General features: G+C 41.5%; 2 protein-coding genes across 2 annotated transcripts; one reads left to right on the top strand and one right to left on the bottom strand.

Moving 5' to 3' along the window:
• Positions 1-2,642: 2,642 nt before the first annotated feature.
• Positions 2,643-17,549, bottom strand: LOC124511658 (KRAB domain-containing protein 5-like). The gene is made up of 3 exons (XM_047079049.1): positions 17,388-17,549; positions 3,252-3,378; positions 2,643-2,752 (listed from the first exon to the last, which is right to left on the bottom strand). The coding sequence occupies exons 1-3, from the start codon at positions 17,547-17,549 to the stop codon at positions 2,643-2,645; spliced, it is 399 nt and encodes a 132-aa protein (XP_046935005.1).
• Positions 17,550-20,430: 2,881 nt separating this feature from the next.
• LOC124511657 (zinc finger protein 724-like) lies at positions 20,431-43,954 on the top strand. The gene is made up of 6 exons (XM_047079048.1): positions 20,431-20,445; positions 24,739-24,865; positions 25,370-25,465; positions 30,965-30,978; positions 42,530-43,567; positions 43,736-43,954. Exons 1-6 carry the CDS (start codon positions 20,431-20,433, stop codon positions 43,952-43,954), a joined length of 1,509 nt encoding a protein of 502 aa, XP_046935004.1.
• The last annotated feature ends 16,994 nt before the right edge of the window (positions 43,955-60,948 follow it).

The following is a 60,948-nucleotide window of genomic DNA, read 5'->3' as shown; positions in this document are numbered from 1 at the left end:
TCCCTGCCGATTGTCTCTAAACAAATTAAAAAAAAAAAAGAGTACAAACATCATAAATCTAGGTAAGTACATATTAACAGACAGAAACGGTATTATCAGTAATTTAAGTCAGGTGCAGGGGTGGAGGTGATATGTAGAATAATTTTGTATGCAATTGAGAATATCAGTTTACAATGTGTTTGTGTACCTTTAAGACATTCTATGTAATCCCTATGTAAACCACAGAGAATATACTACAGAAGATGGAAAAGTTGAAGAGAATGGTACCAAGCATGTCATGGGTATAAGACCACAAATAAGGATAAAAAAAATCTAAATTTGATACAGAGGTACAGAATATACGTGAGAGAGAGGGAGAGCAGGGGAAGGGCAGAAGGAGAGAGGGTGGGAGGGAGAGAAAGAGAGAAAGAGAGAAAGAGAGAGAGAGAAAGAGAGAAAGAGAGAGAGAGAGAAAGAGAGAGAGAGAGAGAGAGAGAGAGAGAGAGAGAGAGAGAGGAATCCCAAGGACATTCCATTCTCAGCTCATAGCCTAACATGGGGCTCAATCTCATGACCCTGAGTTCATGACCTGCACCAAAATCAAGACTCAGATCCTTAACAGATTGAGTCACCCAGGCACCCTGAAGGATAGAATGTTGAAAAATGACTTTCAATGCACAAAAGTAATTCTCTCACGCAGGAAGAATATAACGTCACCAATAAATACATGATGAAATTAATTATCTGTTATGATGACTCACCAAGACATTAGTTGTCTATTATTATGACAATTCACCTAGACACGATAAAACATTGACTGACCACTAACCAAGAAAGAAGATGAGTCCCAAAGTATGTATGGGTCATATTTATAGCAAGAAATACATACATCAATTTGTTGGTAAAGGGCCTGGTTGATTCATAATTGACTTAAACTCACATTGTCTTAAAATGCACTAGATGAACATTGTCATCCTGTAACAAGATACACAGGTAAATGAAACTACACCCAGCTCGTGGGGAAAGTCCCATACAAAAGAAAGTACGTTATTATAGAATGTAAAACCAGAATAAGACAAAATTTAACCGCAGTCTACATTAAAAAACATAGATTAATCCTGTGAAAGGAAACCTACCATATAACTATAATTTTAAACTGTGACTACGTACCCATGAAAAAGGAGCACTTGGATTGTTGGCATGTCTTCATTGACAGTAAAACAGGAAAGGTATTTTTTTTATATCAAGCATAAAATGCTCTAATGAAAAATTTTACAAATAGCACTTAAAACACATTAAAAATGTATTATTTTATTAATATATTCCTCCCCTTACACAGAGTGGAAGGGTATAATCCATTGTTTAGAACCAAGCTGACTAGCACAAAACTTTCCTTTCTAAATCAACAAACACTGCCAAAGTTGGAAAATATCCTGACAATCACTTTATAAACAAATCAATATTTAGGATGAAATTCAGATACATTCTGAGAAAGTAGAAGAAAAATCTTGTGATTAATTTTTTTTCTGAAGTAAAATTACATTTATGAACAATCCTTTTGTATATGGAGTTTCTTCTTTAAATGTTTATTTATTATTGAGAGAGAGAGAGAGAGCACACGGGCAAAGGAGGGGCAAAGGGAGAAGGGACAGGTGATCTAGAGCAGGCTCCACACGAACAGCAGACAGCCCCATACTAGGCTCTAATTCCCCAACTGTGAGATCATGAACTGAGCCAAAGTCCAATGCTCAATCCACTGAGCCATTCAGGCACCCACTAACTCATTTCTTATACAGCACATACCCATATCATATAGAACTTTTGATTCAAAAAATTTCGAGATGTGTCTCATATACAAATTATTTGAAAGTACAAACACCTATGAAAAAGTCACAGGAACTTCCTACTAAAAGTATAAAATGATGCAATTACTAGGAAATAAGGTAGCCATTGAGACTTTATTATAGGCTGTGAGATCTAACTTCTAAATGTTATAGCTGCTTTATGGCATTAATATGCAAACATGCTAGGAGACACAGAGATGTGTTAAATTATTTCATCATTGAGCAATGGAACACACAGAGTGGAAATTTCAAATGTTGGTTAATACAAAGACAAGTGAAATTTTGGTGTGAAATAAAGGATTAGATTTTCTCATTTGAGGGAGGTGTTCTGTGATCTCGTGAAATTACTGAGCCTCAATTGTGTACAATGAAGATAAAATCCTCTGGAACTTTGGAAAGCATAAACCACAAAACATGTGATCTCTGTCTCCAATGTTCCCCACATTTCTGCATCAAAACCCAATATGCCCACTGCTACCTTGACACACTTGTCACAAGAAGCAAAACAGAATTCAGAAATGGCTTAGCATAGAGTTCCTCAGAAATACAGAGAGATCCTCTAGGGCTCTCACAGCAATGGAGAAGCTCTCAGATTATGGAGGTCCTCACCGGGGATGTGGTGGACCTTCACTGGAGCTGAAGGAGAATCCTTGGAGAATCAAGGAGCATGATGTGTTAGAGAGCAGATGTCCCCCTGTGAGAGGGAAAGACATCAAACTAGGCTTCACAAATGAAATTCCATTCAAGGAGAGCTACCTGAACAACACTGTAAGATCTATCTTCCTCCTTCACATTTGGACCTCACCTGTGTCATGTGCTTCACTCCCACCTACCTGAGTGTGAGGCTACTGTCTCCTTTCTCTTCACACCCCACAGCTCCTCCTCTTGCTCCAAAGCGATGGCCAGGTCTGGTTTTGACACAATGAGACCTGTTTATCAGAAGAAAGGAATAGAAATACGGCTGGAGATTCTACCTTTCAACTCAGTACTGTACTCAGCAGACAAGAGAGGACATTGAAGAATTCTAACAAATGATTTCTCAAACACTCTTGTGCAAGAAAGAGCCCCTTTAGGACATGCAGGAGGAGTTTCAAATATTCACATCATGACCAGCCTTCCAAATACTACCAATACAATAAGCAGTAAAAGTTGAAGTTTAAGATGTGGGCCATACCGTCTTTTGCCACTCAATGTTTAGAATTGCCATCAATCTACAGAAATGGTGATGGCATCTTAAGAAAGGGAGGCTGAAGCTGAAAAGGAAACCTCATGAAGCTATTTCTCTACATCTACAAATCCCCATTTCCTTCCCTTGCTGCAGGGATCTGAATCCCAGTCATACAAAGAGGAAGCTTCCAAGAGACAGTCTTCAAAGGAACGAACAAAACCCGAGCTGGGTTTGGGAAATCTAGAAGGAGATATCCTCACCCAAGAAGAGGAGGTGTCCATAGGTCTCTAACATCACATCCCTGTACAGCTCCCGCTGACTGTGGTTCAAGCATCCCCATTCCTCCTGAGATAATTCTATGGCCACATCCCTGAAGGTCAGGAGTCCCTGAAATAAATACAACAGCCATCCAGTGGCCATTGGCAGTGTTCACAATGGTACCTAAGATGAAAGGGAAATGAATGTCATCAGCTAGACTATAAGAACTGACATTCACCGCCTACCTGCTTGTACCCAATGACTATTCTCCCTCATTTTACTTAACCTCTTCCTTCTACTTCTGGCAAAACACCCTGTGGACACAGTCTCCTGTCATGGAAACAGAAAACATTCAACAAAATGGAAGGACCGCCCCAAGGAAGAGCTTGGGCAGGCCACGTTGAGCTTAACCCCTATGCAGATGGATGATAGAGTGAACTCAGGGAGGACAGTTACCTTGACCTCCTTGTAATAGCGAAATCTCCACCCAAGGGGGAAAACAAACCTTATGTAACACACAGCGAATGTATGGAAGTGTGCTCTTAAGGTACGTGTGCCACCTTATGCCCAGTTCAGGTAAATGACAAGGCTCCACTTCCTAATTGTCCACTCGAATCTTAAATAAAAGGAAATCATCGCCCCACCCCCCTTACTCTGTGAGTCTCTCCTTTGGAGGTTATTCCCTCTGATCTCCTTATTGGCTGAAATCAAGCTTCCTGTGTGTGACAACCCCAGCTGCTGCACTATGACTCTATTATATTTCAGGATTAAGACACACAAATTTCTCAACTTTTGTATTCTTGTTTTCATTTTCTGAAAATATAAGGCAGTAAATAAAAGGGTATTTCTGTGACAAGACTGTGGAGGAAAATAAAATTTTATTTTGGCATTTTTTTTTGGTTTTGTCCTTTATCATGTTTTGCTGTTTTCTTTTTCTCTCCACGTGGTGATGAGATTCTTTCAGTGACACAACTTCAAGGGGACAGATGATTCATTCTCCTCAAGGAAACTCCCACGTTTTATCAACTCTAAAGACAGCTGCCTTAGCCTTCCTAACTCCTACTAAATTCCCAACTGACTAATCTTCACTCATAGGTAGGAACCGATTCATCAGGAAGAAGTTACTGAAGTGCAGACCTTCCACTTTAACAACCTTAACGATGTAAACGTCTACGTTGTTCAAGGGAGGCAATGATGAGGGACGCAAAGTCAAGAGTCTTGTAGCTTCAATTAAATTTCCTTACACTTTGCAACCCAATGACAGGATATGCCCTTCCTCAAGTAAATCATAGCTGCTTTCATACCTTAATGTTTAATTTTTATTAAATACTTGAGACAGGCAGAGTATGACATTCCTTTATCAATGGGCTCCAAAGTGTAAGGAAATTTAATTGAAGCTACACTTCTTTTGCCTTAGTGCTCCCCACCAGAAAGGACAAGCAAAGAGAAACTCAGAAGAAAGAAGTTTCCAGCTGAAATGTGATGGCTTCTGCACATCGCTCAGTAAATCTAAGATCCTTAGCAAAGGTCGGGATGGGGGGGGGAGGGGGGAAGGATGAACGTTATAAGGGAGAGATCTGGCAGAGAGAACCAGGCCAGTTAAAGAAGTGAACACGAAGTGTAAGGAAACAAATTGCTATCAGTGCCTAAGACACACCAAAGGACACATGATCCCTGGTGTGTTCTGTTGGCCCCCAAACAGTGAATCTGATAGTCAGTCTAATTATGAGAGAATACAGTGGATTTATACAAACTTCAGTCATATACACTTTCAGTAGAGGCTGCTTTGAGACAAACAGGCTTGAGCACCAGGTAGTAGAGGAGTCCACAGGGACCACCTGGCTGAAGAGAGGCAGGCCCAGCAGGTGACCTGCCTCAAAATATGTAGAGGCCCTAACTAACTAACAAGTGGGTACTTACACCCAGGCAGAATTACCACATGAAGGCAAATTCCATTAAGTTACCATACATACTCATCTTCCCCCTTCAAAATCAGCCCCAAGTCACTGCTCACAGCAGGAGCCTCTCATCTGCTGTCCTGGCACCACTCCTTTGGGGTGTTTTCATAAATCTAACGTCTTATTCTGCCACAGATGAATTATTTTCACCACTCATGTCGTTGGCTTCCACAGGATCATCGGCCCATATTTGGGAGCCCCATCTGAATGGGAGAAACACCACTTTTAGATGACTGTTTCCCTGTCCTGTCATGTCTGGTATATTTTAAAGAGTATCTTTTTCACATTTTACAAAGCAAGACTGCTCTCCCCCACGCTTTCTTAACTTTCCAAGTTATTCAGGCCTCATATCCATTCTCTGGTTTTTTTTGCATTTATTATTTGGTCCAAAAAGTTTGTTTTATTATAACACAAAGAGAGGACCTGTGGGCACCAAGATCCACAGTGGGGTTGTGAAGAGTGACTATGCAGCCAGGGGAGGGAAAGGCAAAAGGGAGGTCTCCAGAAGGATTCCCATATGTTTAAGAGGACTCCTAAGATACTGGGGGCCTTGTATTTTTCATTTTCTTCATCCTGCTCTACAGAGAGGTACTAAATGGGGGAACTAAACGGGAACGGTTCTCCTCGACTGAAATCCCACCACCAGAACCCATCAGCAACTGGAATCTTGGACTCAACAACTTCCCTTTTGCATCTGTCCTAAAGGGAATGTTTGCAATACTTTCAGGACTTTACCTCAAAGTGACAAGTGTTGACTTCCTAGTGAAAGCCTTGTTTGAGAATGTAGAGAAGATTCCTGTTTATAGGGGAGAAGAGTTCTAAGGAACTAACCTTGAGTATTATTCCCGAGAAGGTTGTAAAACTTTGTTGAAAACATAAGGCAGAAACACCAAACACAGAGAAACCAACATTTGTGATTTCTAAATGCATGGAATTGTAGGGGGAAAAGATGACACGGCCTCCGACCTGGAACACCAGGCTTACCTGAGAGCTGGCCACTTCTTCTTCTTTCCCCTTGTCCTCTAGATTTCTTTCTCAGAAGGTATTTGTGGACAAGTCACACATGCATCAGAAGAAAATGCCCTTAAATGCCATCAACAGAATGTCTTCACCAGAAAAGTGCTCACTGGCAGGCGGGACTTTGGAATGCAGAAGGACAAAACGTCCTGGTTTTTTGTGTCAGGAGCTTTTCAGAAACGGAGACTATGTACTTGGAGCCCAATTCTGAGTTTTTCTTCTATAGTTTCAGTGGCTTCCACTCCCACAGGCACCCGCAAATTCTGCTACAGCATAGGAACAGTGTGCTGCGCAGACCTAATCCTCCCACACTCACGTGGAGGAGACCCTGTTACCTCTCCTTGAGTAAAAGCCTGCATTCAAATCTCATAAATTAATGGGAAGCCTTGCCAACTGACTCTGGCTTCAGGGAGAATCACCTGGAGCACTTAATTAAGCGAACACTGTTGTTTCAATCCACACCAATTGACAGAATCTGAGGAGGGGGGCAACAGCAAGGGTCGGTTTTGAAACTCCACACGGGATCCCTTTGGGGACCATTTAGGGAAGTAAGGAAGGCTATGGTTATTATCCAGGTTTAAACCCATTTCCTCGCCAGTGACCAGAGTTTCTGGACATTGGAAAAAAGAGACTTACAAATTTAAGAGCCAAACACACCTTCAGCTCTTTAGCCGACCTTTCCCATGTCTCCCTAATTCCCAATGACAGGGCTCCAAGGAACCACAGGCATCTTCCTATCAACTGGCTTGCAGAAACTACTCTCTGCACTGGGAATAAAACTGTGTGTGTCCTTACAGCTGAGCTACACTTTTAGTGCTCAAACCCAGTGCTACCAGCAGCCCCTGCCTCAGAGAGCTAAAACAGTTTGAAAAATATGGGTCTCCCATAAATAACAATGTGTCCCTGTCTATGAATTTATTCCTTGTGTCTAGGCCTTTTGAGCATTACACACCCATTTCTCCTTAGTTTATCTGCCCCAATTCATTTACTGGACTGAGATTTCTTTGAAAAATGTCATGCCAGAAATTCTTTTTCCCGCAAAGGGGAAAATATCTAGATTTTGACAGTAGTTACCACATTTGAAAACAAGGGGAAATAAATGACATTTCAACGTGTTTTCTATGCTCTGTCTCTCATGGCACTTTAGCTGAGGTTAGTGGTACTGATCAAATGATCAGTCCTATTGGATGAGCTACCAACCTTCTTGTGAGTAAAATGTTCAACTGATACTGGCACACTCCACAGTGCATCACTCATCAAGCTTCAAATAGATCCGTCAAAATCTCTGCCCTGAGTTAATCATTACCCCATAAATAAGGAAACCCAACAGGGCAGCAAGCACATAATAGAGGAATACAAGGCTTAGGCCCTAGATCAATGGTCACGCTCAAGCCATCTTGGGCCACAGCTGCATCGAAGGCCAGGACTTCAGACCATGGCAGCCATGGGGTCAGGGGCTGGAGAGCTTGGGGTGGAGGTTCCGGGGGATAGGAGGTTCCTGGGAAGGAGAGTCCTGGCAAGGGAAGGGGATACTAGTCCCTGTATGACCCCTATTGTACCTGAGAGAAAACCCAAAGGCTGAGGATGGAAGTTTGATTAGGACCCCTGAGCAAAAAATAACATTGCTATCTGTCTTTATCTTTTGTTGCCAACATTCATCCACTAGTGATGTCGATTCCCACTGAAAACTGATTGTTCCCTGAAACACCCATGCAGTACTTTTCAAAATAATCCAGTTGATAAGGATAGCCAGTACTTTTTACCTTCAGTTGGGAGGAATGACAATACACCTGTTGAGTAATGCCTCAGGGTTCCACAGAGGGTCCATTCTATATGTGACAACCTTAAATGTTATACTACATGACAGTAAGTTTTCTGCAGGCTCTCCTTTGTTATAGTATGACATAATTTCTTTCTCTGCTCCCCTTCTCAAGGTTCTTTGCATGACACCAGCATACACCTGTGAAAACTTGTGGCTTTAAAGAGACATCAGGTGCCCAAAGAAAAATTGCAGTTTGAGAGACAGGAAGATGGCGGCGTAGGAGGACACTGGGCTCACCCTGCGTCCTGCTGATCACTTAGATTCCACCTACACCTGCCTAAATAACCCAGAAAACCACCAGAGGATTAGCAGAACGGAGTCACCGGACCCAAGTGCAGACGAGAGGCCCACGGAAGAGGGTAGGAAGGGCGGCAAGGCGGTGCGCGCTCCACGGACTGGCGGGAGGGAGCCGGGGCGGAGGGGCGGCTCGCCAGCCAAGCAGAGCCCCCGAGTCTGGCTTGCAAAAGTGGAGGGGCCTGACGGACTGTGTTCCGCCAGCAAGCGCGACTTAGCGTCTGGGAGGTCATAAGTTAACAGCTCTGCTCCGAAAGCGGGAAGGCTGGAGGAGAAAGGGAGGGTGAGCTGCGGAGCCCCCGGACGACAGAGCTCAGTTTGGTGGGGAACAAAGGCGCTCGCCAGGGCCATCTCCCCCGCCCATCCCCCAGCCAAAATCCCAAAGGGAACCGGTTCCGGCCAGGGAAATTGCTTGCTCCGCGCAAACACCGAACTCTGTGCTTCTGCGGAGCCAAACCTCCGGCAGCGGATCTGACTCCCTCCGACTGCCACAGGGCCCCTCCTGAAGTGGATCACCTAAGGAGAAGTGAGCTAAGCCTGTCCCCCCTGCCGCCGTGCACCTTGCCTTCCCACCCCAGCTAATATGCCAGATCCCCAGCATCACAAGCCTGGCAGTGTGCAAGTAGCCCAGACGGGCCACGCCACCCCACAGTGAATCCCGCCCCTAGGAGAGGGGAAGAGAAGGCACACACCAGTCTGACTGTGGCCCCAGCGGTAGGCTGGGGGCAGACATCAGGACTGACTGCAGCCCCACCCACCAACTCCAGTTATACACCACAGCACAGGGGAAGTGCCCTGCAGGTCCTCACCACACCAGGGACTATCCAAAATGACCAAGCGGAAGAATTCCCCTCAGAAGAATCTCCAGGAAATAACAACAGCTAATGAGCTGATCAAAAAGGATTTAAATAATATAACAGAAAGTGAATTTAGAATAATAGTCATAAAATTAATCGCTGGGCTGGAAAACAGTATACAGGACAGCAGAGAATCTCTTGCTACAGAGATCAAGGGACTAAGGAACAGTCACAAGGAGCTGAAAAACGCTTTAAAGGAAATGCAAAACAAAATGCAAACCACCACGGCTCGGATGGAAGAGGCAGAGGAGAGAATAGGTGAACTAGAAGATAAAGTTACGGAAAAAGAGGAAGCTGAGAAAAAGAGAGATAAAAAAATCCAGGAGTATGAGGGGAAAATTAGAGAACTAAGTGATACACTAAAAAGAAATAATATATGCATAATTGGTATCCCAGAGGAGGAAGAGAGAGGGAAAGGTGCTGAAGGGGTACTTGAAGAAATAATAGCTGAGAACTTCCCTGAACTGGGGAAGGAAAAAGGCATTGAAATCCAAGAGGCACAGAGAACTCCCTTCAGACGTAACTTGAATCGATCTTCTGCACGACATATCATAGTGAAACTGGCAAAATACAAGGATAAAGAGAAAATTCTGAAAGCAGCAAGGGGTAAACGTGCCCTCACATATAAAGGGAGACCTATAAGACTCGTGACTGATCTCTCTTTTGAAACTTGGCAGGCCAGAAAGGATTGGCACGAGATTTTCAGGGTGCTAGACAGCAAAAATATGCAGCCGACAATCCTTTATCCAGCAAGTCTGTCATTTAGAATAGAAGGAGAGATAAAGGTCTTCCCAAACAAACAAAAACTGAAGGAATTTGTCACCACTAAACCAGCCCTACAAGAGATCCTAAGGGGGACCCTGTGAGACAAAGTACCACAGACATCACTACAAGCATAAAACATACAGACATCACAATGACTCTAAACCCGTATCTTTCTATAATAACACTGAATGTAAATGGATTAAATGCGCCAACCAAAAGACATAGGGTATCAGAATGGATAAAAAAACAAGACCCATCTATTTGCTGTCTACAAGAGACTCATTTTAGACCTGAGGACACCTTTAGATTCGGAGTGAGGGGATGGAGAACTATTTATCATGCTACTGGAATCCAAAAGAAAGCTGGAGTAGCCATACTTATATCAGACAAACTAGACTTTAAATTAAAGGCTGTAACAAGAGATGAAAAAGGACATTATATAATAGTTACAGGGTCTATCCATCAGGAAGAGCTAACAATTATAAATGTCTATGCGCCGAATACCGGAGCCCCCAAATATATAAAACAATTACTCATAAACATAAGCAACCTTGTTGATAAGAATGTGGTAATTGCAGGGGACTTTAACACCCCACTTACAGAAATGGATAGATCATCAAGACACACGGTCAATAAAGAAACAAGGGCCCTGAATGAGACATTGGATCAGATGGACTTGACAGATATATTTAGAACTCTGCATCCCAAAGCAACAGAATATACTTTCTTCTCGAGTGCACATGGAACATTCTCCAAGATAGATCATATACTGGGTCACAAAACAGCCCTTCATAAGTTTACAAGAATTGAAATTATACCATGCATACTTTCAGACCACAATGCTATGAAGCTTGAAATCAACCACAGGAAAAAGTCTGGAAAACCTCCAAAAGCATGGAGGTTAAAGAACACCCTACTAACGAACGAGAGGGTCAACCAGGCAATTAGAGAAGAAATCAAAAAATATATGGAAACAAACGAAAATGAAAATACAACAATCCAAACGCTTTGGGACGCAGCGAAGGCAGTCCTGAGAGGAAAATACATTGCAATCAAGGCCTATCTCAAGAAACAAGAAAAATCCCAAATACAAAATCTAACAGCACACCTAAAAGAAATAGAAGCAGAACAGCAATGGCAGCCTAAACCCAGCAGAAGAAGAGAAATAATAAAGAGCAGAGCAGAAATAAACAATATAGAATCTAAAAAAACTGTAGAGCAGATCAACGAAACCAAGAGTGGGTTTTTTGAAAAAATAAACAAAATTGACAAACCTCTAGCCAGGCTTCTCAAAAAGAAAAGGGAGATGACTCAAATAGATAAAATCATGAATGAAAATGGAATTATTACAACCAATCCCTCAGAGATACAAGCAATTATCAGGGAATACTATGAAAAATTATATGCCAACAAATTGGACAACCTGGAAGAAATGGACAAATTCCTGAACACCCACACTCTTCCAAAACTCAATCAGGAGGAAATAGAAAGCTTGAACAGACCCATAAACAGCGAAGAAATTGAATCGGTTATCAAAAATCTCCCAACAAATAAGAGTCCAGGACCAGATGGCTTCCCAGGGGAGTTCTACCAGACATTTAAAGCAGAGATAATACCTATCCTTCTCAAGCTATTCCAAGAAATAGAAAGGGAAGGAAAACTTCCAGACTCCTTCTATGAAGCCATATTACTTTGATTCCTAAACCAGAGACCCAGTAAAAAAAGAGAACTACAGGCCAATATCCCTGATGAATATGGATGCAAAAATTCTCAATAAGATACTAGCAAATCGAATTCAACAGCATATAAAAAGAATTATTCACCATGATCAAGTGGGATTCATTCCTGGGCTGCAGGGCTGGTTCAACATTCGCAAATCAATCAACGTGATACATCACATTAACAAAAAAAAAGAGAAGAACCATATGATCCTGTCAATCGATGCAGAAAAGGCCTTTGACAAAATCCAGCACCCTTTCTTAATAAAAACCCTTGAGAAAGTCGGGATAGAAGGAACATACTTACAGATCATAAAAGCCATTTATGAAAAGCCCACAGCTAACATCATCCTCAATGGGGAAAAACTGAGAGCTTTTTCCCTGAGATCAGGAACACGACATGGATGCCCACTCTCACCGCTGTTGTTTAACATAGTGCTGGAAGTTCTAGCATCAGCAATCAGACAACAAAAGGAAATCAAAGGCATCAAAATTGGCAAAGATGAAGTCAAGCTTTCGCTTTTTGCAGATGACATGATATTATACATGGAAAATCCGATAGACTCCACCAAAAGTCTGCTAGAACTGATACATGAATTCAGCAAAGTTGCAGGATACAAAATCAATGTACAGAAATCAGTTGCATTCTTATACACTAACAATGAAGCAACAGAAAGACAAATAAAGAAACTGATCCCATTCACAATTGCACCAAGAAGCATAAAATACCTAGGAATAAATCTAACCAAAGATGTAAAGGATCTGTGTGCTGAAAACTATAGAAAGCTTATGAAGGTAATTGAAGAAGATATAAAGAAATGGAAAGACATTCCCTGCTCATGGATTGGAAAAATAAATATTGTCAAAATGTCAATACTACCCAAAGCTATCTACACATTCAATGCAATCCCAATCAAAATTGCACCAGCATTCTTCTCGAAACTAGAACAAGCAATCCTAAAATTCATATGGAACCACAAAAGGCCCCGAATAGCCAAAGGAATTTTGAAGAAGAAGACCAAAGCAGGAGGCATCACAATCCCAGACTTTAGCCTCTACTACAAAGCTGTCATCATCAAGACAGCATGGTATTGGCACAAAAACAGACACACAGACCAATGGAATAGAATAGAAACCCCAGAACTAGACCCACAAACGTATGGCCAACTCATCTTCGACAAAGCAGGAAAGAACATCCAATGGAAAAAAGACAGCCTCTTTAACAAATGGTGCTGGGAGAACTGGACAGCAACATGCAGAAGGTTGAAACTAGACCACTTTCTCACACCATTCACAAAAATAAACTCAAAGTGGATAAAGGACCTGAATGTGAGACAGGAAACCATCAAAACCTTAGAGGAGAAAGCAGGAAAAGACCTCTCTGACCTCAGCCGTAGCAATCTCTTACTCGACACATCCCCAAAGGCATGGGAATTAAAAGCAAAAGTGAATTACTGGGACCTTATGAAGATAAAAAGCTTCTGCACAGCAAAGGAAACAACCAACAAAACTAAAAGGCAACCAACGGAATGGGAAAAGATATTTGCAAATGACATATCGGACAAAGGGCTAGTATCTAAAATCTATAAAGACCTCAACAAACTCCACACCCGAAAAACAAATAACCCAGTGAAGAAATGGGCAGAAAACATGAATAGACACTTCTCTAAAGAAGACATCCAGATGGCCAACAGGCACATGAAAAGATGTTCAGCGTCGCTCCTTATCAGGGAAATACAAATCAAAACCACACTCAGATATCACCTCACGCCAGTCAGAGTGGCCAAAATGAACAAATCAGGAGACTATAGATGCTGGAGAGGATGTGGAGAAACGGGAACCCTCTTGCACTGTTGGTGGGAATGCAAATTGGTACAGCCGCTCTGGAAAGCAGTGTGGAGGTTCCTCAGAAAATTAAAAATAGACCTACCCTATGACCCAGCAATAGCACTGCTAGGAATTTATCCAAGGGATACAGGAGTACTGATGCATAGGGGCACTTGTACCCCAATGTTCATAGCAGCACTCTCAACAATAGCCAAATTATGGAAAGAGCCTAAATGTCCATCAACTGATGAATGGATAAAGAAATTGTGGTATATATACACAATGGAATACTATGTGGCAATGAGAAAAAATGAAATATGGCCTTTTGTAGCAACGTGGATGGAACTGGAGAGGGTAATGCTAAGTGAAATAAGCCATAGAGAGAAAGACAGATACCATATGGTTTCACTCTTATGTGGATCCTGAAAAACTTAACAGGAACCCATGGGGGAGGGGAAGGGGAAAAAAAAAAGAGGTTAGAGTGGGAGAGAGCCAAAGCATAAGAGACTGTTAAAAACTGAGAACAGGGGCGCCTGGGTGGCGCAGTCGGTTAAGCGTCTGACTTCAGCCAGGTCACGATCTCGCGGTCCGTGAGTTCGAGCCCCGCGTCAGGCTCTGGGCTGATGGCTCGGAGCCTGGAGCCTGTTTCCGATTCTGTGTCTCCCTCTCTCTCTGCCCCTCCCCCGTTCATGCTCTGTTTCTCTCTGTCCCAAAAATAAATAAACGTTGAAAAAAAAAATTAAAAAAAAAAAAAAAACGGAGAACAAACTGAGGGTTGATGGGGGGTGGGAGGGAGGGGAGGGTGGGTGATGGGTATTGAGGAGGGCACCTTTTGGGATGAGCACTGGGTGTTGTATGGAAACCAATTTGTCAATAAATTTCATATATATATATAAAAAAAAAAAAAGAAAAATTGCAGTTTGCTCAAAACCAGCTTAGATATTTAAGTCACCTGCTGTCAGAACAAGGACTAGATTTCAAGACATCCTGGAAATCAAAAACCTGAAACTGGTACCAATTCTGAGACTCTCTGGGACTGTTTGTTCATTTCTGAAGTTTGATTCCAAACTTCTCTCTTACAGTTGAAAGTGCATATGCTTTACTAAAACAGGACAAACCTTACCCAATTATTTGAAAAGAGGGGGATAACACAGTAATTGAGACTTGAATGAAAAGTCTAAATCTATAAAAGCTTCTGAAAGTCAACACCCACAAATCAAGCAACCCAGATAAGAAATGGGCAAAAGACATGAATAGACAGTTTTTGAGAGAAGATAGCCAGAATGCTAACAGACCCATGTAAAGATGATCAACATCCCTCATCATCATGGCAACACAAATCAAAACACGGACGAGATAGCACTTCCCACCTGCCAAAATGGGTAAAATTAACAACACAAGAAACCACAGGGGTTGGTGAGGATGAAGAGAAGGGGAACCCTGTTGCACTGTAGGTGGGAAAACAAAGTGGTGCAGCAGCCATTCAGGAGAACAGTATGAGGTTTTAAAATAACTAAAAATGGAATTAGAGGTGCTTGGGTGCCTCAGTTGGTGGAGGGTCTAACTCTTGATTTTTCTCAGGTCTTGGTCTCATGGGCATGGCTCAAGCCCCACATGGGGCTCCAAAGTGAGCATGGAGCCTCTCTTCCTTTCTCTGCTACTCCCCCATTCACACTTGCTCACAATCTCCCTCAAATAAATAAACATTAAAAACAAAGAACAACTTAGTTTCAATCCATGGTGGCCAAAGTAAGATATCTGTATGATTTAACTCTTCCTACATTTCTTAAGACTTTTTTTTTTTTTTTTTTTTTTTTGCAGGCTTGCACATCATCTATACTGGATGATGATCCTTATACCTCAGATATTTTGTGTTTAGGACTCATTTATGGTTTTCATGCTTCGTGCATGCACAAGCTGAGGGATCAACCTATTGACAGGAAGTAATCACAAGTATTTAGTGTCCTGAGATAACAGCTACCCCAAACATCCTTGTCCTAGGGAGCATCTTTGCAACTTTCTATACCCTGTCTTCCATCATTACAATTTTTCTCTTTTTCAGTAGGCCACCTGGAAGCAAGTAAACAACCGGGGCTTAATCAAGGCATTTTTCCCAACTGTCAGGACATTTATCCTGAGTGACAATCACTACGTGTTCACGCTCTTCTCTGTAGCCTGGAGAAATTACAAAACCTCCCATCTCATGAGAAAAATGTAGTCTGTTGTTCTTCCTGTCAACTATATATTCATGTCTCCAAGAGTGTTAAGGTCAATTATACATCAGTGACCTTGTAAGTAAAATTGTGACTAAAGTAATCTATTCTCGGGACGTTTGGGTGGCACAAGTCAGTTAAGCCTCAGAGTCTTGATCTTGGCTAAGGTCCTGTTTTCATGGTTTGAGTTCCAGTCCCACATCAGGCTGTGTGCTAAAGGCATGGGATTCTGTCTTCCCTTCCCTGCCTCCTCCCCTTCTTGTGCTCTCTTTCTCACATACACACACACAAAATAAAGTAGATAATAAGCTAACCAAAATATATCTATTCTAGTAATAAATAATAAATTACAGGCATAAAATGAACCCTTTTATACTTATCATATAAATAGCTGTTCAAATATGTTGTTAATGGCCCCAGCAATCAGGCCAGAATCTCATCAGTAATATAACAGTTTGTCCTGTAATATTGAAGACATACTTTAAATTATCTTTGAATGTGTATCTTTCAATATGAGAGATTATACTTGTCCAACATTTATCTGGGCATGAAGTTTGAAGACTGTTGCACAAAGACAGTTCAAAAGTCCTTCAAGAAATAGGGGTAAGGGAAACTGTTTCTGAATTTTAATGTGATTGACCACAGGTGAAGGTGTAGGGAAAGCTAGGTTTTAGGGAATGCAGGCATTTGAGACCAAGTGTTGAACATTGTGCCTTGTGTCCTAGGAGAAATGTTGACGTCTTGATAGATGAAATGCTCACGGAAATGCATTAGCGTATTTAAGTGTTTTCAGTCATAAGTGTAATAGTGAACTGCCTGAGACAGAAGAAAATGCAGGTGGATGTGTCAGCTGATACATATAAAAAGAATGCTTGTAGGTAGTCAATAATGAATAGACATTTCCAGGCTGAGGCACTGAAATAGATAGATGTGCTGAAGTTCACTTGGTCTATATTGAGCTTCGATGTCAAATGATTCTTTTGAAAAGAAACAGGTTACAAGGATAGTCTTTCCAGTCTCAATTTTCTTAAAAATGTTAGTTTATTGATTTTGAGAGAGAGAGAATGGGATACTGAGAGAGAGAGAGAGAGAGAGCAAGTGAGAACCAGGGAGGGGCAGAGAGAGAGGGACAAAGAGAATCCCAAACAGGCTCTGTGCTGTCAGAGCAGAGCCTGATGTGGGGCTTGCTCTCACAATCCCTGATCTCACAAACAAAACCAAGAGATGCTCAACCAACTGAGCCACCCAGTCTCATGTCAACTTCTTAGTTCAGCCTGAACAACTGGAAAGGGACAGGAATTCTGACACCCCCAAAAGGGGATAGGACATTCTTGCTCCATGGGAGTTTCAGGAGCCAACCCATTCATCACCCTGTTTTCTATTTCTGAACATCTAGAGGTCAGTCAATTGTTAAAAAGTAAATATACATAGACTTTGTGAAATGGAAAGAGGACCCAGCAGTGCCTTCAACTGTCTCTCTTTTGACCTTCGTCTGTCCTTTCTAGCTGATTCCATTCTTCTTTCCAGGTCAGCATTTAGCTCAGGAAGAAGCCCCAGCAGGCAAAGCATCGCAGGATGGAAAAGGAAACTACCCCCTCCAGCAACAGGCACTGCCCTGAGCCAGCAAGACCCCACATGCCTCACAGCAATGCAGTGATTGGCCTGACCTTCACCACCTGCATGTACACCACCCTTCGTCCTACATTTTCTTTATATAAACCTGGAAGGATTTTCGGCAGGTTGGGGACAGTGTTTGAGATGTTGGTCACCTCTCTTCTCAGTGTTGGCCTCCGTGAAGAAAATCTCCTTCTTGTTTTATCACCATTCATCTCGCCGGTGTTCTTGCCGACTCCGGGGGTCCCACACACACCGGGTTTGGCCACTTACCACTGACAAAATCCAAAGGCAGAGAGATGAGAGGTGGCGAAGCATGAGAGGAAGTTATTTCAGGGAGGCTGACACTGCAAAGATGGCTGAATAACGTCTCAAGGACTGTCTCCAAAGTGCTGGATACACTTCCAGGTGTATGGAAGGGAAAAGGGGAGAGGTGGGTGGAGGGGCAAAAGGAGTCAGGACCTGCAGGTAGACAGTGAAGTCTGTCATTGTCCTGGAGTCAATCCAGGGTGGGGTCTTTCTGCTCAGGGCAGTCCTTGAGGCTTGAGGGGTAGTTCTAGTACCCCTGAGGGATATTTTGTCTTCAGGGTCTTCCGCCTGAGCCAGGAGACAAGCTGGAAGGAACCTAGTGAGGAAGTTTGAGGTCAAAATTGAGGCAGCAAAAGTCCTCCGTCTTGCCCTTGGATTTGGTCAGCCATGAGTGGCAGAACTGGGTCTGTGGGGGCCACTGGAAACAGGTGCTCCTGTACCCTTGGGTCCTGCTTACAAAGTCATTACCACAATCTATCCAATAAACATATCCCTCATCTCCCATTGTTAATACGTGTGTGTGTGTGTACATGTGTGTGTTGAGAACACTTCCGGTAGCCTCTCTTAGCAAATCTCAAGGGTGCAATACACTAGTACTAACTATACTCAGGTGTAACATTCACTGCTCACACATCCTGCATTAGTAGTGCTTTTTGCCATTTGACCAACATCTAAACATTTCCCCCATCCTCAGCCCCTGGCAACAAACTTGCTAATCTTTAATAATTTTGCCATTTTTAAAATTTGCGTGTATGTGATTTCATACAGTATATATTTTTCTGTATGTGGTTTGTTTAACTTAACAAAATATCCTCTATCAACCTCTAAGTTGCTGGCAATGGAAAAATGTCCTTCTTTCCTGAGGCTGATACATATACCAAGAATAAATTAGATGAGGGACCTCTACTAGGAAGGAGTTAATAGCAGAGATGAACATTTAATTTTTGTTTTATTTTTTTATAGTTTATTGATTTATTCCAGAGAGACAGAGAGAGAATGACCAGGGGTGGAGCAGATAGGGAGACAGAGGATCTGAAGTGGGCTCTGTGCTGACAGCAGAGAGCCCGATGTGGGGCTCAAACTAACCAACTGCTAGTTCATGACCTAAGCCAAGGAGGGACACTTAACTGACTGAGCCATTCAGGTGCCCCTAGCGATGAACCATTTATAAAGAGTTATCTGCGTGGCAGTGCAAACATGTTTGATAAACATTTGCTCTTTCCTTTTTCATTGAATGTAGATATACTTCCTCCTTCTTGAGTTGTAAAGCCCCACCCCCTTTCCTTCATTCCAAATGGCATATAAGCATCGATTGCCTGTCTTTGAGCCTCAAATCTTTGAGGTTCCTATCATCAAGAAATTCTTTTTTTTCTCTTTTGAACCTGCCTGATGTCAGTTTAATCATTAGACTGGCCAAAGAATAGAGCACAGATGAAGGAAAATGTTTCCTTCTCATACACATTCATCCTGTTTTTGAAAACTGACCTCTGTTCTTCAGAGCTAAAATATAATGTGAGACAAGAATTGTTTTTGTGCTACAAATATTGGTCATCATATTTCCAGTTTGGTACTCTTTGGTTAAAAGAGAAAGGGGGGTGGTTAAGAAGGAATGATGGGAGGCTTCCCCAAGAGAAAAAAGGTTACTAAGTTTAATAGGAAGCCTTGTTGATATTTTAATGCCACCATTTTGAATTGTTCAACTTTATGCTTTTAAGTGGTTTCAGTTTCAGGCAGCAGCACAACTGTCTTAGATCACTCTATATTTTACTGTGAGAAACCACTCAATATTTTCTAGAATGGCCAAAATAAGGAAAAGAGGATAACACCAAATTTCAGTGAAAATAATGAGGAATTAGAAATCTCAAATATTCCTGGAAGGAGTTAAAACATGCATTCAGTTGGGAAAACTGTTTAGCGGTGACTTAGGAAAGTCAACTTTGCTACTGAATGGGAGCATTTTACCATTCCAAACTGTGTCTCTTTGGCATAAGGATTACTTTAAAGGAGCAGACAAAGGAAAAGGTCTGAAACCCTTTTGAAAGAGGCATTTGCATGTATAAGGGAAAGCTCCCCGTGCAAGGGTGTCTCCCACTGCATAGAAGAAAGAGGGGGGATGTGTAAATCCCCAGAAACTCTGATCAGTGGAGAAGGCATGGATTTCAATCTGGACAACCACCATAGCTATGATCGTGCTTTTTGTCTGGTCATCTTCCCAAATACGTCCCAATAGGATCACTTGTGGAATTTCAAAAAATGATCATATCGCCCCCTCCCCCCCCACCAGATTCTGTCAATCAATGTTTGTTGAAACAATGGTGTTGTTTTAATTAAGCGCCCCAGGTGATTCTAAAGGAATCCAGGATGAAGCACAAGGGTTTCCCAGTAATTTAGGAGGGGTGAGTGCAGGCTTTGGCTCTAGGAGAGGTACCAGGGTCTCCTCTATAGGAGTTGGAGAGGATCAAGGCCGTGTAACAAAGTGTACCTATAGTGTAGCGGCATTTGTGGGGTGTAGTGGTATCTGTGGGAGGAGAAGCATCTGTGGAAAGGAGAAGAGGAAAACTCAGAGGTTGGCATCCAATTAGGAGCTCAAAAGGTTCTGAATAGCTTTTTACACAAAGGAGTAGGAAGTTGGGCCTTTTCTACATTTCAAAGTCTGGCCTGCAGGTGATCAGTTTACAGGTGTAGAGGCTGTGTTAGTGGCTTGGAAGACATTTTCTGCGGATGCAGCTGTGAGATCTCCAGCAAAATCTTCAGAGAAGAAACCCAGGGGACCAGGTGAAAGAAGAAATGGCCAGTTCTCAGGTAAGCTGTGCATCTGAGGGCAGAGACCGTGCCCTGTGTTTCTCTTGAAGGCCCATGCAAACTGAAATCGCAAGTGTTGCTTTTTCTAGTTCTGAGATTTCTGCTTTATTTTTTCACCCAAGTTTTAACCTTTTCAGATGATACTCAAGGTTAGGTTTGTAGAACACTCTTCCCTTGTATCGCTGAGCCTTCTCCCCCTTCTCCAACTCCAAATTAAAGTTCTGCAAGTATTGAAAATATTCCCTTTGTGAACGATCCACAGGGGAAGGCGTTGAGTCCAAGATTCCTGTTGCTGGTGGAGTCTGGTCCTGCATAGCACTCAAGGAAAACAGTTCCCATTTAGGTCAGATCTGGATGCTTTATCACCTCTCTGGAGACCAGGAGGAAGAAAATGCACAAATACACAGGATGGATATGAGGCCCGGATTAACTCCAAAGTTGTCAGATAAAAGGGAGACTCTTGCTGCTTAGAATGTGAAAAAGATACCCCATTTTCAGGTTGTTTCATTCCAATTTCATTTCAATTTATTTCATTAGGTAGATTTACCGAGTGATATGCAGAAACCATCCCATTTCAACTGGAACAGTCTTTTTCTGGCAAAGTTTCTCTTTGCCTGTAGTTTCTGATGAAAGGAACAGAGGCAAAAGAAATGTCGATAGGATTAAATTTTCTTACAGTTTGCCATCCATTGATAAACACTAGATATAGGCAGAGTATGACATTGCTCAAGGAATTCACAATTGCCTTCATGTGAATGCTTTGCCAGAGGCAAAAGGGAAGCTCAGCTTGAGGAGAGCCAGACTGCCAGTATCCTGCAAGTCTTCTTGACTATCTGAAAATGCTTTAGAAACTTCTTTTATCTCTATGCCTCCAACTTAAAGCATACCAGGAGTGTCTCCTCAAATCCTGCTGCAGCCCTTGGCGCCCACAATTCCTCTCCCTGTGCTTTCATGAAAACAGCTTTTTTGACCAAAGAGGTCTCCAGAATCCTTTCTTGACCACTTGTTCCCAACCCACATTCCACCCGTTGCCCCTGGACAATGAAGGCTCTCACCTTTGTGTAGTAGAGATAATGACTTCTGGGAGTGGAGGTTCTAAATCACTCAGACCTCCATCCTGTAGATTCTTAGTTTACTCCACATTCTTGATGCAAATCTATTCTTCTATTTAGTTTGTATTTTCAGAACAAGAAAAGAAGAATCCCATAGTTTACATGCTTGCACCTTCGAATCCTGAAACAGAATAGAGCAGAAATGAGGATTGAAACAAAAGCTTTCAATGAAACAGTATATGGTGGGATAATCAAGCACAATGGTCAAGAAATAATTCTGGAGATGTTGCATGATGCAAGATAGCTTATTGGAGTGGCACAGAGACTGCACCTGTGGGCAGAGAGAGCCATTCGGTGGCTTCATTAAGCTTATAAGTCCTAGGGGGAGGGGAGCTGCATGCAGTATTAGATCACAAATGTTCCTTTTATTTTTTTTTAAGTTTATTTACTTATTTTGAGAAGGAGACAGAGCACGTGGGGGGGGAACGGGGAAAAATTGGGAGAGAAAGAGAATCGAAAGCAGGTTCCACATACTCAGTAGCATGGAGCCCTACTGGGGGCTCAAACTCATGAACTGTGAGATCATGACTGAAACCACAACCAAGAGACAGAGGCTTAACCCGCTGAGCAACTCAGGAGGCCCTTCCTTTGAATTTCTGAGTGTAAAACTGCTTCTGCAGGATTTCTCTGGGGATTACCATTCAGTTCAACGTTACTTATGGAGATGTATAGGCAGTCAGGAGACCCCTTAAGAATGTAGCAACCAGCACTTACTTGATGCTTATTAAAACTGCAGGCTCTAGGTCAGCCTTCTCTGGTGAAGGTGCACATTTTCCTGTTTGTATCCCTCATCATACTAGATTCAGAAATAATAGCTGGTTTATGTATATCACTCAATGTGTTTGTGTTGACAGTGTGAATAAAAGACCTAAGCATCATTATCCAAAACTAGATTTATGAGTGTAATATCATTGAAGATGTTTCTTAGTTTCCACGACCATTTTCTGCTCTTCCCTTGTTTTCTGTAGTTTGTGTGAGAGACGGGGAGATCGAGAGAACAAGTGGAGAAGGCACAGAGAGAGAGAGGAAGAGAGAGCGACAATTTAAAAGCAGTCTCCCTGTTATCATCTCAGAACCCAATGTAGGGCACATACACAGGAGCCTGGAGATCACAATCTCAGTCAAAATCAAAAGTCAGATGTTTAACTAACTGAGCCACCCAGGTGGCCCTCCACTCTATCACTTTTAATATGTATATAACTGCTTTCTAAATGTATGGGTGTGTGCATGAAGTGTAAAACAGGAGATCAATTTTGTGTGGACACTTTCTGGTTTCCATCATTCTTTTCAGCTTTCACACGTGTTACTAACGTTGCTTTAGGGTCCCGTCTGGATATTGACCACTGTGTCATTTTAGATCAACTCTAGGTCAGATAACCCGGGTTAAAACGGAATCTCTTCCATGTACTGGATGCTTGACAAAATATCCACAGAGAAATAGAATAACCTGTTTGCTCTCATAGATGATAATTGTTTATAATTGTAATTATTATTCATTTTCCATTAATTTATGAAAAATGAGTAGATGCTCTCTACTAAGTAGGAAATGCTCAGAAAGGCTCCTTGTTGCCTTTTTTGCTATTCTAGTAGAACCTGTGGTTGTTATAAAACCCATGTAGTTCCAAGTACTCCTTGAGTTCCTGCCTTTGAATTCTTGCTCTTTGTTATTCAAATATCTATTCCCTGGCCAATAGGCTAATGTCTTGTCAGCAATGCAGAATCTGGGGGCACTTGGGTGGCTCAGTCAGTTAAGCATCTGACTCTTGATTTCAGCTTAGGTCAGTAGCTCATGGTTCCTGAGATGGAGCCCCAAGTCAGGCTCTGCACTGTCAGTGGGGAGCCTCCTTGGGATTCTCTCTCTCTCCCTCTCTCTACCCCTCCCCCATCTGCTCTCTCCCTCACTCTCTCAAAATAAGCATATAAACTTAAAAAAAATAAAGCTCTTCAATGCACCATTGTGAAATTGTAATTCATATTAGAATATGCTACGTACATTGTAACACACCTAGACTTTCCATCTAAGAAATAGACACCAGGTATACTACGTGATGTGACTATAGTATTTAAAAATGTGGATGCCTTTGTTGATGCCTTCATTTTATAAATTCGCTTGAAAAAACACAATATTTACACTGGTTCTTACCTCAAAGTAAGAAAATAGATGAAAGCATATCATTGTGTTGAAAAAGGTCTTCCTGCAGAAAGCAGGAAACCCCTCTAAGTCAGAACCAGTTTTCCCAATATACCTAAACAAACAGGAATTCACTTCTTGGTGAGTCACAGATAGAATGTATACCAGCTGGGGTTGTCACACAAAGGAAATGTGATTTTCAACAATTAAGGAGACCACAGGGAATCACTTCCAAAGCAGAGACCCCGGGAAGGGAATGGTTTCATATATAGTCAGGGTGGAGAATTAGAGGGAGAGCCCATCACCTGATGTAAAGGTGGGGATAAGGTTGCACTTGGCCCTGAAGAAAACAGTTGTATACAGGGGGGCCTGGGTGGCTCAGTTGGCTGATCATCCAGCTTCAGCTCGGGTCATGATCATGCAGTCTGTGTGCTCGAGATCTTGCGGTTTGTGAGTTCGAGCCCTGCAATTGGCTCTGTGCTGGCAGCTCAGAGCCTGGAGCCTGCTTCCAATTCTGTCTCCCTCCCAGTCCTTCCCCTGCTCCTGCTCTGTCTCTCTCTCTCAAAGATAAATAAATACACAGTGGAATGTTTGCTTTTTGAAAACAAGCAGTTCCATACCTACTCTGGATGTTACATAGTAAATGAGGTTCGTGCTCACTCTTAGGTGGACAGTTTAGCATTATAATGAGGTCATGGTAACAATCCTCTCCCCTTGGTTGGCACCACTGTCTACCTGCTTAGGAGTGAGTCAGGGGATGAGCTCAGACAGGGTGAGTATAAGCTCTTTCTCAGATGACATACCTTTTGTTGTATACTTTCTGTTTCCATCACAAGAGACGATGGCCCTGGGGTGTTGTTGCCTGAAGTAACAGATAAGGTTGAAAGAAGAAGTGAAATAAAATGAGGGACTGAGGGCAGTGGGTATCAACAAGTAAGCAGTGAAGGTCAGGTCTTGGGGTCCAGCTGGTGACATTAACTCCCTCCTGCATCTTAGGTACCATTATGAATGCTGCCTATGGCTACTTGGTAACTGTCTTATTTGTTGCAGGGACTGCTGACCTTCAGGGATGTAGCCATAGAATTCTCTCAGGAGGAATGGGGATGCCTGAACCAGAGTCAGCGAGAACTGTACAGGGATGTGATGTTAGAGACCTATGGACACCTCCTCTTCTTGGGTGAGGATAACTCCTTCCAGACTTCCCAAACCACACTCGTGTGTTTGTTCCTTCCTTTGAAGACTGTCTCTTGGAAACATCCTCTTTGCATGACTGGGATTCAGATCCCTGCAGTAAGAAAAAGAAGTAGAGTTTGTTGATATAGAGAAATATCCTCATGAGGTTTCCTTTCCAGCTGTAGATTCCCCTTCTTTACGGTGAGGTAAGAGCATCATCATCTGTAGATGAGTAGTAATTGTAAACATTGAGTGGCATAAAATGGTACTGCCCACTTAAGCTCCCAACTGCTACTCCTTCCTGTAGTGGTAGTACTTGGACGTGAGGTCATAATGTGAACATTGGAAATTCCTGTCAAGTATACTTAAGGGGCTTTTGGGCAACAGCATTCAGAAATCATTTTCTGGAATTCTACAATGTCCTCTCTCATGTACTGAGCACAGTATTGGGGTGAAAGAATCTGAGAAACAGGTATGTTCTTTTTTTTTTTTTTTTCTGAATAATCAGGCCTCATTGTGTCGAAACCACACCTGGTAATTTTTTTGGAACAAAAGAGGGAGCTCTGGGATGTGAAGAGAAAGAAGACAGTAGCCTCACCAGCAGGTAGGTGGGCATGAACAAAACAGATGACAGTGGTGATATGCAAATATTTAAAATATGGCTCAAGTAGCTCTCCTTGAATGGAAATTAGTTTGGAAGCCCAGTTTTATGTGTGTCCCACTCATAGCGGGACATCAGCTTTCCAACCCATCATACTCTTACATTCTCGAAGGATTCTTTGTTCTGCTCCAGTGATGGTCCATCACATCCACAGTGAGTGCCAGGAGACTCCCCTTGTGCGTTGAGTATCTCCAAAGTCTGAAAGCTTCTCCTTTGCTTTGGAGGCCCTGCAGAATTCTCCATATTCTGAAAAACTCTATTGTAAGTCATTCCCAATTTCTGTTTTCGTGAGAAATGTGTCATAGTAGTGGTGGACATAGTGGGTTTTGGAGTCCAAATCGCAGGAGCACTGGAGACAGGGATCACGTGATTCCCGGTTTGTGCTTTCCAATGTTCCTGAGGCTATAATCTTTTTTTTATTTTAATGTTTGTTTTTGAGAGAGAGACAGAGAGAGGCAGACAGACAGAGCAATTGTGGGGGAGGGGCAGAGAGAGACAGAGACATAGAATTTGACGCAGCCTCCAGGCTTTGAGCAGTCAGCACAGAGCTTGATGTGGGGTTCGAACTCACAGACCACAAGATCATGACCTGAGCTGAAGTTGGATGGTCAACCAACTGAGCCACCCAGGCACCCCACTGATGCTTTAGGCTTAATCATACAAAACTGAGATTCAGTAATTCCCTCAGATAAAAAAGCATTTTCTAAAATGAGAAAATCTCATGCTCTATTTCACTTCAGAAGCTTATTTTTCTTATGAATGATAATGAGAAATTTCCAATTTATGTCTTCCATTCCTCAATGGTGAAATAATTTATCCATGTGTATTCTCATATTCCTACCAACATTAATGCCAGAGGGGAACTAGAACACTGAGAACTTAGAACTCACAGCCTGCCATAAAGACTCAATGGGTACGTTATTTCTCAGTAACTTCATAATTTTCATGTTTTTTCTTGTACAATAGAAACTTCCTGTGCCTTTGTCATAAATGTTTTCACCTTGCGTGGCTCTTTATGAGATTCATTTCTGACTTATTTGATGAAAATTCTGACATGGCATGTGCATCATGAGGTATGAGGTAGATCATTTGGGTTGACCTGTTGGTCTTGCAGAGTTTTCCTGATATCATTTAGTTACCTGTTCTCTCTTCTTTCTCCATAAGTCTCTCTAAGATGATCATTTGAATTGTTTGCCATGGCATAGTGGCCTGATATTTGAATAAAATGGTTACTTTCCTTTTGGCTGTTAGACTGTGATTTACATATTTGTTCTGGACATTTATTTCACAGCTATCGTTCTGTGTCCTTTGAAGAACATTAGCCACCTGATCCCAGTGTCACCCATTACAGGTTCCTTATTTCCTGTGTGCTCTCTGCTGGATCCCTCCACTAGAAGGTTGATATTTTTTCTCTGTTAGCATTAAGTATCATATGGGAGGATGTGCACTAATCATGTCTTTTATTCTGGAAGCTTCCTCCTTCATGTCACCTTGTTTGTTGTCTGCTTTGGAAAATGAAGGATTCCTCCTATGTTTGCTGTAGGAATTGCTGTTTAAAGTAGAGATTGTGAATGAGAGTTCTGTCCTGTAAATTTCCATTTTATTCTGCCCTCATGTCCCATAGATACTCTTCCTTATCTCTTTTCTGTTGCTGCAAATAAAGAAAATGTGTATCACATTAGTTCAAATGCCTTAAAATTGTGAATGTAATCCAGCACAAAACATAAAGGAGACCTAGACTTTTAATGCTATAGAAGACTCAAAAACAATACCTATTGGTATTTCTTTTTTTTTAATATGAAATTTATTGTCAAATTGGTTTCCATATAACACCCAGTGCTCATCGCAACAGGGGCCCCCCTCAATACCCATCACCCACCCTCCCCTCCCTCCCATCGCCCATCAACCCTCAGTATGTCCTCAGATTTAAGAGTGTCTTATGGTTTGCCTCCCTCCTTCTCTAACCTGTTTTTTATTTTCTTTCCCTCCCCCATGGTCCTAAGTTTCTCAAGATCCACATAAGAGTGAAAATACATGGGATCTGTCTTTCTCTGTATGACTTCTTTCACTTAGCATAACACTCTCCAGTTCCATGCACGTTGCAACAAAAGGCCATATTTCATTCTTTCTCATTGCCAAGTAGTATTCCATTGTGTATATAAGCCACAATTTCTTTATCCATTCATTAGTTGATGGACATTTAGGCTCTTTCCATAATTTGGCTATTGTTGAGAGTGCTGCTATAAACATTGGGGTACAAGTGCTCCTATGAATCAACACTCCTGTATCCCTTGGGTAAATTCCTAACAGTGCTATCACTGGGTCATAGGGTAGCGCTATTTTTAATTTTTTCAGGAATCTCCACGCTGTTTTCCAGAGCGACTGCACCAGTTTGCATTCCCACCAACAGTGCAAGAAGGTTCCCGTTTCTCCACATCCTCGCCAGCATCTGTAGTCTCCCGCTGTGTTCATTTTAGCCACTATGACTGGTGTGCGGTGGTATCTGAGTGTGGTTTTGATTTGTATTTCCCTGATGAGGAGTGACGTTGAGCATCTTTTCATGTGCCTGTTGGGCATCTGGATGTCTTCTTTAGAGAAGTGTCTATTCATGTTTTCTGTCCATTTCTTCACTGGATTTTTTGTTTTTCGGGTGTGGAGTTTGGGGAGTTGTCTTTAGATTTTGGAAGCTAGCCCTTTGTCTCATATATCATTTGCAAATATCTTTTCCCATTCCGTTGGTTACCTTTTCGTTTTGTTGATTGCTTCCTTTGCTGTGCAGAAGCTTTTTATCTTCATGAGGTCCCAATAGTTCATTTTTGCTTTTAATTCCCTGGCGTTTGGGGATGTGTCAAGTAAGAAATTGCTGCGGCTGAGGTCAGAGAGTTTTTTCCCTGCTTTCTCCTCTAGCGTTTTGATGGTTTCCTGTCTCACATTCAGGTCCTTCATCTATTTTGCGTTTATTTTTGTGAATGGTGTGAGAAAGTGGTGTAGTTTCAACCTTCTGCATGTTGCTGTCCAGTTCTCCCAGCACCATTTGTTAAAGAGTCTGTCTTTTTTTCCATTGGATATTCTTTCCTGCTTTGTCAAAGATTAGCTGGCCATATTTTTGTGGGTCTAGTTATGGGGATTCCATTCTATTCCATTGGTCTATGTGTCTGTTTTTGTGCCAATACCATGCTGTCTTGATGATGACAGCTTTGTAGTAGAGGCTAAAGTCTGGGATTGTGATGCCTCCCGCTTTGGTCTTCTTCTTCAATATTACTTTGGCTATTCGGGGTCTTTTGTGGTTCCATACAAAGGTTAGGATTGCTTGTTTTAGCTTTGAGAAGAATGCTGGTGCACTTTTGATTGGGATTGCATTGAATGTGTAGATAGCTTTGGGTAGTATTGACATTTTAACAATATTTATTCTTCCAATCCATGAGCATGGAATGTTTTTCCATTTCTTCACATCTTCTTCAATTTCCTCCATAAGCTTTCTATAGTTTTCAGGATACAGATATTTTACATCTTTGGTTAGGTTTATTCCTAGGTATTTTATGCCTCTTGGTGCAATTGTGAATGGGATCAGTTTCTTTATTTGTCTTCCTGTTGCTTCATTATTAGTGTATAAGAATGCAACTGATTTCTGTACATTGATTTTGTATCCTACGACTTTGCTGAATTCATGTATCAGGTCTAGCAGACTTTTGGTGGAGTCTATCACAGGTTTTCCATGTGTAGTATCATGTCATCTGGAAAAAGCAAAAGCTCGACTTCATCTTTGTCAATTTTGATGCCTTTGATTGCCTCTTGTTTTGTGTGTGCCGATGCTAGCACTTCCAACACTATGTTAAACAACAGCGGTGAGAGTGGACATCCCTGTCGTGTTCCTGATCTCAGGGAGAAAGCTCTCAGTTTTTCCCCATTGAGGATGATATTAGCTGTGGGCTCTTCATAAATGGCTTTTATGATGTTTAAGTGTGTTCTTTCTATCCTGACTTTCTCAAGGGTTTTTATTAAGAAAGGATGCTGAAATTTGTCTAATGCTTTTTCTGCCTCTATTGACAGGATCCTATGGTTCTTATTTTTTCTTTTACTAATGTGATGTAACACGTTGATTGATTTGCGAATGCTGAACCAGCCCTGATGCTCAGGAATGAATCCCACTTGATCATGGTGAATAATTCTTTCTATATGCTGTTGAATTCGATTTGCTAGTATCTTATTGAGAATGTTTTCATTCATATTCATCAGGGATATTGGGCGGTAGTTCTCTTTTTTTCCTGGGTCTCTGGTTTAGGAATCAATGTAATGCTGCCTTCATAGAATGAGTCTGGAAGTGTTCCTTCCCTTTCTACTTTTTCGAGTAGCTTGAGAAAGATAGGTATTATCTCTGCTTTAAATGTCTGGTAGTATTCCCCTGGGAAGCCATCTGGCCCTGGACTCATATTTGTTGGGAGGTTTTTGATAACTGATTCGATTGCTTCGCTGGTTATGGGTCTGTTCAAGCTTTCAATTTCTTCCTGTTTGAGTTTTGGAAGCATGTGGGTGTTAAAGAATTTGTCCATTTCTTCCAGGTGGTCCAGTTTGTTGGCATATAGTTTTTCATAATATTCCCTGATAATTGCTTGTATTTCTGAGGGATGGGTTATAATAAATCCATTTTATTTCATGATTTTATCTATTTGGGTCATCTCCCTTTTCTTTTTGAGAAGCTTGGCTAGAGACTTATCAATTTCGTTTATTTTTTCAAAACACCAACTCTTGGTTTCATTGATCTGCTCTACTGTTTTTTAGATTCTATATTGTTTATTTCTGCTCTGATCTTTATTATTTGTCTTCTTCTGCTGGGTTTGAGTTGTCTTTGCTGTTCTGCTTCTGTTTCCTTTAGGTGTGCTGTTAGATTTTTTATTTAGGAATTTTCTTGTTTCTTGAGATAGGCTTGGATTGCAATGTATTTTCCTCTGATGACTGCCTTCGCTGCATCCCAGAGGGTTTGGATTGTTGTATTTTCATTTTCATTTGTTTCCATATATTTTTTAATTTCTTCTCTAATTGTCTGGTTTACCCATTCATTCGTTAGTAGGGTGTTCTTTAACCTCCATGCTTTTGGAGGTTTTCCAGACTTTTTCCTGTGGTTGATTTCAAGCTTCATAGCGTTGTGGTCTGAAAGTAGGCATGGTATGATCTCAATTCTTGTATACTTATGAAGGGTACAGTCTTTAATTTAAAGTCTAGTTTGTCTGATATAAGTATGGCTACTCCAGCTTTCTTTTGAGTTCCAGTAGCATGATAGATAGTTCTCCATCTCCTCACTTTCAATCTGAAGATATCCTCAGGTCTAAAATGAGTGTCTTGTAGATAGCAAATAGATGGGTCTTGTTTTGTTTTGTTTTGTTTTGTTTTGTTTTGTTTTGTTTTCCATGCTGATACCCTATGCCTTTTGGTTGGACCACTTAGTTCATTTACATTCAGTGTGATTATAAAAAGATATGGGTTTAGAGTCACTGTGATGTCTGTAGGTTTCTTGCTTGTAGTGATGTCTCTGGTACTTTGTTTCACAGGATCCCCCTTAGGACCTCTTGTAGGGCTGGTTTAGTGGTGATGATTTCATTCAGTGTTTGTTTATTTGGGAAGAACTTTATCTCCTATTCTAAATGACAGACTTGCTGGATAGAGGATTCTCGGCTGCATATTTTTTCTGTTCACCACATTGAAGATTCCCGGCCATTCCTTTCTGGCCTGTCAAGTTTCAGTAGATAGATCCGTCACGAGTCTTATCGGTCTCCCTTTATATGTTAGAGCATGTTTATCCCTAGCTGCTTTCAGAATCCTCTCTTTATCCTTGTATTTTGCCAGTTTCACTATGATGTCATGCAGAGGATCGATTTAAGTTACGTCTGCAGGCAGTTCTCTGTGCCTCTTGGATTTCAATGCCTTTTTCCTTCCCCAGATCTGGGAAGTTTTCAGCTATGTGTTCTTCAAGTACACCTTCAGCACTTTTCCCTCTCTTCCTCCTCCGGAATCCCAATTATGTGTATATTATTGCATTTCTTCATATCACTTAGTTCTCTAATTCTCCCTCATACTCCTGGATTTTTTTTTATCTTTTTCTCAGCTTCCTCTTTTTCCATAATTTTCTCTAATTCACCTATTCTCTCCTCTGCCTCTTTAATCTGAGCTGTGTTCGCCTCCATTTTAATTTACACCTCATTTATGGCATTTTTTAGCTCCTCCTGTTTCTTACTCCCTTGATCTCTGTAGCGATATATTCTCTGCTGTCCTCTATACTTTTTTCAAGCCCAACGATTAATTTTATGGCTTTTATTTTATTTTATTTATTTATTTTTCAACGTTTATTTAGTTTTTGAGACAGGGAAAGACAGCATGAACGGGGGAGGGTCAGAGAGAGAGGGAGACACAGAATCTGAACCAGGCTCCAGGCTCTGAGCTGTCAGCACAGAGCCCACACAGGGCTCGATCTCATGGAACCCGAGATCATGTCCTGAGCTGAAGTCGGATGCTTAACCGACTGAGCTATGCAGGCACCCCTATTTTTTAAATTCATTTTCTGTTATATTGCTTAACTCGTTTTTGATCAGTTTGTTAGCTGTCACTACTTCCTGGCGTTTCTTTTGAGAAGAATTCCTCTGTTTTGTCATTTTGGATAGTCCCTGGAGTGGCACAGAACTGCAGGGCTCTTCCCCTGTGCTGTCTGGGGTAACTTGTGTTGGTGGCCCGGGTCACAGTCAGATATGATGTCTGCCCCCAGCCCCCCGCTGGGGCCACAGTCAGACTGGTGTGTACTTTATCTTCCCCTCTCCCAGGGGCAGGACTCACTGTGGAGTGGTGTGGCCCCTGTCTGGACTACTTCCACACTGCCAGGCTTGTGGTGCATCCTCTGTGGGATCTGGTGTATTAGCCAGGGTGGATCTGCACGGTGCACAGGGGCAGGAGGGGCAGGCTCAGCTCACTTTGCCTTTGGTGCTCCAAGGTCCACTGCAGGAGGGGCCATGCAGCACTGGGAGGGAGGCAGACCCTTTGGAGGGATGGTTGCATAGAAGCACAGTGTCGGTGTTTGTGCAGTTCAAGCAGTTTCCGTGATGGGAACTGGTTCCCTTTGGAATTTCAGCGGGTGGATGGGCGAGGGAGTTGGCTCTGGCCACCACCTTTGTTCCCTGGTGAGCTGAGCTCTGTCCTCCAGAGTTCAACAACTCTTCCTCCCATTATCTTCTAGCCCTTCTGCTCTTCGAGCAGAGCTGTTGACTTATAACGTTCCAGATGTTATGTCCCACTTGGCTGTCAGAAAACACTCAGTACGGCCCCTCTGCATTTGCAAGTCAGACTGTGGGGTCTGTGTTGGAGGGCAGGCTACCCCTCCACTGCCCCGGCTCCCTCCCACCAGTCCATGTAGTGCGCACCGCCTCTCTCCCCTTCCTACCCTCTTCTGTGGGCTTCTTGTCTACACTTGGCTCCAGAGAGTCCATTCTGCTAGTCTTGTGGCGGTTTTCTGGGTTATTCAGGCAGATGGGTTATTCCACCCAGATGTGGGAGGAATCTAAGTGATTAGCAGGACGTGGTGAGCCCAGCATCTCCTACACTGCCATATTCCCCTCCTTCTGTCCTCCTCTGTATTTCTGAGTTTGTGTGTTTGTGGTGTATTTGCAAGTCACAAAAACCTTTCTCCACAAATAGATGTATAATCTGCATGTCACTGAAAACAGTTCTTAGTTTCAGGGAGAGTAAACATTTTTCATTCTATCACTTTTATTCTTTTGTATTCAATTGGTAATTTTTGTATTTTATATGGAATTTTCACTTTTCTCTTTATGTTACTCAGTTTCATGGTTTTATTTTTATTTATTTATTTTTTTATATGAAGTTTATTGACAAATTGGTTTCCATACAACACCCAGTGCTCATCCCAAAAGGTGCCCTCCTCAATACCCATCACCCACCCGCCCCTCCCTCCCACCCCCCATCAACCCTCAGTTTGTTCTCAGTTTTTAACAGTCTCTTATGCTTTGGCTCTCTCCCACTCTAACGTTTTTTTTTTTTTTTTTTTTTTTTGCCTTCCCCTCCCTCATGGGTTCCTGTTAAGTTTCTCAGGATCCACATAAGAGTGAAACCATATGGTATCTGTCTTTCTCTGTATGGCTTATTTCACTCACCATCACACTCTCCAGTTCCATCCACGTTGCTACAAAAGGCCATATTTCATTTTTTCTCATTGCCACGTAGTATTCCATTGTGTATATAAACCACAATTTCTTTATCCATTCATCAGTTGATGGACATTTAGGCTCTTTCCATAATTTGGCTATTGTTGAGAGTGCTGCTATGAACATTGGGGTACAAGTGCCCCTATGCATCAGTACTCCTATATCCCTTGGGTAGATTCCTAGCAGTGCTATTGCTGGGTCATAGGGTAGGTCTCTTTTTAATTTTCTGAGGAACCTCCACACTGCTTTCCAGAGCGGCTGCACCAATTTGCATTCCCACCAACAGTGCAAGAGGGTTCCCGTTTCTCCACATCCTCTCCAGCATCTATAGTCTCCTGATTTGTTCATTTTGGCCACTCTGACTGGCGTGAGGTGATACCTGAGTGTGGTTTTGATTTGTATTTCCCTGATAAGGAGCGACGCTGAACATCTTTTCATGTGCTTGTTGGCCATCTGGATGTCTTCTTTAGAGAAGTGTCTATTCATGTTTTCTGCCCATTTCTTCACTGGGTTATTTGTTTTTCGGGTGTGGAGTTTGGTGAGCTCTTTATAGATTTTAGATACTAGCCCTTTGTCCGATATGTCATTTGCAAATATCTTTTCCCATTCCGTTGGTTGCCTTTTAGTTTTGTTGGTTGTTTCCTTTGCTGTGCAGAAGCTTTTTATCTTCATAAGGTCCCAGTAATTCACTTTTGCTTTTAATTCCCTTGCCTTTGGGGATGTGTCGAGTAGGAGATTGCTACGGCTGAGGTCAGAGAGGTCTTTTCCTGCTTTCTCCTCTAAGGTTCTGATGGTTTCCTGTCTCACATTTAGGTCCTTTATCCATTTTGAGTTTATTTTTGTAAATGGTGTGAGAAAGTGGTCTAGTTTCAACCTTCTGCATGTTGCTGTCCAGTTCTCCCAGCACCATTTGTTAAAGAGGCTGTCTTTTTTCCATTGGATGTTCTTTCCTGCTTTGTCAAAGATGAGTTGGCCATATGTTTGTGGGTCTAGTTCTGGGGTTTCTATTCTATTCCATTGGTCTGTGTGTCTGTTTTTGTGCCAATACCATGCTGTCTTGATGATGACAGCTTTGTAGTAGAGGCTGAAGTCGTTTCATGGTTTTAATATATTTGCATTACCATCACCACGTTGAAAGTTTCAGTAAACTTACTTTTAGGATTGTCTCTGTATAATGGTTGGTGTGTTCCTCGTAGATGAATTTAAAGTCGGATAATCTGGATAAAGACACATATTATAGTATTATTGCAATTTTGCCAGATATTCTTTTGGAAGATGAAAGACAACACTATTGTTCTCATAGATTACTGGGATAGATGGGTGAATTCATGCAAAACTGTTAGAATGGTCTGTACTGTGTAGTAAGTGTTTAAGGAGAATGGTTGTTTCTATTCATGATATGAGGCTTAGTAATTTCCTCATTATTCTTCAGGTTCAAAGTCCTCCATGATTTCTTCTTGTGTTTTTTTTTTTTTCTTGGAATATAGAAGTGTGGTTCTTGAAGTGAAGATGTTGGCATTAGTTTCAGGTTTGTGAGAAATGTAGAAACTCAGACCACACATAAAATTCGAAATCAGAATGTGAGTTTTAAGATGCTCTGTTCGTTTTCATACGTCATACTGACAATGTCACATTGACATTGAAGTGCACGCGTAGCTCACCATCACTTTTTCATTATTCTGTGTCTGTTTTCTTCTGTAGTACATTATTTTGACAACTGATTTTGTCGTATGTTGGAAATTAGGAAGTTTGGTGCCACCAGAATACTCTTTATGTTTCAAGATTATTGTGGGTATATATTATCCTGCCATACCCATGTGAATATTCCATTTGGTTGTGATCTTTCTGCCAAAAATGTCATTGGGAATTTGATGGGGGTCGCATGAAGTCAGTAGATCACTTTGAGTATAGTGACAGTTGGATAATTTGAAGTATTCCAATGTAAGAACATGGATGTGTTTTCACTTACTTCTTCTTTCAATTCCTTCACAATATTTTATAGTTTTCTCTGCACCAGTTTTGACCTCTAACATTATGTTGAGTCTTAAGTTGTTTATTCTTTGTCATGCTACTGTAACTGTAATTATATTTTGTGGGGGATTGTTCTTTGTTGTGTATAAACCATGAATTCTTATTTGTTGGGTTTGTGATCTCCAATTTTGTAAAATTTGCTTGAGTTTTAGCAGGTTTTTCAAAATGAGGATTCTTTGGGGGCACTTGGGTGGCTCAGTTGGTGGAGTGTCTGACTGTTGATTTTGGCTCAGGTCATGATCCCAGGGTCATGGGATCAAGACCTGCCTCAGGCTCCACACCTAACATGCAGCTTGCTTGAGAGTCTCTGCCTCCCTGTGCCCCTAAACTACTTGCACACATACTCTGTCCCAAAAGATAATAATTTAAAATAAAAAAAAAATAGGGATTCTTCAGAGAGGAAGATAGTATCATGACACACTAGGAGTACCCTACCCTCATCACATCCCAGAAACACATCCAGCTAACCACCAAAACGTCGTACGTATCCCAAAAAGCAACCTTAAGACTGACAGAGGAATTACCCAGCTAATGAGAGAGAAGAGGCACATCGAAGATTGTAGGAAGTATAGAGATTTGGCCGGGGGAGCAACAGATTATAGTGCTGCTGAAAGCAGGGAACTGTGGTTGTGGAGAAGGATGAGAGAGAGTGGAGCCCAAAGAAGAATGCACAAGGAGAACATTTCCCTAATGTCATTGTCTTGGAAAAGGAGAAGGCCTGTATTTTGTGCTTTCTTAGAAACAGTGTGGCTTCAAGCCTTGAGTTTTGATGCCGGCGGGCTTAGCTTGGAAAGATCCAGGAGGGTACTGCACTGTCCTGGACAGAAGGTAGGTTCACAACCTGGGGGTAGACAGCATGGAAACAGCGATGTGAAGAGCATTTGGGGCACAGATGAGTGAGATTATTTGATATTCTAGGGGCCCTTCAATGAGGTGCATCATGGGGAACAAAGGAGCTGACTGGTTCCATTTCCTTCCCACGTTCCTCAGTATGAACACAGATCACCCTGAGAGAAAGGGCTCAGCGGGGACACTGGCTGCCTGCCTTGCTTACAACAAGCCCCAAGCCCCTATGCTCTGGTGGAACTGCCCTTCTCAGTCAAGCCTGACTCAACCCAGCAAGGTTGGCCCCTACCTCAGGGGACCTGCATAATCTGCTGCCCACACCACATGTGACCACACAGTTCTGCATGGCCTCCGTTCTGGTGGAGTTGATGTCCGGTCTCATCTCACAAGCAGACCACAGCATAACCAGTCAAAACTCGCCCCATTGAGGACAGGGTCCAAACACTGGCAGGAGAGCTTCTGCAGACCACTGGCATCAAAGATAGATCAGGAGACATAACTGGCTATTTTAACATACAGAGGGTGGTGGAGATGTAGACAAAATGCCAAGATGGAAGAATTTATCCAAAATGAAACAACAAGATATGGCCGTGGCCAGAGATTTCAGTGAAACACTGTATCAGTAACATTCCAAATGGAAAATTGAAGGCAACTATCATAAGGATACTCACTGAGCTTGTGAAAAGAAGACAGCAGTGAGGCTCTGACTACAGAGATAAGAGGCTTAGCAAAGGAAGAGTGACGTAAAATGCAATAAATGAGATGAGAAATGCACTTGATTCAATGAACAGGATGTTGGAAGAATGAGAGCAGCAAATTGGTGGCCTTAAACACAAAATAATGGAAAATAGTGAAACTTAAGGAGGAGAGAGACAGAGAGACAGAGTAGAACTATGCAACATGAAATAGCCTTAGGAAATCAGGGACGCCCTCAAAAGTGATAAGATTTATATTACAGGGGTCACAGAACAAGATGAGAAAGGGGGTCAGAAAAGTTACTTCAGGGAATAATAGAAGAAAGCATTCCTACTCAGGATTAGGGAGGCACAGACCTGCAGATTCAGGAGGCACAGAACTCCATCGAAATCACCAAAAGTAGGCCTACACCAAGACATCTTGGAATCCAATTAGCAAACTATGGTGATAATGACAAAATCTTAAAAGCAGCAACACAGAGGAAGTATTTACCCATCCTGAAAAGCATAAGGCCAGCTCAAGATTTCTCAGCAGAAACTTGGCAACCCTGAGGGAGGGACATGATAGATTCAAAATGCTGAATGGGGAAAATAGGCAGCCAAGAACAGTCTATCCAGGAAGGCTATCATTCAGACTAGAGGAGAGAGAGAGATTTCCAGTCAAACAGAAACTAAAGGAGTTTGTGACCACTGGAACAGCCCTCCAAGACATGTTTAAGGATAGTCTTTGACTTCAGAGGAGAGACCAAAAGTGAGAAAGACAAGAAAGTATCAGAAAACAATCTCCAGAAACAATGCCAAAAGTAATAATAAAATGGCAGCAAATAGGTATCTAGTCAATGATTCCTTTGAAGGGAAATGTACTGTGCACTCCAATCAAAACACATAGGGTGTCTAAATGGATTAAAAAAAAACCCAAACCGATTAATCTGCTGTCTACAAAAGACTCAATTTAGACCTGAAGTTGTCTGCCAGTTGAAAGTGAGGGGCTAGAGAAACATCATCATGCAAATGGATGTCAAAAGAAGGCCAGTGTAGCAATATTTATATTCAACAAACTAGCCTTTTTTTGTTCTTGTATTGTGGTTATCTCCTCTTGGGTACCAGAGTAATGCCTGCCACCTAGAATGATTTTCAATGGGTTCCCTGTATTCTATTATTTGTAGAATTTTGATGAATTTTATCAGCAATTGCTTTTTTAAAAAAATATAATGTTCTCCATTACTTTTTTGATAACTATTTATTTTGAGAGGAGAGATAAGAAGGAAGAGGTAAGGAGAGATAGAGATAGAGAGCATCCCAAGAAGGATGCCCACTGTCAGTGCAGAGCCCAGTGTGGGGCTGGAACTCACAAAGTGAGATCATGACCAGAGCCAAAACCTACAGTTGGATGCTAAACCAACTGAGCCACCGGGGCATCCAAGGAATTACTTGTTTAAAAGTTTGGTCCATTGACCAGTGAAGGCATGTGCTCTTGGTCTTTTCCAAATTGTCTAATATGTTAGTGTATGTTTGCTTTAGGAATCGTTTATCACACTATATGTTTCTGTGTGTAACTGTTGCCTCGTTTTCTTTTCCATTTGTCTTTATCGTTGGTGAGGTTTTTTTTTCACTGTAAATATATTTAAAGTATTGTCAAGTTTGTTTGTGGTATTGGAGAAACGGAATTACTTTCAATGTTATGTTATTGTTTATTTGGGTCTTCATTTTACTTCTTTCTTATTTTTCTTTAGCATTTCCTTTGACAGAATTTTAGCTAAATTTCTTCATTCTTTTGTTGATTGAGGTGTAATAAAAGAAAAAGGTGAAATACAATAATTAATCATTTATAGCATAAAAATTGAAAGTGGAGGGTCTAGTAGAAAAATTAGGAAAAAATGAATAATAATGATTACCAAAAAAAAAAAAGTGTCCTTGGATTTTGTATAGATAATGTCATCCTCTAACAGCGATAATTTTGCTTTTTCTCTTCCAATTTGTTTCCATTTTAGAATTGTTTTAAGTTTATTTATTTTGAGAGAGTGGGAGTCAGGAGAAGCAGAGAGAAAGGGAGAGAGAGAGAGAGACAGAGTGAACCCCAACAGGCTCTGTGCTGGAGGCTGATGTGGGGCTCAAACTCACATAGTGCCAGGTTGAAAACCAAGAGTCAGACAATTAAGTGAGCCAAGCAAGCGCCCCCAATTTGGTTTCCTTTTATGTATTTTTTTTCCTAATTGTTCTGAATAGTGCCAGTACTGTGTGGAATGGACATGGGAAAGTTGCTTCAATATCTTATTTGTGATCCTATAGGAGGAGCTTTTGGCCTTCTCATCGATTATGTTGGATTTCAGCTTTGCACACATACATGATCTTTATTAGGATGAAGTAGTTTACTTGGATTCTTCCTTATTGAGTATCTTTAATCATGAAATGGTGTCCAATATGCTCACTTCCTGTCCTCTGTCAATTAAGATAATCCTCTCTTTGTGATCTTTAGTCTGTAATGTGCAGTCCCAACTCAATAGTTTTCCATATGGTGAAACATTCTTGAATTTCAGGAAAAAATCCCAGTTGATTATGTCATAAAATGGTAAAATATGCTTTTGATTCAGTTTGTTTTTCATTTGTTTATTTGTTTTGAGAGGGAGAGGAAGGAAGAGGACAATGGGAGGGGCAGAGAGTGAGGAGGAAAGAGGATATCAAGCAGGGTTTTCAGTTTGTAATGAGCTGGACATGGGGCCTGATCTCACGACTGAAGTCATGACCTGAGCTGAAGTCAAGGGTCGGGTGCGTCACCAACTTAGGCTCCCAGGCTCCCCTATTTGCTTAGTTTTATGGTGGACGTTGCATGAATATTCCCCACAGACGGTAATTCATAGTCTTCTATACTTGTAGCATCTTCCTTCAGCTTTGATAACCTGTTAAGGCTGGTATGATCAAGGGTTTTCATAATCTCCCTTCTCTTCACTCCCTAGAAATGTCTGGGGAGATTTCAAGTACTTTGTCATGTGTGTCTATGAATTATTCTGTGAATTCATCTGGCATAAGAGTTTTCCTTCCTGGGAGTTTATTTTTTTTATTTTTAATTAAAAAACATTTTTAATGTTTTTATGTATTTTTGAGACAGGGAGAGACAGAAAGAGACAGAGCATGAGCAGCGGAGGGGAGGAGAGAGAGGGAGGCACAGAATCCGAAGCAGGCTCAAGGCTCTGACCTGTCAGCACAGAGCCCGATGAGGGGCTCGAACTCAAGCACTGTGAGATCATGGCCTGAGCTGAAGTCTGGTGCTTACTCAACTGAGCCACCCAGGGGTCCCATTGGGACTTTAGTTATTACAGTGTTAATGTACTTAGTAGTTGTAGATCTGTTGACTTTTTTCTTTTTTTTTTTTTTTTGAGTGTGAGAGTCAGTGAGTGGGAGAGAATGCAGAGGGAGAGAGAGAGAGAATCTTAAACAGACTTCATGCTTAGGGTAGAGCCTGATACGGGTGTCCATCACATGACCCTAAGATCATGACCTGAGCCAAAATCAAGAGTTGGATGCTCAACCGACTAAGCCACCCAGGTTCCTCTTTCATTATAATCTTTTCTCCATGATGATGTCAAGTAGGTTATACGTTATTTGAAATAGGTACTTTTCTTTTTTTGGATACCTATTTGTTAGCATGTAATTATCCTTTTTCCCAATTATGATTACTTTTATTTCTATGATATCACATGTACGGTGTCTTGTTTTAGTTCTTCACTTCTGATTTTAGGTGAACTTCAATTTTTCATCCTTACTTGACAGTGTTATAGGTCTGTCAAATTTTTGGGTTACTTCTGAAAACAAACTCGTCCTGTTGTTTTATTCCTACTTTTGCTATATCGTATTTTCATAATTTCTGTTTGACTTTTAAATTAACTGTGCTTCCTTCTAAATTTTGGCTCATAGGGTAATTTCCTGATTCTTTGTGACACAGGAATTTGATTTGTGCTACACCATTACAGAATTACAGAATGATCTATTAGGCTATTTCTTCACGTTGTGTGTAAGTTTCTGTGTCAAGGAAGAATGAACTCCCGATGAGTCCTTCTCAACCATCTTCCTGACACTCTCAGACTGATTTGAAGGTTGTATATTAGAAGTTGTCAGTACCTTCATGTGAGAGTACTAATTGGAATGATGTCTCTTTTTTTGTTATTTGCTATCTTTCAGCTATATCTTCACATGGCAGCCAGAGCTTCCTGCCAAAGCCATGCATAGAAGCCTCTTCCCAAAATGTGTCACTGGGTACATGGAAACGTCATGCCCTTGAGAATTTACACTTAATGATAAACTGGGACAGTGGCAGAAAGAATGAAGCACATCAGAAGTTTCATGAAGGACGTGGTCCAATTGAGACGACCGCCCATAACAAGAACTTCACAGCCGCAGGTGGCCAAGGACATAAAACTTCTTGGAAAACCGCCCTTTTTACATCCACTATTTGTGCAAAGCACTATGCACCTGTTAGCAGAAGTTCCATTCAAATATGCAAACATACATATTTGTACAATGAAAATTTGGAACATTTGGAAAGTTACCTCATCCACACTGAAAACAATGCTGTGAACCATTGTGAAAGTGGGATTGGATTGACCTTTCAGTCAAATAGTTCTAAAACTCAGAGATTCAAAAATGAAGATAAAAGGCCTAGGACGTCTCAATTTGGGAGGTGCTTCACAGAGGAGGTGACCCTGCAACATTTCCAGAGCATTTTCAATGGAGCTACACTGGCTCAATACAGTGAATCTGAGACACAGTCTAACCAGGGCTCTCATGTTAACAAATGTCTGAGGACTCTGCAAGAAAACCATTTTGAATCTAATAAAGATGAGGAAGTGTTTTATCCAAACTCCAAATATACCAATAGTAAGAGTACACAGAGGGGAGAAATTACTTCTAAATATGATGAATGTGGGAAAGCTCTGAAGCAGTCCTCCAGTATTGCTGATCATCAGAGGCTTCATGGGGGTGGAAACCCATACACATATAGTGAATCTGGGAACATGTTTAATCAATCATTAAGCCTAAATACATATAAGACAAGTGGTACTGGAGAGAAAAGGTACATTGGCAAGGAATGTGGCAAAACCTTTGACAGGCACTCAACACTATCTCAACATCAGCAAACGCATACTGTAAAGAAATTTGACAAATGTGAAGAAGGTGGTCAAACCTTTAAGGATGGGTCATCACTCCATTCAGACAGGCGAATCCGTACTGCCCAGAAACCTTACAAATGTCAACAATGTGGCAAGGCCTTTAGCCAGCAATCATTTCTTACTCAGCATCAAAGAATCCACACTGGAGAGAAACCTCACGAATGTCAAGAATGTGGCAAGGCCTTTAAATGGCACTCATACCTTATTAAACATCACAGAATACATACTGGAGAGAAACCTTACCAATGTCAAGAATGTGGCAAGGCCTTTAACCAGCAATCATCCCTTACTAAGCATCACAGAATGCATACTGGAGAGAAACCTTACCAATGTCAAGAATGTGGCAAGGCCTTTAGCCACCCATCATCCCTTACTAAGCATCACAGAATGCATACTGGAGAGAAACCTTATAAATGTCAAGAATGTGGCAAGGCCTTTAGCCATCCAACATCCCTTACTAAGCATCACAGAAGGCATACTGGAGAGAAACCTTACAAATGTCAAGAATGTGGCAAGGTCTTTCCCCAGCAATCATCCCTTAGTCGACATCACAGAATTCATACTGGAGAGAAACCTCACAACTGTCAAGAATGTGGCAAGGCCTTTAGCTACCAATCATCCCTTACTCAGCATCACAGAATCCATACTGGTGAGAAACCTTACCAATGTCAAGAATGTGGAAAAGCCTTTAATTCTTCCTCACGACTTACTGAACATCACAGAATTCATACTGGAGAGAAACCCCACAAATGTAAAGAATGTGGCAAGGCCTTTAAAGCGTACTCACAGCTTACTCAACATCACCTAATTCATACTGGAGAGAAACCTTACAAATGTAAAGAATGTGGTAAGGCCTTTAGCAGATACTCAACCCTTTTTCAACATCACAGAATTCATACCGGACAGAAACCTTACCAATGTAACAAATGCAGCAAATCCTTTAATTTACCTTCAAGGCTTACTCAGCATCACAGAATCCATACTGGAGAGAAACCTTACCAATGTCAAGAATGTGGTAGAGCCTTTATGCGGCAATCATCCCTTACTCGGCATCACAGAATGCATACGGGAGAGAAACCTTACAAATGTCAAGAATGTGGAAAGGTCTTTAGCCAGCGAACAACACTTACTCAGCATCATGTAATTCATACTGGAGAGAAACCTTACAAATGTCAAGTATGTGGCAAGGACTTTAGCCAGCAAGCATCCCTTAGTCAGCATCAGAGAATTCATAGTGGAGAGAAACCTCACAAATGTCAACAATGTGGGAAGGCCTTTAGGTTGAAGTCAAACCTCAATGACCATCACAGAATTCATACTGGAGAGAAACCTTTCCAATGTCAACAATGTGGCAAAGCCTTTAGGATTAAGTCAAACCTTAATGGCCATCACAAAATTCATACTGGAGAGAAACCTTACCAATGTCAGATATGTGGGAAGGGCTTTACCAAATGCTCAGAACTTCGTCAGCATCACAGAATTCATACTTGAGCCAACCTTACCAATGTAACGTGTGCAAAAGGCTTTAATCACCAATCATCTTTATTCAAGATTATAGAAATCATCTTGGAGCAAATGTTACAGAGTTTAAGACTGTGAAGGAATTTTCCCCCCACTTTTTTAAAAGTTTTTCTTCGATAGAATGAGTGGGAGGTTGCAGAGGCAGACACACACACAGAATGAAAAGCAGGTTCCAGGCTCCGAGGTTTCTGCACAGACATCTCAGAGCCTGATGCAGGGCTCGGACCCATAAACTGCTATATCACGACATGAGGTGAAGTTGGATGCTTCACTGACTGAGCCACCCAGGCACCCCAAGACTGTGAGAGAACTTTTTTTTTTTTAATTTTTTTTTCAACGTTTATTTATTTTTGGGACAGAGAGAGACAGAGCATGAACGGGGGAGGGGCAGAGAGAGAGGGAGACACAGAATCGGAAACAGGCTCCAGGCTCTGAGCCATCAGCCCAGAGCCCGACGCGGGGCTCGAACTCACGGACCGCGAGATCGTGGCCTGGCTGAAGTCGGACGCTTAACCGACTGTGCCACCCAGGCGCCCCGTGAGAGAACTTTTAAGGAGGGCTCAACGCTACTCCACATCGCAGAATCCACATTGAGGATTAACGATTCCCAAGTAAACAATATGGCAAGACTTTAGCCAATGCTGATCCCTGATTTCTTGTCAGAGAATGTGTTATACAGATGATTTTACACAAAGAATCTGGGAAGCCCTTTAATGGTGCTCCAGCCTCATTCTTTTCACCACTCATGCCGTTGACTTCCACAGGATCATCGGCCCATATTTGGGAGCCCCATCTGAATGGGAGAAACACCACTTTTAGATGGCTGTTTCCCTGTCCTGTCATGTCTGGTATATTTTAAAGAGTATCTTTTTCACATTTTACAAAGCAAGACTGCTCTCCCCCTGCTTTTTTAACTTTCCAAGTTATTCAGGCCTCATATCCATTCTCTGTTTTTTTGCATTTATTATTTGGTCCAAAAAGTTTGTTTTATTATAACACAAAGAGAGGACCTGTGGGCACCAAGATCCACAGTGAAGAGTGACTTTGCAGCTGGGGGAGGGAAAGGCAAAAGGGAGGTCTCCAGAAGAATTCCCATATGCTTAAGAGGACTCCTAAGATACTGGGGACCTTGTATTTTTCATTTTCTTCATCCTGTGCTACAGACAGTTACTAAATGGGGAACTAAAGGGGAACGGTTCTCCTCGACTGAAATCCCACCACCAGAACCCATCAGCAACTGGAATCTTGGACTCAACACCTTCCCCTTTGGATAGGTCCTAACGGGAATATTTGGAATACTCGCAGGACTTTAATTAGAAGTAACAAGTGTTGACGTCCTAGTGAAAGCCTGGTTGGATAATGTATAGAGGACTCCTGCTTATAGGGGAATGAGTTCTAAAGACCCAACCTTGAGTATCGTTCCTGAGAAGGTTTTAAAGCTTTGTTGAAAACATAAGGCAGAAACACCAAACACAGAGAAACCCACATTTGTGATTTCTAAATGCATGGAATTTTAGGGGGAAAAGATGACACGGCCTTTGACCTGGAACACCAAGTTTACGTGAGATCTGGCCATTTCTTCTTCTTTCCCCTTGTCCTCTAGATTTCTTTCTCAGAAGGTATTTGTGGACAAATCATATCTGCATCAGGAGAAAATGCCCTTAAAGGCACCAACAGAATGTCTTCAGCAGAAAAGTACTCACTGGCAGGCAGGACTGTGAAATGCAGAAGGACAAAACTTCCTAGTTTTTGGTGTCAGGAGCTTTTCAGAAATGGAGACTACGTACTTGGAGCCCAATCTCTGAGTTTTCCTTGTATACTTTCAGTGGCTTCCACTCCCACAGACACCCACAAATTCTGCTACAGCATAGGACCAGTGTGCTGGGTGGACCTAATCCTCCCACACTCATGTAGAGGAGACCCTGTTACCTCTCCTTGAGCAAAAGCCTCCACTGAAATCCCATAAATTAATGGGAAGCCTTGCCAACTGACTCTGGCCTCAAGTAGAATCACCTGGAGCACTTAGTTAAGTCAACACTGTTGTTTCGCACCACAACAATTCACAGAATCTGAGGAGGGGGGCCACAGCAAGGGTCAGTTTTGAAACTGCACACAGGATCCCATTGGGAACCATTTGGGGAAGAAATGAAGGCTATGGTTATCATTCAGATTCAAACCCATTTCTTCTTCTCTGATCAGAGTTCCTGGACATTGGAAAAAAGGGTTACAAATTTAAGAGCCAAACACACTTTTAGCTCTTTAGCTAAACTTTTCCATGTTTTCCTAATTCCCAATGACAAGGCTCCAAGGAACCACAGGCGTCTTTCTAGTCCTCCCTTTCAATTGGCTTGGAGAAACTACTCTGTGCCCTGGGAATAAACCTCTCTTTGTCCTTATTGACACCCGAGCTACACTCTTAGTGCTCACACCCTGTGCTACCAGCAGCCCTTGCCTCAGAGAACTAAATCAGTTTAAAAAAAAACCAGGGTCTCCATAAATAGCAATGGGCCCCAGTCTATGAACTTATTCCTTTGTATCTAGGCCTTTTGAGCATTACACACCCATTTCTGCTTAGTTCACTTGCCCCAATTCATTTACTGGACTGAGATTTCTTTGGAAAATGTCATGCCAGAATTTCTTTTTCCCAAAAAGGGGGGAAATCTAGAATTTGACAGTAGTAACCACATTTGGAAACAAAGGGAGATAAATGACATTTCAACGTGTTTTCTATGCTCTGTCTCTCATGGCACTTTAGCTGAGGTTAGTGGAACTGATCAGTTAGTCCTATTGGATGAGCTACCAACCTTCTTGTGAGGAAAATGTTCAGTGGATATTGGCACAGTCCACAGGGCATCACTCATTGAGTTTCAAATAGATCCCTCAAAATCTATGCCTGGAATTATTACCCTATAAATAAAGAAACAGAACAGGGTATCAAGCACATTATAGTGGATTACAAGGCTCAGGCCCTAGATCAATGGTCATGTTGAAGCCATCTTGAGCCTCAGTTGCTGCAAAGGCCAGGACTTCGGACCATGGCAGCCTGGCAGAGGGGGACGGGGATCAGAGAGCAGGGGTGGATGAGGTCCTGGAGGCAAGAGGTTCCCGGGAAGGAGAGTCCTGGCAAGGGAAGTTTATATCAGGAGGAGAGTCGTTCCGGTCCCTGTAACACCCCTATTGTACCTGTGAGAAAACCCAAAGGCTGAGGATGGAAGTTTGATTAGGACCCCTGAGCCAAAAATAACATTGTTATCTGTCTGTGTCCTGTTGTTCTCAACATTCATGCACTAGTGACATCCATTCCCGCTTAAAACCAATTTTCCCCTGGAATTAACCCATGCAATCCTTTTTAAAATAGTCCAGTTGATAAGGATAGCCTGTATCCTTTCACCTTCACTTGGGAGGAAAGGGAATACACCTGGTCAGTAATCCTCAGGGTTCCACAGAGAATCCATCCTGTATGTGACAACCTTACAGGCTATATTGCATGATAATAAGTTTTCTGCAGTCTCTCCTTTGTTGTAGTATGTACATAATTTTGTTCTCTGCTCCCCTTCTCAAGGTTCTTTGCATGACACTAGCATACACCTGTGAAAACGTGTGGCTTTAAAGAGACATAAATTGCCTGAAGAAAAATTGCAGCTTGTTCTAAGCCAGCTTAGATATTTAAGGCACCTGCTGTCTGAACAAAGACTAGAATTCAAGACATCCTGAAAATCAAAAACCTATGTACCAATTCTGAGGCTTTCTTGGACTGTTTGGATCTTACCAAATTTGGAGTCCAAACTTCTCTTTTATAGCTCAAAGTGTATAAGCTTTACTAAAAAAGGACAAACTTCACCCTATTATTTAAAAAGAGTGGGATGGCATAGTGTTTGAGACTTTAATGAAGACTCTAAATCCATAAAGAACTTATCAAACTCAACACCCAAAAAACCAAACAACCCAGTTAAGAAATGGGCAGAAGACATGAATAGAAAGTTTTTGAAAGAAGACAGCCAGATGGCTAACAGACACATGAAAAATATGCTCAACATCACTCATCTTCAGGTAAATACAAATCAAAGCAATAATGACATACCACCTCACACCTGTCAAAATGGGTAAAATTAACAGAAGAATCAACAGGTGTTGGTGAGGATGAAGAGAAGGGGAACCCTCTTCCACTGCTGGTGGGAATGCAAAGTGGTGCAGCCACTCTGGAAAGCAATATGAGGTCCTCAAAAAACTAAAAATACAATTATGGGCAACTGGGTGCCTTAGTTGGTTAAATCTGACTCTTGATTTTGGCTCAGGTTGTGATCACATGATTGTGGAATTGAGCCCCATGTCACACCAAGCATGAGGCCTGCTTGAGATTCTCTGTCTCCCTTGCTTGCTGCCTGTCCCCCCACCCAAATAAATAAACATTTAAAAACAAGAACAACTGGGTCACCTGGGTGGCTCAGTTGTTTAAGCGTCCGCCTTCAGCTCAGGTCATCTCACAGTCTGTGAGTTTGAGCCCCACATCAGGCTCTGTGCTGACAGCTCAGAGCCTGGAATCTGCTTCAGATTCTGTGTCTCCCTCTCTCTGACCCTCCGCCGTTCATGTTCTGTCTCTCTTTGTCTCAAAAATAAATAAATGTTTAAAAAAATTTAAAAACAAGAACAACTTAGTTTCAATCCATCATGACCAATAAAGATACTTGTATTATTTTAATCTTCCTAAATTTCTTAAGACTTGTTTTGTAGACTGGCATGTCATCTATCTCGATGTATCTCAGAATCTCAGAAATTGTGTTTTTAGGACTCGTTGTGGTTCTCATTCTGTGCACGCACAAGCCAAGGGATCAACACATTAATAGGAAAACTATCTCAAGTAGATTGTCTCTTGAGATAACAGCTACCCCATGCATCCTTTCCTAGGGAGCATCTTAGTAACTTTTTATGCCCCCTCTTCCATCATTGCAATTTTTCTCTTTTTCACCAGACCACCTGGCAGCAAGTGAACACCTGGGCTTAATGAATGCACTTTTCCCAACTGCCAGCCCATATTGTCTTGAGTGACTATCACTGTGTATACAGGTTCTTCTCTGTATCCTGGAAGAATTACAAAACTTCCTCATCTCATGAGAAAAATGTAGTCTGTTGTTTTTCATGTCAGTCATTTATATATTCATGCCTTATAGAGTATTATGTAGAATTACAAGCCAGTGACATTGTAGGTAAAATTATCAATAAGGTAATCTATTCTAGTAACAAACAATAAATTATACCTATAGAATGAAACCTCTTATATTTATTATATAAATGGCTGTACAGTTATATTGTTAATGGTCCCAGCAATAAAGCCAGAGTCTTATCAGTAATACAACCAGTTGTCCTGTAATAATGCAGAAATACTTGAAATTCTCTTTGATTGTGATTATAATCTCTTTCAATATGAGAGATTATATTCGCCCAACACTTATCTGCGTACGGGGTGTGAAGACAGTTGCACAAAGATAGTTAACAAGCTAGAGGGTCCCTCAAGAAATGGGGGTGAGGGAAATTGTCTTTGAATTGTAATGCAACTGAGCAGAGATGAAGTTGTAGGGAAAGTTAGGTTTTAGGGAATGCAGGCATTAGAGACCAAGTGGTGAACATTGTGCCTTGTATCCTAGGAGAAATGTTGAAGTCTTGATAGATGACAATACTCAAGGAAATCCATTAGCATGTTTAAGTGCTTTCAGTTATAATTGTAATATTGAACTGCTGGTACAGAAGAAAATGCAGGCAGATGTGTCAGCTGATATATAAAGAGAATGCTGGTAGGTAGCAAATAATGAATAGACTTCCTGTCTGAGATCAATTTAATGTATTAGGTGATGTGCTGTAGTTCACTTGGTCTGTGTTAAGCTTTGATGCCAATTCACTCTTTTGAAAAGAAATAGGTTACAAAAATAGTCTTTGGCAGTCTCAATTTTTTGAAAAAAATGTTCCTTTATTTAGAGACAGAGAGTGTGAGCAGGGGAGAGAGGCAGAGAGTGAGAGATAATCTGAAACACTGTTAGCACAGAGACTAAAACAGGTCTCAATTCCAAAACCATCCCTGGGATTATGACGTGAGCCAAAATCAAGAGTCAGAGGCTCAACTGATTGAGCAACCCAGGTGCCCCAAGAAAAGAATTTTATTATTGGTAGTAGTACTGTTTTTGTTTACCTTGTGTAGAATAGGAGATAGTTGACCTCTAAACAATGTGAGACTTAGGGCCATGGATCCCATGATGAAGTTGATAATTCATGTATCACTTCTGACACCCCCAAATTTAACTGTTAATAGACAACCGTTAACTGGAAACCTTACCAATAACATAATCAATTACACATTTTGTATTATATATATATCATGGCCATCATATATAGATATGATGGTCTCACAATATAAGTAAGCTAGAGAAGTATTAAAAAACATAAGGAAATTATATTTACAGTACTCTAATGTATTTATCAAAAAAAAAATGTGTGTGCAGATAGACCCATGCATTCAAACCCATGTCTTTCAAGGGTCAACTTTAGTTACTAGTAATATTGTCCCAGAAATCTGAGTGTTTATGTTAAATTGCTTTTTATTCTCTTACAAATTAGACACAGAATTGGCTTAAGTAGAATTGTACAAAGTTTTTGCTACATAAATTTGGAAAGACAAAACTGGGAATATCCCATAGGCAGGGAGATAAAGAAACATCTTTGCCTCCCCAGCTTCATCCAGAACCCTCGCTTGTAAAGCTCTTCTAGGTCTGGCCCCCTCCTGGACTCTCCCTTCACTGAAGAGCAAACCAAACCTGATCTCTGACGTTTGGTTTGCTACTCCTCCCACTTCTCAATGATAGGTGCTAACATTTTGCTGAAAATCCAATATGGAAGCAAAGTCTGTAGGTTTTGGTGACTTAATTTCTTTCTCATTAAATTCTGTGCCTTGAAAGGGATTGGGACAGGCCCTGCCAGAAAGTACCACTTTGGCATGTGGATTATTTGGAGCTGAAGGCAATGAAGACTCTATGGGCTCAAGAGAAACTTTGGTTCCTTCTTTAACTAGACAGAGGAATCTAAATTGGGGGTCCTTTCCATAATAAGAGTTATTACAGACATAAATTTTATCTGACTAATCCATGTATATGGCAGAGCAAACATCTAATTACCAATGCCAGGGAGCAAGAATTCATGTTCCTTCAAGGGTCTTTCTAGCTGGAATAAGAATCAAATTGACAAAAGACAGATTAATAGGAGAAAATCAAGTGTAATAGCATATGTACAAGGAATCCACAGAGATACGGAAATTTTAAAGAAAGGCAAAATGAGGCATATATGTGATTGTGAACTGAGGCAAAGAAGGTAGAGGTCCCGGATTTCAGAAGGAAGGGTAATAATTCACAGGGTCATAGGAAGAGCAGAAGTCAGGTAATTAGACACTTTCCATACCACAGAGATGAGTCACTCAGAGAAAATTTATTTGTTAATAACCTTTATTCTGGAAAAGGCCTTCAATTTAGATTCTTCTGTGTGGTGAAGGGAGGAACAAACCTTTCCCCTGAGACCATAGTGACTTTCAAGTGTTTTCAGCTCAGAATAATCCACATGCCAAAGTGGCACATTCTGGGTAGGGGGTGGCCGTCCTGAACCTCTTCATCAAACACCTGCTCCTTCCTATTCACTCTGTCAATAGCATTCCTTTATTTTGAAATCCCAGACTCCTACTCCTTTCTCCTTGGTTCAGGATGAAATATATACCTCATTTTGCCTGCCTGACTTTGTAATGGCCATGTGTACATGGATTCCCCATAGGTATGTAGCAAGATTCTTGCACAGAGAGTCATGACACTGAGGCTTTTCTTTCTAGGAAGCAACTTTATTTGTGCTGACACGGGCTCAGTTGGGTTCATACCTGACAAACTGAGCCCTGAACGCCACGTGGTGTAGCCTTTCATGCATTTTCTACTTCTTTGTATCCCACATATGGGCAACATAGAGACATACAGTCTGGTTGGGTGGTCTCATGTTACAGGGTCTTGAGGGATGTCACCTACGCACATAGCCAGGTTGCTTTCCCTTATGTTGAGGTCTTTTCTCACCACATTCCTTAGGGAGGGGACTCTACCACACTGCCTCCTTTGATTCTTGGATCAAAGAGCATCATCTTGGATTAGAGGTTTATATTTCCATAACATCATCACATGCATGGCCGTTTTTCTTTCAACCATTGCCTCAATGAGGCTGGAGACAGACCATAAAAGCAGAGGAGCTAGGTAAGGTAGGATTAAGCAAGGTCCCAAAAATCAAGATGATAATTCACATGAGGGTTTTGAATCTCCTGAGACTTGAAAACCATTCTCCGAATAACTTCCTGGGGTTCCAACATTTCCAGCTCTGGACTGGGACATGAACAACCTTTCTCATTCAATCTATGATCTCTTCTATGACTTTTTTTTCCTTTTTCTCTTTTTACTTCTTTAACAAACTTTTTATTTTAGAATGATTTTAATTTTATAAAAAAAAGTTAGAGACAGCACAGAGAGTTACCATATACACCATAAGCAGTCTCCCCTATTGTTGACATCTTGTGTTAGTATGGTACATTTGTCACAACTAAGAAACCCAATATGATGGATAACTTATTCACTAGTCATTACATTATTTAGATTTTTAACATTTTTTACTTAATGTCCCTTTTCTATTCAGGATTCTATCCAGGATACCATGTTAATATAGTCATCTTGTCTCTTAGCTTTCTTTTGGCTGTGAAAGTTTCTTAGGCTTTTCTTGCTTTTAATGACCTTGACAGTTTTGAAGAGCACTTTTTTAGTCACATATTTTTTGGTCACGTACTTTGTGGAATGTGTCTCACTTTGGATTGGCTGATATTTTTCTCATGATTAAACTGGAGTTGTGGGCTTGAGGTTTAGGAAAAACCACAGAGTTAAAGTGTCATTTTCATCACATCATATGAAAGGTATATGCTATGAACATGACTTTCCACTGTTGGTTTTAACCTTGATCATCTGGCTGTAGGTGTTTTTCAGCTTTCTCTACTGCAAAGTTACTCTTTTCCCCATTTCCATACTGTACTCTTTTTAAGGAAGTCAGTATATTTAGTCCATAGTTACAAACTGAAGAGTTATTCTCCACCTTCCTGAGAGGGGTGTGTCTATGTAAATTATTTGGAATTCTGCACAAGAGATTTTTCTATTCTCTCCCATTTTAAAATTTATTCAGTTATTTATATCAGTATCAGTTCATGGTATATATTTTATACTTTCAGTTATAATACAATATACTATATTATTTAATATTTTATTCAAATTGTTCTAGTTTGGGCCATTGGGGGGCTCTTTCACTTGGCTCCTGTGCCTCTTCCAAGTACACTTATCATTGTGCTTTTGTTACTTTTTTCTTGTTTTTCTCTTTTTTTAAATACAATTTATTGACAAATTGGTTTCTATACAATATCCAGTGCTCATCCCAACAAGTGCCCTCTTTAATGCCCATCACCCACTTTCCCCTCTCCCCCACCCCCCATCAACCCTCAGTTTGTTCTCAGTATCCAAGAGTCTTTTATGGTTTGCCTCCCTCCCTCTCTGTAACTTTTTTTTTCCCTCTTCTCCTCCCCAATGGTCTTCTGCTAAGTTTCTCAAGATTCACCCATGAGTGAAAACATAGGATATCTGTCTTTCTCTAACTGACTTATTTCACTTAGTATAATACCTTCCAGTTCCATCCATGTTGCTGCAAATGGCCAGATTTTATTCTTTCTCATTGTCAAGTAGTATTCCATTGCATATATAAACCACATCTTTATCCATTCGTCAGTTGATGGACATTTAGGCTCTTTCCATAATTTGGCTGTTGTTGAAAGTGCTGCCATAAACATTGGGGTACATGTGCCTCTATGCATCAGCACTCTTGTATCCCTTGGGTAAATTCCTAGCACTGCTATAGGGCCTGTCATTTCCTTTGAGTCTCCCTGTCCGCATACACTTAGATTCCCAAATGTTCCCCTCTGGCAAGTGAGAGCAGGAAGAAAGATGGATGAATAGTTCCCAGCACACATGACCCTGACCAGCCTGAAGGAAGTACTGGACAGGCTATCTTTCCACATGTACAGTATAGTCCACCTGTGGCCTGCCATTTGATAGCTGTGTGGACATTGTCCCAGGCCTCTTGGAGATGAGAGAAGTTAGGCAGGGGGTGGGGATCTGGCTCAAGATGCTCTGGGGACCCCCACCATTGGGTTTCCCAGGTGGTTGAATTATAAAATCTTTGCTCTAGGCATGTTAAGTTTCTAACAGAGATGGTAGACTTTCTCCCCCACTGGGCAAGACAGTTTTTCCCAATAATTGAGCTTTTGTGGAGCCAAACCCCAGTAATAGGACTGGGGTATTCTGTTCCACTGTAAGGTTTGCAGGGAACTAATTCTCTAGCCTCCCATGGCCATTGATTCTTCATGTTGGTACCAACGAAGCATCCTATCCACAAAGGGAAGGTGAGTGCTATCAGAAACCTCTCATCACACTCCCAGCTGTCCAGGGTGGCCTCTGCCAATCCTATGGTGAAAAGTAGAGCAAGAATCACAATAACAGTGAGAGACACAGGGTGACAGTGCATCACAATAAGGAAACATACAGAAAATACGGACAGTCTATTTGTTCCACCGGACCATCGACTCCTCAGGCTTTTGCCATGCGTGGATTCGTCAGCTTCCAGAGTAACTAAAGCAGGCGTGCAGTCTCCCAGAGCCTCTGGAGTTGCAGATTGCTTCTTCTGTATAGTCAGCTTGCATAGCCTTGATAGACCAGGAATGAACTCCCAGTTTTGAGATGCTGGCTTCACTCTGCTGTGGTGAATCTAGGGACCCACCTCGGCCACCTTTACTGCAGGAGGAGTGGACAATATGACAGTGAACAGGCCCCTCCAGAGGGGTTTTAGGGTTTGGACATTCCAATCCTTCACCCATAAAGCATCTCCTGGTTTAAAGGGGTAAGCGTCTGTGGCCAGAATTCACAAGTAATTGCTCCCTAACCCAGTGGTGTAAGGTGGTTAGGGTAAAGCCAAAGACGTGCATCTGTTGCTTTAAGGTTATATTTCCTACCTCATTTAGATCCCCACTTATGCCCTTGATAATGGGGAGCAGGGAGGGCGAAGGAGCCCATAACGAGTTCATAAGGGGAGAAATCTGTCTGCTTCTTCAGCTTCCCATTTGCGTCTGCAGTCTGCCTTCCTGAAGGTCCCTTATCTCTCCCTACCTAACGCTAACCTTTTCCCTATTTATTCCTCCCCCTGGAATAGGGCCCCTACCTGCCATTAGGGAACAGGGATGATGACCTTACTGGCTTCTTCAAGCTGATAAGGGACGGTGTGGGGGTACAGCAGTTAGAGTTTACCCAAGGGTCAGTTGAGTGGCCCACGGTATGGTTCTACAGGAAGGCTGGCAGGCATGAGGTGGCATAAACATCGGCAGACACAAAGAGAAAAACACAAAGTAAAGATTATACTGACCAACAAGATGGCATCTTAAGATAATGTCCCCAGTTCCCAAACCAATCAAACAATCCAGGAGAGACCCTGACTTTGTTCAATTATGCCTGAATGCCATCTATCAGTTCTAAGACTCTGTGAGAATCATCGGTCATATTAAAACAGCATGTCAGCTAATCTCTCATAACCCAGATGATGGAGGAGCAGTAAGTAATCATGACCTGAGTCGAAGTCGGACGCTTAACTGACTGAGCCACCCAAGCGCCCCCAAGAGAGCAGCTCTTAAAATTTCTTGTCACACATGAAACCTTGGTAACTGTGAGGTGGTGGGTGTAACTAAACTTACTGTGGTAAATGTTTTGCAACGTATACATTTATCAAATCATTAAGATGTACACCTTCAACTACTATAATGTTATATGCCAGTATCTCCGTAAAACTGGAAACAAGTTAAATAAGCAGATTAGTAGAATCTTAGGCATGAGGATAAGAGGATGAGGGAAGGGATAGATAAAGAGTATGGAGGTTTCTTTATGAGGTGATGAAATATTCTATGATGGATAATGGTTTGCTTCTACCTACATATGAATTGGTTAAAAACCTATCAATTTTATGCATTAAATGGGTGAAATAAATATGCAGCATGTATATTATATCCAAAAAAGTTGTTTAAAGAGAACCCAAGGGGCACCTGGGTGGCTCAGTTGGTTAAGTGTTTGACTTCAGCTCAGGTCATGATCTCACAGTCCATGAGTTTGAGCCCCACATTGGGCTCTGTGCTGATAGCTCAGAGTCTGGAGTCTGCTTCAGATTCTGTGTCTCCCTTTCTCTCTGCCCCTCCCCTGCTCATGCTCTGTCTCAAAAATAAAAACATTTTAAAAATAAAAAAAAACAAAATAAGAAATCCTACATAAGAAGGCCTAGTATTAATAACAAGTATCAAAGACTGCATAAATTCAAGTTTTAATTAAATTCACACATACACACAGGTAAGCTTCCAATGGAAGTTAGGATTTAACTTTCTCCTCCGTTTTATTTTGTGTGATAATACAAAAAACAATCTTGAAAAGAAGCACATAAGTTTTGTCAAATAAGACATAATTATCAGTGTGAAAGAAGTTCAACAGTTTGATGATGAATGAAGAAAATGTACAGACAGTAAAATCTGTATGAGGTGTCTCCAAAGAGAATCAATGGAATGGATATCTATACATCTATTTTTGTGGGTTTTTTTTATATCTAAAGATCTAGAAATAGATATAGGTTTATTATATATAGAAATAGATATCTCTCTCTCTCTCCCTCCCTCCCTCTCTTTCCCTCTCTTTCCATAGATAGACAGGAATATTTCTTTAATGAATTGGCTAACACTATTGTGAGTCCTGGCAAGTGTTAAGTCTATAAAGAAGGCGAGCAGGCTGGAGACCCAGGGAAGAGCTGATATTGAAGCTTGAGAATCAGAAGGCAGTGTGGAGACACACATAGGTGAGTGGGAAAAAGAACCTCCGGAAAATACAGGTAATTACTATATTCTCTAGAATGGAGTGTCTAATGAGTCATATGGGTTTATTTGGGTAAACCTTTTATATAAATGGATTTAAGTTGGAATAATGCAAATGACTTTTAAAAAACAGTTAAACATAATCTTATAAATACTGTGACTAACTGTATGAGAATATATACCATCTCTTCCACAAAAGATACAAAGTCAGAATTATGGTAGGATGGACACATTTAATAGTATAATCAAGAATGATACAATGTGTGCAACTCAAGAGTAAGGGGCATTGCCACTTTAGGGCAAGATGTGTGGCATGAAGATGTGGAGTGATATAGTTGAGTAAGAAAGAGGGCACAGGGACAAATGGAGCTGCAGAGAGCCTGGATGCTTGAGGTCACAGAGCCACAGGGGAAGACAGGACGGGATCTGTGTTAGTTTCCTAGGGCTGCTGTCACACATTCCACACCTGAGTGTCTAAACACACTGAGAAATTACTGTCTCAAAGTTCCAGAGGTTCTTAGAAGTCTGAAGTTGAGCTGTTGGCAGAGCCACACTTTACTTTAAGAATTGAGTCTTTCCTCTTTCTAACTTCTGAGGACTGTCAGCTATCCTTAGCCTGGCCTGGCTTGTGGATGCATCACTGAGTCTCTGCCTTCATCATCACACACCGTTCTGTGTGTGTCTAAATTTTCCTCTTATAAGGATACCAGTCAATGAGTTAGAATTGACCCAAATCCAGGATGACCTTATTTTAACTTGATTACATCTGCAAAGATCTTACTGCCCAGTAAGGTTACAATTACAGGGTTAGGACTTGAGCATATTTATTTAAGGCACACTATGTAAGCCACAACAGGCACTAGGTAGTTAAGTGTCACGGAGAGGTTAAAGTACACTACAGGTTTTGAGGTTGGGGGTGGAGTGTATGCAAGGACATTAAAGAGATGAGGGATATGTGTATTGAGGAAGTAAGAGGGTAAAGGAAATCACGGGAAGGAAGGGAATAATGGATGAGGAAATGATTGGCAAAAGGGAGTTAGGAGGCAAGGATGAGTAAAAGGCATACAAACCTTACTGCTTATGAAGGGTTATAGAACATAGGGATGGAAGGGAGATAGTTACTGGTGAATGGAGTCCTTAGAGAGTATTCAGTGCTCTAACCAGAAATAAAGGGTAGGAAGAAAAGACGATGCCTGAGGAACATAATGGTTAATGAGTTAATGGTTAATGAGTTAATGTGGGTGGAGGCAGATCATCAGAGCTGGGAGAAAAGTGGGTACCAGAAGTCTAAAGGCCCATGAGAAAAAAATCAGGGGAGTGTAGGGTTAGGGGTCATGGGTGCAAGATCACGAGGAAACTAAGGACTCATGATAAGTGACAGCTGGGACATTGAGGGTGGTAGACATAAAAGACAGCATAGATGGGCTGAAGTCATTGAAATCACTTCATGGAGGCCCATGGAGGCCCATGGAGAGGGCCGGAGAGGCAATATAAATGGCAATGGAGGAGGAGGAGGAGGAGGAGGAGGAGGAGGAGGAGGAGGAGGAGGAGGAGGAAAAAATGGAGGATGGAGGAGTTGAGGGCCATGGCAGAGAAAGAAGACTGGGCTGAGGGTTCTGGGATCAGATAAAACAGAGTTTATTGGTATAGTGGTCTAAAATGCACCTGATGAACTTAGGTGAGCAATGAAGAGAACTAGGAGGGTCATTTGTGGGGAAAGAGTTAGGTTTCATGGAAATCTAAAGGCCCTAGGGGTGCAGAGATTGAGGTAACAATGGGGATAGTGAGGGGGGAGGAGGAAAATGAAGGTTGGGGTAATGAAAATGTCATGTGTACATTTGGAGGTCCTTAATTCATTCTCCTACTCATTATATTTTTATTTGGACTTTATTCACAATTGTCAACAGTTTCAAATTTCAGTCCATGAGGTAATAACCTTACTTCTATAAAATATCCAGTAATCCTTTCAATGATATAGACGGTAAAGGAAAACGGGTGGAATTTTGAGTGAACAGTGAGACTCATTATTTTCTCTCTACTGTGGGGATACCATGCACAAAGTGTGACCATGGAGGAGACCACGTGGAAACCACGAGAAGAAAATGGGTTATGCCCACAATTTGTATGGTCGTGAAAGTGACCTGATCTAGAGGTTCCCGAGAAAATTCATTGCCTCATGAAACTTGATTTTACCAACTAAATGTAGGCATATCATTAATTGTAAAATGAAAATTATATAGTGTAAACTTATAAAATAAAGCAAAATATACTTTAAGTAAAATACTTAATAAAGTAAAAAGAGAAAAAAAAACGTTACCACCATTCGAGAAAAGTTTGATCTTCAGACATAACAGTTTGTCAAGTTGAGGTGGATCCTCCCTCTTGTGCAAACTCAGAGTGTATGTGCAATTGCATTTGAAATTGTATAACATACACCAGCAGTAAAATATTTTCTCCTTGGTTCAATGTTTACATAAATATTGTCATATCAAACTTACTGCCAATCAAATTACTTTCCTTAACCAATAATATATGAAGGTGATATTTTCACACCAGTAGAAATGGATCTGCTTCATATCCCAAGATAACTGTTAATTAAACCTCCTCATTGGAACACTCTTATTTATACATTTACATAATTGAATGTATCTGTCTCCTGCTATCACACACATCATGAAATGTGCATCTTTGATTTGTACACATATGACTTAACTGGGTGGTTCTGAGACAAGAGATTGTTGCACCATCATGACTGTGCGTTCTTACAATGAGTGGATGTTAGTGGATTACATAGTTCTTACAATGTTAGTGGATTAAAAAATACCAAACAAACCTGTAATATATTACCAACTATGGTTTCACTGTTAAAGAACTCAGGTGGCTCTAATACCTTGATAGTCTCTGTAAAGAAACCACAACGTAATTCACGGTCACTGTACTGGAAAGAAGAAAATGAACTGAAAAAAATTACAGTCAACTAGGTCTTCAAAAATAAGGCAACTGTTTAAGATATACCCAATCAATTTCCTTGCTTTGCTTCCACATCCTCTTTAAAAACCTTATCACTACCTTCTACAGGTGGAGAATGCCCAACCGTCTGAATAGACAACTGGTCCAATGAACTCTTGGAAATCTGAACATACATCAGATCGTCATTGAACACCACACAGCATCACCTTCCATTCTGACCACTTTTTTTACATGCCCTGAATACCTTGCTCATATTGTGGGCTTAAGAGTCACTGTGACATCTTTTCCTGCCCCTCTTGGCCCACTTTTGCACATGCGTGCTTAAGACACCAATGAAACACCTTCACTTGCCCAGACTTGACTCTTGGTAATAGCTCCGTATAGTGCATGTGCAGATTCAGTTTCCAGAGAAGTGCTGCACATGCGCACAGAGGACTTCCGGCACACACGACGCTTCTTGGGGCCAAAACCTGCAGTAGTGTGCTCCTCCCTTCATCAGCCCAGGTCTCCAGAGCGTCAGCATTAAATTCCAGCTCAACCAAGCCCACACACCTGAGTTCATAGTTCAGACAAGCTGGGGGCACAGTCCATGGACAGATCAATCCTCCCTCTGACCCATGTTGTTATTGCACCCAGAGGTTTTGATGCCCTCTCATGTTTCTCCTTTTCTTTCTGCCAAAACATCACACATGCGCACAAACAGAACACAGGTGACCCATCCCTCCATCGCCACCGCCACCCAAGGAACTGAATCCGGCACTTCCCACAATGCAGGGGACCACGGAGCAGACCGCGAGCAGGGACTGGCCATCCAGGATCACCCTGTGTAATATGAACACATAAGACGCCCATCAATCCCACCTCCAGCAGACCTTCTGATGCTCCTGCCCCCAGCCCCAGTTCCTGTTTCATACTTCGGGGCTAACATTCTGGGCACAGAGCTCAGCTATCCCAGAATTTGCATCAGGAATAGTCCCTTTGCCTAAATGGGGCCTGCAGAGCC

The sequence above is a fragment of the Lynx rufus genome, unplaced genomic scaffold (assembly GCF_022079265.1).
Source record: "Lynx rufus isolate CCGP_SWC_20201006 ecotype Redwood Valley unplaced genomic scaffold, mLynRuf1.p SCAF_16, whole genome shotgun sequence".
Classification (NCBI taxonomy): Eukaryota; Metazoa; Chordata; class Mammalia; order Carnivora; family Felidae; genus Lynx; species Lynx rufus.
Note: the sequence above shows the minus strand (reverse complement) of the source record. Positions and strands in the feature narration are given on the sequence as shown.

Bases quoted from the DNA above. Each gene is read 5' to 3' on its own strand.
- LOC124511658 (XM_047079049.1), bottom strand. From the start codon at position 17,549: ATGAATGGTGATAAAACAAGAAGGAGATTTTCTTCACGGAGGCCAACA. The intron at 3,379-17,387 runs GTCAGGCCAATC...TATTTATTTCAG, and splicing joins TGTACATGCAGGTGGTGAAG to GGACTCCTGACCTTCAGGGA. The intron at 2,753-3,251 runs GTGAGGATATCT...TCTGATAAACAG, and splicing joins TGGACACCTCCTCTTCTTGG to GTCTCATTGTGTCAAAACCA.
- LOC124511657 (XM_047079048.1), top strand. The intron at 24,866-25,369 runs GTGAGGATAACT...CTGAATAATCAG, and splicing joins TGGACACCTCCTCTTCTTGG to GCCTCATTGTGTCGAAACCA. The intron at 43,568-43,735 runs GTCTTTAGCCAG...CAATGTGGGAAG, and splicing joins AATGTCAAGAATGTGGAAAG to GCCTTTAGGTTGAAGTCAAA.